This window comes from Lygodium microphyllum, chromosome 8 (assembly GCF_053477565.2).
Source record: "Lygodium microphyllum isolate KBCC chromosome 8, Lygodium_microphyllum_v1.1.10, whole genome shotgun sequence".
Taxonomy (NCBI): domain Eukaryota; kingdom Viridiplantae; phylum Streptophyta; class Polypodiopsida; order Schizaeales; family Lygodiaceae; genus Lygodium; species Lygodium microphyllum.
Window position 1 is genome coordinate 46,097,221 of NC_141142.1, and position 72,089 is coordinate 46,169,309.

Consider the following 72,089-nt stretch of genomic DNA (forward strand, 5'->3'; position numbering starts at 1 on the left):
TTATAAGTGATTCATCAACGAATTGAGTAGGTGGATGATCCAAGTATGAAGTATCCTATGGTTCCATGTCAATCTCTTGACACAACTCGGCATACACTGGAAGGTCAATAGACATGTCACCACAAAAGGATGAGTCCACCACGTTCTCAAAGAATTCTTGGACTCATGTATTTCCATCATTATTACCCGATGCTGGCTTCTCTACAGACTCCAAGCTTTCAGTGGTCTCCATCCCTTGCAATATCAACCCCTCTATTTGCATATTGTCATCATCTATGCTCAGAACGTCGCTTTGATCATATACTCTCACACTTTGGGGAGCTGAAGGTCTAACATACCACCATCGAGGTTGTCAAGAACTATTGTGACATGTACCATGTTCGTAATACAATGAAAAAATAAATGAGTTCATGTACCTGTTCACAATGGGCCGACAACAAAAAGGTGTCATCCAAATCCGTCCATTTTTTTTCGAAATCTATTTCGAGAAATCCAGATGGACCTCGTGGAACTGTTGCTCTAGCTCCTTCAAGCCCCACTTTGAACCACTACACATCAAATAGTATCATGGAGAAGCTACAGTAATCCACTGTAACAATTCTTTACAAGTTCCCAAAATACTTCATCTCATCTATAACCGTTTGTTTGGATCCGTTGCTTGTCATTGGCTTTCTTGCTCGAACCTTGCCATGATACCATAGTCTATTGTGGAGTGCATTTTGTCAATACGCTCCACACAAAAATGCCGTCCTTGCGACCACGTTGCACTATATATTTTGTATTATATATTAAAACTCTCAATTAGTTGTCGCATATTAAATATAGATATAAATAACCCTAAATACATCATCACATTTGGACTACATCCTCTCGAGAATTCCCACTCATCGGTTGAGATGTCTGCCCCTTCGCGAGATGATGCAGTCAAAGCTCCATGCAACCATCGCATTGACATAAACCGTGGCTTCTTCTCCATGCCCTCGGGATATAGAATTGGTAGATGGCGCATACTACATCAGAATTTAGATCGTGCTTTCTCTCGATCTTGCCTAGCTTGTTGGTATCTAGTGAGCCACATCTCCATAGAGGCATGGTGCAACATGCAAAAGCAATTCACTTTCTCCTCCATTGCAACAGCCATTCTCTTTTCTACCCCATTTTTAACCACCACATCTCCAGTCAGTCTATCATCGTCCTTTAGCGACCATAGAATACTGTTGTTTGAATCCACAGTTTGTAGCCATTGTGAAATATGCACTAGCGCCTCAGAAACCAACCAACCTTCAGCCATGCTACCTTCCGGCGAGCTCATTGTCGCACAAAGCCTTTCAGGGTTTTCATGAAGCACTCCAAGAAGAACATCCATCACGTATGGACAGGTCCTGCAATCTCCACTTAATCTACAAGATGCACAAGAGGGTGGATTTGTGTAACATGTCCACTAGTATCATCCAGGACACGTCTTAGCAGTCCATCAGAAAGGATGTCTAGAAAGCTCCGCCCGACACTCCCACAAAATGTTACGAGATTTTTGATCTAGGGCTTTCCACATCTGCCACGTAGCAGAAGTATTCTAGCTGTTCCCACTAAGGATCGACCTGGATTAGGGTTTTTCTGATTGGTCATTTCCTAACAGCAACTAGCGTCGGACCCAAGCAAACTACTTTACGCAGAAATGCCAGGTCTGAAACGGATTCACACTACACTTGGTTCAAGGAGAATTGGAAACGAGAGGGATGCAAAGCTCAACCTCTCTGCCATAAGGCATAGTCCCATTCCGTCCCCCTAAAACAACGTAAATCGGGATAAGACATATCTCTAGGTCAACGCTTTTGTTGTTCGTGTCCTTTGACGATCATCCTGCTGTTCCTCGTGATTTGAGAAAAGTTCCCGGCCAACGAGGACCACCCAACCATAGGATGGACCCATGGTCCATCCTCTTTACTTTCCTCGAGTTGTTTTAGTTATGTAATTATCTAACACATTAGTTGAACATGTAACAACCAGCTTCCTTAATTAATCCGTTAAGCATTGGTTCCTTCACGTAATCTTATCACCTGACATAGAAAAACAATATCAGACAAGTTCTTTATTAACATATCATTATATTTATCTTTGAAATACAAGGAGTTCCGCCTGTAAGCTTATCCACAGTCCGCGCGAAGGCTATCCAGCAATCCACGGGGATCACTATTTCAAGTTTTCGCCCGTAGACTAGTATGCGGGCCTCGAGATCCAATCCCGAGTCATGTTAGCCTCTTGTGCAGGACCCAAAAGGCAAGGGATTTACAGCCAGAGCCCCCCTTGGCACCCAAGAGTCCTCCTGCTCCAAGTAGCGCTCAACGGAGAGACCTCTCGTGGCGGGTTCGGTCCGCGTTCCCGGTGCTGTCAACAACTTCCTTGGTTAGGGTTGGCAGGCAGTCAAGGGTAATTGAAGCTGCCTCTCCCTTCAGGCCTTCAACCTGAAGTATAGATATTCATTTATTTTGTAATTCATTGGTCAAACAAGTCAAACAGTGCTCTAAAATCTCTAGCAAGCACAAACATCTCCATTGATCAATTTTGTTGTTGGCAAACTGCTAAGGAATGAATCCTTCCTTTCGAATGCATCCAGCACTCGATCCGGGGTGTCTTGCAACTTGGCAAGATCCCTTATATTCTGGGTTAGGGCGTACCCTATTAGCCCAACTTGGTCAAACCTTAAAGTTCATTGGGTACTTCAGTTTCTGGTTTAATCTCCTATTAATCTTCCTTACCCAAGAAGGATATCAAAGTACATATCCTCTTGCAAAATAACTTTGCATAAGGATCTGCCATCCTCATTGCGAGAGTTTGACCTTTCTTCTTGTGATCCAATCACAAGATTATATGACTTCGTACTTGCTATGCAAGTGCCGCATCGTACTATGCGATAATGGAATCACGAATCAATCTGTTTCAGGTTCTTTAAACTAACGTTGTTAGACCTAGGATTTCCTAGCTTCATTCTTGTAAGAATCTCAGGGACAAACCCTAGTTCCTTTTTCGATTACAATTTACTGACCCTACATTCAGGGAATGTGGACAAGTATTTAATGTATAGACGTTTCTTGGAATTTTAACTCATTCCCAGCGAATATTTTGCAGTATAGGTATTTTTAAGTTTAATTTGGTTAACTCTAGAATATAATTTCGAGATTACTTCCGTATGATTTGTTATCTATGTGTCAATTGACTTTTCAATCCTATACTTTATCAATTTGAGGCTAGGTTAAATCCAACTAATCTTCTCTTTTCTTTGAAAACAAACTCATGCTAAATAAGCAACCTTTTCCTTGCTAAGTTATGCAATTAGCAACGATAATTCCCTAGAGTTTATGCATCATAAGAATCCCTTCATGATTTGCATTTTCCATGCATAAAGCTATTTGAAAAAAATTACGTTTATGCTTGATTTATTTTGCATGTTCCATTAAACTAAATTCCTTCGTCGTGAACAACTAGGACAAAATATATCCTATCCCTAACAATTCATATTGCATCATTGAATTACAATGATATAAAATTAAAAAGAAAAAACCTGGGTTTGGGGTGATATATCCACATGGATACCGGGAGATGACCCTTGCGCGACTGTGCCTTGGACTTTCTTAGGAGGCATCGCAATTGTAGTCCTTCGGATGTGAAAACAGCTTTACACTTCTTTTTCGGAATTCCACCATTGCTCCCTTGCACCACAATACTTTTCTTCTCTTTTTTGAGTACGGGAAAAAAAATCAAAGTCCCAAGGGTATTTTGAAAAGGTAAGGAATGGCTAAGGGTTTTAATCTCATGCGAGAAATGGGGGGGTAATTCCTAAGTCCAAGAGAAAGGCTTAAGGAATTTTATAAAGCACATGGATTTTTAAAACCCACGGGAAACATGGGAGGGTTAAGGAAAAAAGAAACCTTAAGAGCTTTAAACATGAGGAGGTCTTCAATATGTCACAAGGGAAGGGGGATGCGGAATTTTACACACACGGGGGTGTTTTTGGCTTAAGGGATAAGAGGGATGATAGGACACGGGGAAAAGGGTTTCAAAGCTCAAAACAAAGAGCTTAAAGGTTAAGTCACGGAAGGTATGGAAGGGTTTTGAAAGGCACGAGAAGGGGGTGAAAAGGGACTTAGGAGATTAAAAATCCGGGGGGAGGGGAAAAAAAATGAGGCTTAAGGGTCTTAAAAACCTAGGGGGGATAAAATAGGCTTAAAAGGGAACACGAGGGGGGGTGAAAGGGGGCTTAACTAGCCCCTCCTTATAAGCTTCTCATTAGAAGCTTCCACAGCTTCTACGTGGCAAGGGGGTAAGGATTTGGCACCGTGTTGGCATCGGCGAGCTGGCGTACTCCTGGGAGGCAATGAGGGCCTGCAAACTGAAGGCAGCGGTGCTAGCTTTGGTGGAGGTGGCTCCTCCCTCTCACGTCCAACCTCTCCCTCTAGCTTGGCGCACTGGATGACGGCACCCCTTCACTGCAATCTCAGGATTCCCTCCCCCTCTCGTTCAACGGCGACCCTCTACACTATACCCTTAGCCTACCCTCCTTTTTTATGGCAGCAGCTCCCCCTTGATTTAAATAGGGGAGGGGAGGGGGATCCTCCCTCCCAACGTGGCGAGACGCAGGGCCTTGAGGATAAGCAAGCTCCAACGAGGAGCTTGCTGTCCTTTCTAAATCCCTCTCCCCCCTCGAGCACGAACCGTCACCGACAAAGTAAAAAAAAAAGAAAATTTCCATGAAATATTTGATATATTACATTGTCTCCCCCTTAGAGGAATCGAGATGTCCTCATCTCAAGATAAACCGGGGATATTGATGGGTGAGTGTGCCTTCATCTACCCAAGTGGCATCCTCTTCGGGATAGTCTTTCCACTGGACGAGGCATTCTCTCAAGTTTCTGGATCTTAATTGTCTCTCCCTAACATCTAAGATCTTGTCAGGCCTTAGTTCAAGGACTCCTTGACTAGGCATTACAACTTGTTGGTCGTCAAGTACATGGTTAAGATTAGGTACATACTTTTTCAATAGGCTAATGTGGAATACATTATGAGCTTTTAGGTTCTCAGGAAGTTGCAGTTTATAAGCATTAGGTCCTAGGCATTTGAGGATCTTGTATGGCCCACAATACCTTGGACTTAGCTTCTTGCAATCTCCTAAGGATAGAGAACTCCTTTTAGGGCGTACACGAATGAAGATGATGTCTCCTTCGTCGAAGACCCTTTCTTGACGCTTCAAATGTGTGTATGCCTTTTGACTATCCTTAGCCGCTTGTATGTCTTGTCTTATTGACTTAATTTGGTCATCCATCTCTTCCAACGTCTGTCTTGAAGCTTCAACCCTTAGGGTTGGATCAGAAAAGTTTAGGGGACTTTAACAGTCATGACCATACAATGCTTGGAAAGGGGTCATCTGAATGCTTTGCTGGTAAGAAGCATTGTATGCAAATTCTACCAAAGGCAAGTATTGAATCCACCTCTTTGGCTCCCGACAGCAGTATGCCCTAAGCATATCCTCGAGGACTTGATTTACTCGCTCTGTTTGGCCATCCGTTTGGGGATGGTAGGCAGTACTAAAACAAAGTTGAGTCCCAATAGCTTCAAAAATAGCCTTCCAGAAGTGTGATGTGAAAAGAGAATCACGATCACTAATGATTCTACTGGGTAAACCATGTAGCTTGAATATCTCCTTGATAGACAATCTTGCAATGTCTGAGGCTTTACAGGTTGTCTTTATTGGAATAAGGTATGCAACCTTAGTAAGCATGTTAACCACAACCATGATGGAGTTGTATCCTCCCTGGACTTGGGGTAGGCCTACAACAAAATCCATACTGATGAATTCCCATTTCATTTGGGGAATGTCAAGCGGTTGCAGTTTCCCTGGCATCATGACATGTTCCGCTTTGATACGTTGGCAAGACAAACACTCGATGGCATATTTGAGAATGTCACCTTTGAGCCTCTCCCAATGGTAGCTCTTCCTAACTACATTAAGAGTCTTAGCATAGCCAGGATGTCCTGCGAAAGGAGAATCATGAGCTTCCCACAATATCTTCTGCTTAAGTGACTTGCTTGCTGGTATACACAGCCTTGTTCTGTAGCAGACAAGTCCACTATTAATGGAAAATTTATGATACTTAGCCTGCAACTTTTGGTTCTGATCCTTGATAGAGATCTCCTTTAGCATTGTTTGGTAGGCCAAATCATGGCATGCTTCCTCTCTAGCTAACTCAAGTATAGGGTTGTTTGGTATAGATACTTTTGTAGCTAGAGATCTGGCCGTTGATGGATTCTGCAAGATTAGGAAATTTGGGAATGCCTTGCGACTAAGTGCATCGGCAACTACATTCTCTTTTCCTGGTCGGTACTTGATTTCAAAGTCATATTCCTCCAACACTTCAATCCACCGACGTTGCCTCATGTTGAGCTCATTCTAGATAAAGATCCATTTGAGACTCTTATGGTCAGTTACTAGAGTAAACTTGTTACCCAACAGGTAGTGTCTCCAAAGCTTTAGAGCATGGATGACAGCTAGTAATTCAAGATCATGCATAGCATAATTCTTTTCATGACTCTTCAATTTCCTTGAAGAGTATGCTACTGGATGACCCTCCTGCATAACTAGACATCCCAAGGCAAGAATGCTAGCATCAGCTACTACCTCGAACTCTTTATTGAGGTCTGGAAGTTTTAGAATAGGTGCTGATACCAAACTTTGCTTCAATCTGTGGAAGCTATTTTGCTCAGGAGTTGACCATGCAATGGAAGTTTGCTTCTTCAGTAAGTCCGTCAGAGGTGCTGCAATCAAAGCATAGTTTTTTATGAAGACCCTATACCATCCTATCAATCCAAGAAAGCTACGTATCTCTTTGATGGATACTGGTATTGGCCACTCAAGCACATCTCTGACCTTGGCTGGGTCCACTGAGATTCCTTCTGTTGATACTATGAATCCCAGATATTCAATCTGACGCTTGAAGAATGCACACTTCTTCATTTTAGCATACACCTTATGTGACCTCATTGTCTCAAGGACAATCCAAAGTTGATGTTCATGATCTTCTTCCTGTTTAGAATAGACTAAAGTGTCATCGAAGAAGACAAGCACAAAATCATCAAGATATGGCCGAAAGATATCCTGCATTAACCTATTGAAGGTGGCAGGTGCATTCGTAAGCCCGAATGACATGACTAGGAACTCAAAGTGCCCATATCTTGTATTAAAGGCCATCTTTGGGATATCTTCTTCCTTGATCCTTATCTGATAGTAACCTGACCTGAGATCAATCTTGGAGAAGATCTTTGCACCTTGAAGACAATCAAGAAGCTCATCTATTCTAGGAATAGGATACTTGTTCTTGACTGTTGATTGATTCAACCCATAGTAGTCAATACATAGCCGAAGTGTCCCATCTTTCTTTTTCTGGAATAGTACTAGAGCTCCCCACGGTGAATTGCTAGGCTGGATGTAGCCCTGATCTAGTAGTTGCTTGAGTTGTTCCTTCAGCTCAATTGCTTCTGGTATGGACATTCTATAAGGTCTCTTTGCAATTGGCTCAACTCCTGGTACTAACCTAATTTCATGATCCACTTCTCTTTAAGGCGGAAGTTCAGTCAACTCTTCAGGGAATACATCTGTGTATTGGTGTAGCCAAGAAGGTCCTTCATGAGACTCTTGCTTTTGATCTAATTTGTTGAGTTTGATCAAGTAAACAGGTAATCCTTTTCTGACTCCTTTTATGATCCAAGATACTTTGGCCAATTGGATTCTTGGCACTCCTGCCTCACCTTGAGTTGTGACTAATTCCCTTTCAGAGTTTCGAAAGGAAACTTGACCCTTTCCACAGTGAATGTGGGCGTCGTTAGGCTTAAGCCAATCCATTCCGAGTAGACACTCATGGATACCTAAATTCATGACTCTGAATTTGACCGCAGTCTTCTTTCCTCCCAGAAAGAATTCCACCTTAGCAGTTTGCCTGGTACAAGTAACCTCACGACGATTTGCCAATTGCACAAGCAGGGTAAGTGCTTCTACTGTGGCTATCCCTAATCTTTTTGCACATGCTGGTGAGATAAAGGAATGTGTACTGCCACAATCAATCAAGGTCTTGAAACCTTTACCTTGATAGTCCGACGGTGTCTGAATCACTAAGAACTGGCGATTCGGCCCTTTCTTGTGTAAAGCGGCATGGGCTATCGCCCTTTCGAATTCTGCTTCCATGGTCGGATCTTCCTCTTCTTCTTCTTTGCACATTTGCCTATTGGTAATGCAGGCGGTTCTTCCTCTTCCTCGGGTAGCAGCTCCTTGACCACGGCCTGTTCCTTGGAAAGGTGCTTGGCGATGTCCTCCACCAAGCTTGGGACATTGCCTCTTGAAGTGACCGAGTTCATTGCAGTGGAAACAACGGAGGTTTCGGCCATTAATTTGAGTAGGAACAAAGTTGTTGACATCATTCGTCCTTGCTTTCTTTCTTTGTCCCTGATTATGACCTTGAACTCTCTTCATTTGAGGTCTAAATGCTCCTCTGTTCGGGTCATTATAAGACCAAGTTTTATTACCCCTTGGTCTAGCTTGCACCTTCTGAATTATAGGCGCCGCTCGAATGAGTGCATCCTGAAGATCTGATGGATGCATAGATTCGAGATGGGTATTATTGGTGGATTTAAACCCGCACAAAATTTGGACACCTGCTGTGTCATGTCCATCTGTGGCGCATACTTTAAAAGTGAGACGAATTTAGAGTAGTATGCGTCAAGAGTGAGTCCCAGCTGTTTTAGCTCGTAGAACTCATTCATTTTCAGTGTGCGATATGCAGGTGGCAAATATCTTCCCTACACGGTGTCAAAGAGTTTACTGTTCATAATATAAATTATGGGATTCTTGTGAACACAGAAGAACTTCACTGGAAGTTATATGACGAATTTGTATACAATAGTCAGACATTGTTATCCAATAACCACCTTAGTTACACAAGTTCTTTTGTATTTAGCATATAATTTTCAATTATACCATGTATATTTATGAAAAATAAGTCTATGGAAATTGAAGTTGTTAATAACGAATCATTATTTGGATAGTGAGTTAGTGTAGAAGACACTAGATAGTATTGGTATCAGCCAGCTTTTACAATCAAATATGAAGTAAGGATAGGTACGTAATTCCATACTTCCAAGGATATATGTGATTAGAACTATCAGATAGAGAGTGAATAACAAAGTGATAGAGATTCTAGGTGAGCCTTTCCATATCAAGGCTAGCTTCAAGGGTAGGAAAAAGAAAGTTGTATTCAATGAATTTAACAATATTTTCCTTAACTAGCCCAACCTACAATATTTAATTAGCATATTCTATTACTTCTTCACTAGAGGAGGCATAATGAGTGGCAAGAATTATGGTTGAACTTGATGAAAGTGAGATTTTGAAATGCACAAAACTAGAGAGGGTCTCTATTACCTTGATGAATAGAGTACTTTCATCAGGTCATCGCAATCACTCAATATTATTTAGTGTTCAATCTAAACACAACATCTGGTGGTGGCTAGGAGCATTTGAAGTAGATATAGAGGATTTTGATACATTGTATTGGGTTTTTCATCAAACATCAATATTTGATGTTATTAAGAGACAACATGCACGAGAAGAGCTATTTTTAGAAAATTTTGGAAACTATAAGATTGGGTGGCATATAGCTAGTGACTCAAAGACACTCAAATGTATGTGCAATGTGTCAAAGGGAGCCAACTCCATATCTCCTTGCCTATATTGCATGTTCCTAGCCATAGAGTTGAACTCACAAGGATCCACACTTTAAGCCAATCCTAGATATTCCTTAAGTAAATGCCCGTATCTGTACACTTCATGCGCTTTGTAGGATAATTAAAAAGCTTGTTCATCTTTATATAGGGTTTGCATGTAAGCTAAAGCCATTATCAGCTAGAACAGATGTTATAATAAAGATTGCAAAAGTATTATCTACAATTGTCTGCACGGTGGTAATGTTTTTATGGATGGTAATTGTATAACCAAAAAGACATCTATTGGTGGAGCGAAGGCTAGAAAGTTCCTAGGCTTTCATGGGAGACTTAGTAAGATAAACTCTAGGAATGATGACTCAACTATTATTTATAATTAGTGGAAGTCCCTACATAATGCAATTAAGGATCACGCTGATAATGGACAAGCTGGGAATAGAAAAGCCAATGTTTTGGAAACGCTAGAAAAAGTTTTTTTTTTGTGATAAAACTGAATGGAATGATGATGATATTAAATACTCCAAAAACCAATTGAACCTTTTTAAAAAGGCAATGACATAAGCTTGGGGTAATCAACACTTCACTCACTATATGGTAAGAAGTTTGCATATGTATGTCTCTTTATTGTCTGACTCATATAATGTTTTTCTATTAAATTTTTTTATTTATTAACTATGCTCGAGGTGGTCAGTCATAAATATATGTATGTATCACATGGGTTCAACAAAAGGGATTTTTAAAATACAATTTTTACACATAAAGGGGTTACTTACAGATTGAATAGAAAAGGGCTATGTTTTATTAAGGGAAAATTCAGAGGTAATGATATTTATAAATAGGCCTTGAACACACATGATATAGAGGCTATACATATAGTGAATTCTCGGGTAACTTTGCATCATATTTTATACAACCACGCTTCATATTTTATAAAAAATATATGGATCTCTATCTATCTGGTCAATCCAAGTTATGGAAAAATCACATTTTCAAGAAAAAACAAAATACTTTAGACACACAAAACATGGAGGTGGAAGATACAACGAAAATAGTTTATTAGAAGTCTTCTAATAGCTACATACAAACTTGGCACAAATTTAAGCTCAAAGACACAACCACATCATGTAAAATATCATCTTTGGCAAGGACACCCAGAGAAGAAAAGGGGGATATTTGAACTCTTGTGCAAAGCAAAGACTTTCAAAAATGGTTACAAACTAGAGATGGAAAAGATGGGTTTCAAGAGTCCATTGGCATTTTTTAGTCTAACTGTATTGTCGTAGAAGAGTCTCTAGTTTCAAGCAATTCATTAGGGCCTCTAGAGGAATCTTTTGTTTTATCCCACTCAATGAGACCTCTAAATTTCATGAACTATTTTTTCTTATAGCCTGGAAGGAGCTTCAAATTCTTGGCATCTCCTCTATGGGAGAGAAAATAAGAGCCAAGAAATCCAAAGTATCCTACCCTAGATCCACTATATCCAAGCATGAAACCAAAAACTCTTACAACTTCTTCCTTCTTCACCAAAATTATCTTATATAATCCTCTATAAACTTGGGTTCCAATCACCTTGGAGATAGCTTTCAAAGCCATCATTGGCCAGCTCGAAGAGCTCAACAACTTGATGTGATAAATTGCAAAGATTTGATTATTTAAGATTCCAATATAATGACCAATGCCTTAACTTTTGCCAAGCTTCAATAGCCTCAAGCCCTTGGCTCTTCCAAGAAAGTTGTTTGCATGTTCAATTTCTATCTTCATAATAAACCACAATAGTGTAAGTTATCAATAGATAAATATCCAATAATATTTATCTATAATGCATAACATACTCCAATATAAACCACAATGGATATCTTATAATTATCTTCCATACCTTAGGGTTTTCATCTTCTTCAAGAAGACTATCATCATAAATATTTTTTGAACTTTTTGGTTTCTCCTCTGGTGGAGACTTCAATTTCTCTTCATACCCCATGTCATCAATATCAACTCTCCAATGAATTTGTAAGAACTCTTTCTCTGTAGGTAGCCTCTCCTTTTCATATTCCATGATCTGATTAATATATGAATGCAATGCTACATAGTTGTCTTGAAAATTGTCTCCCTCAACATCAAGACTTGCTAGCAATTCATGTTTATAACCTATAGATTCTTATCATTCTGGTCTCATATTGCAAGGATTGCTAAGCAGTAATATTTTCTGAGATCAAAAAGGTGTTGAATATCATTTAGCAATACATCTCTTTTTGTTGATGAGGTAACTTGGAAATGTTGGAACACATTCAAGAGGACCTTCTTCAATCTCTACACTCAACTCTATCTCTTTTTTTTCCACTTTTGTAATGTTCTCACTTTTAAACAAAGCAACATTAAATCCCTACACTAGTTGGTTCTCAACATCCTCCTAAAACGTTTTCTCCTTCTCTTCAACCTCTTTATATTAACTTGCAATATCCTTTGTCTTCTTCTCTTTTGTTGTATCTAAAGAATATACTAAAGATATACAAGAAATCCAACATCCTTGTGGACAAGAAGACATTGATGTTGATTCTAGTGAAAAGGGCAATCTACTTCCCACTTCTTGAATTCCTCATCAATAAGAATAAACCTTGTTTTCAAAGTTGTTCTAGCAGCATTAGTAGCTTCCATTACATCATTGTCATGGAAAAATCCCTTAATCTCTAGGTCTTGCACATGTCTATCATAAGACTCCCTATAATCCTTTAGTTTTTCTTCAAGATCCTTCAAGAGCTCTTGCAAATAAAAGGGAACATTGAGCATGTCTTTGATGTAAATAAATTTGGATGAATTTTCAATTGCATGGAGAAAATTAAAGAGCTTCTCATCACAGGTATCCTCCAAATCCTCTTTCTCCATTTCCTCTAGAGAAATCTTCCTTTTAGTCATGTTGATTACTCATAGAACCAAATTCTAAATTAACAAGACAAGTTTAGGAATACAAGTACCAAGCCACATTTGCTCACATCCAAAAAATAAATTTAAATTTATCCAAGCTAATGCACATAGAACATTAGAACCACATCATTTTACATATTTACAAGATCAAAGCAAGATTGCTAGAAAAATCCATCAATCCCTTGATGCCATTTTTGGCTTTTTGATATTTTGTGAGGCACTTACTCTTGGCTTTGAAGTTTATCCTTTTGATCTGAAGCGTGCTCATCAAGGGAATTTTGAGCAAGGCTTCAATGTCCTCTTCCTCCTCTTGGAGCACCAAACATACGAAATGGGCCATAATGGCACTTTATTCCACTTATCTTGTATGTCTAAATCCATATATCATACCCCACATTTGCAAATGCTTGCATAACATATCATAGATGTTTAAAATTATTTTCATTTCAACTTATAATTGGATGAAATCAAAATAGGAGTGCCTTATGAAATGTGAATTGAGTCTTTAGGAAGTAAAGCATGCATAACATGTTACATTTCATCGGGTAGACTTAATTCTAGTTGAAAGACTTATGAAATGTAATAACGGAGGCTAGAAGGGCTTTAGGAATTGAAATTATTACGTTTCATAAGGCACTAAATCGTTTCACAAGAAAAATAATTGATTCAATCATTTTTTAAGCCATTAAAAAAATAACAAATAGGAGTTTATTACCTGAGAAATGTATTGCTTTTTGAGAATGAATGGTTTTTGTTAGGAGTACATGTATTCTCAACTCACAATGCACAAAGGATGTGGTTGTGGAAGAGAAAAAAATATGTGTGGAAGAAAAATTTACACAAATACCAGCTGAGTCCGTGTATATATTTATCAACGGTCACCATGCATTTATCCAAAAAGGTACCGTGCATTGATTCAAAAGAGATGTATTTAGAATGAAAAAGAAAAGGCTAAAAATCCTCTTGTTCACTTGAAAAATGGTGCCACAAAGGTGCCATCACGTTTGAAAATGTTAGGGTTATCACGTACTGATTCAAAAGAGCTGTATTTAGAGTAAAAAAGAAAAGACTAAAAATCCTCCTATTCACCTGAAAAATGTTGCCATAAAGGTGCCATCATGTTCCAAAATGTCAATGACATGTGGCACAAGTTCTAAGGTAACAACAGTATGTGCGCCGTACATGTAAAGTAAATTGCACATTATAACCACCACATGTGTGAAGAAAGGTCATCTTAAAATCAACTTTTGAACCACATAAGTGATTTTTTGAAGACTAATCTGATATCCTGCTCTGAAATACTAGCACAAGGCAACTTCATCATAGCTCAAAATTCTCCAGCACCCAATACACAAGGTAAGATTTCATCACCTAGTATACATGGTGCTAAAGTCTTGGAAATGTAATTTCTTTTGAAAAATATTGGCTAGCTCAATAATGATATCATTTTTCAAATTGCTAACAATTTTTTCTTTGAAATTTTCTATGAATTTGTCCAAATTTTCTCCGAAAAAATGTGACATATGAAACATGAATAGGCATAGCTCTCCCTCAAATAGAGTAACCAATTCGTGTTTCATTCATTGAGAGAATGACTTAAACACCCAAGAAATGATGGATAAGTGCCAAATCAGGCAAGTTTAAAGTGGAATTTAACTATGCATAGAAGTGGAAGATGCGGATTCGACAATTTTAAGTAGCCATGGAAGACAAGATTTAAAATTTATTCAAATGATTGACCTTTGCATTGGTTGGGGATCTATCATAATTATTTCAAGTATCGAATAGAAGTAGGACAAGTTCCCAACAATTCAGGACTTCAAGATGGATGTGTAGAAAATTTTAGATCACGAATCGAGTACCGAAAGTGGGAGAATTGGAAGGCTAGACATTTGAAGGGATAAAATTTGGCCAAGATTGAAAGAGGCATGACCCTTCGATGGGGGGGCGCTTAGCCTAAATTATTCATGTGATGGGGAGGAGGGGGGGTGTTTTTGACAATGATGACAACATCACCATTCCATTCTTGGTGATTTTTTAATGGAGTGGAGGGTTGGGGCTCAAAGCACCCATGCAATCTGATTCCACCAACCTTCTTCTTCAACTTTTTGCTTCCTATTTCTGGTCTCTGCACGAGGAATGGCTACCCAGATGAAGAGATGAAAATTTAGTCTTTCTCTCTCCTCTCTCTCTTCTCTGAGAGGCAATTCATGTGTGTGGAAGAAAGAGAATATGGGATAAAGGATGCTTGTCACATGTATCAGATTGTTGTGAGGATGCTGAGAATCGATGTTAAGTGCTATGTAGAGATCGTGTAACGTGTCCACTAGAATCCTCTAGGACACGTCTTGGCAGTCCATCGGAAAGGCTGTCTAGAGAACTCCGCCCGGCACTCCCATGGAATGTTACGGGTTTTGCAATCTAGGTCCTCCCGCGTCTGCCACGTAGCGGAAGTGTCCTGGCCGCTTCCCACTTAGGATCGACCGGAATTTAGGTTTTTCCTGTTTGGTCATTTACTAACAGCAACTAGCGTCAGACCCGATCGAACTACTTTACGCAGAAACGCCCGGTCTGAAGCAGATTCAAGCTGCACTTGGTTCAAGGAGAATGGGAAACGAGAGGGATGCAAGGCTCGACCTCTCTGCCATAAGGCATAGTCCCATTCCGTTCCCCTAAAACAGCGTGAATCGGGTAATAGGTAATTCTAAGTCATCGTTCTCGTTATTTGTTTCGGTGATGATGATCATTCCTCTGTTCGTCGAAGATTTTGAGAAAAGTTCCCGGCTAACCGGGACCACCCATCCATAGGACAGACCCATGGTCCATCCTCCGCACTTTCCTCAGTTTGTTTTAGTTATGTAATTACCTACCACATTAATTTGACATATAACAAACAGCTTCTTTGATTAACCCTGTTAAGCACTGGTTCCTTCACGTAATCTTATCACAGGACATAAAGAAAAACAATGTCAAACAACTTCTTTATTATCATTTTATCCTTTTATCTTTGAAATACAAGGAGTTCCGCCCGTAGGCTTGTCTATAATCCGCCCGAAGGCTATCCAGTAATCCACCAGGGATCACTATTCCAAGCTTCTGCCCGTAGACTAGTATGCGGGCCTCGAGATCCAATCCCGAGTCACGTTAGCCTCTTGTGCAGGACCCGGAAGGCGAGGGATTTACGGCCAGAGCCCCCCCTGGCACCCAAGCGTCCTCGTGCTCCAAGTAGAGCTCAACGGAAAGACCTCACACGGCGGGTTCGGTCCACGTTCCCGGCGCGGTCAACAACCCCCTTGGTTAGGGTCAGGCAGGCAGTCGGGGGTAACTGAGCTACCACTCCCTTCAGGCCTTCAACCTGAAGCATTTATATATCTTTCATCTTTTAGTTCCTTGAACAAACAATGCAAACAGTGCTTTCTAAGTTGTTACAAGCACAATCAACTCCCGTGGACGTTTAGCTGGCAAACTGTTAAGGAGTGACTCCTTCTCTCCGAATGCATCCCGCATTCGATCCGGAATCAATTGCAACATGGCAAGATTCCTATCGTCTTTGGGTTAGGGTCATACCCTGTCAATACTTTTAGGTTTTGTTAATGGTAGATTCCGGCGACCATGTCGCTTTAGTTTATTGACTAATCATTTGCATCCAAGCAAATACCTAGCTTCCCCTTAACTTGGCAAATTTTCCCTAATGAGGATAGAGTAAGAGGATGACTACCCTTTCCCTTTGCAAGTTAAACTTGCGCAAGAACTTGCCAACCTTATTCCAAGGAATGGCAAAACTTCTTACGATCAACCCGCAAGGCTAAGTGACGTTGCAACTTATTGCACAAGTGTTGCCTCCATTCCAAGAGATCATTTCGCCTAATGAATGGCGTATTCAGGTCACGGAATTAACTTCAGACGAGAAGGAGGGTTTAGGGTGTATTTTTACCCACCCCATCCTTAATTTCACTAAATCAACAACGTTTAGTCCTAGGGTTCCAACTCAATTCGAGTTTCATCATTTTGAACGCTTGGTCCTTAAGGTAGGAATCCTAGATTATTGTTTACATGAGCATCCAATTAGCTTAACATTTTGGGAATATGGTTAGGACTATTGGGTTTGAAGGTTCCGATTTAGCGACAATGGGAAAACTTGGCCGAATCCTTAACGTGCTAACCCCTAGTTATTGTTTGGGGTATCTATCGTATTGACTGAACCGTGCCCATACGAATCCTTTGTGGCTAGGTGATTTGGGTAATTCACTATGCTTGTCTCGCGACAAGGATGAATCCTTCCTAGAGATAATAAACTAGATCTAAAGAAGAAAAATGGCTTCGACTACCACAATACATGTAAACATGCGACTCACTCTATCTTTTATTGGTAAGTAAAAAATACATGATAAGTTGGATACCAACTTTCTTAGGACCTACTAGGCCTTACTTCAAATAATCATGTCTGCTACCTTGTTATCTTCACTTTAGAATCTCATGCTTGTTTAAATCCTACAACCTTTCCTAAAGGCAACACTTGATGAATGAATTTTTATGCACGATGAAAGTGCAACATGCAACCCTTACATAACTACAACGTAGTTAACTGAGATTATTGTAGAGTTAGTGTTGGTATATTCTTTCTTGCAAGCACATGCCACATGCCAATCCCTAGATTCAATTTGTGATACGCCACCATTACTTTTCGGATAACCTCCTACGGGTGTTAACAATTTTTCGCCATGAACCATTACAATAAAGATTTTTCCTAAATTGCGACATAAGCTTATTCTTTCCATGTCTAGTCAAAATTCTCTTAATAACTTTAGCCTTATAATGATAGGCGGTAGGTGTTCTAGACTCTTTCTTTGAAATGCATGATAAGGCAACATAATAATAAGGTCGTAAGACGATAGACCACTCACGATCATCATATTGAAATTATTATTAACTCCATTTCATGTCATGAGATAATAGACAAATTTTCCTCAATTTCCTTTTAGTTCGGCTTAGTAAATTTGAACATGCATAGATGCTTTCTATCCCGTGAGAGTTATCATACCTAATGCATTACTTTCGCGTAGAATCAAAATCATAAAAAAAACCTGGGTCTGTGGGCTCGGGGAGATATCCACTTGAATGCTTGGAGATGAACCTCCCGCAGGCGCACCTTGTGACTTTTTAGGGGCCATCGTAGGCGTGGTTTTGGCTTCTGGTTAGCCTTTGCGGTCTATGAATTTACTTGCCTTGGTATGCAGCCTCCAGATCTTTGCCTTTTTCCCTTGTGCGCAGGAGATTCCTTTGCGGGACTATGGATAAATGGTGCTTGCGGAAGAGGGCTTTATGAGTTCTTTAGGAAAAACCCGGGTGGCTAGGAATGGGTTCACGAATGGCTTGTGGGCTTTGAAGCCTATTTGCGGAAAGCCTCTTACGATGGGTCTTGCGGGAGGGCTTTATAGCTTCTTCTTCTTCTCTTCAAAGTCCCGAGGGGGGGGGGGGGGGGGTTAGGAATGGAATTATGGGGGATCTAGTGGGAAGGGGGCTTAGGAAAGCCCCCTTAGAAGCTTCTTAAAGAAGCTTCTAAGAAGCTTCTGGGCAGCAGCGACGACGAGAAGGGGGGGGGGAGTACCAATGATTGGGAAGGGGTCGTGAACAAGGCGAGGATGGCGGCAGACTGTGGCGGCCCGGGGAATTGTGGCGGCGGACTGTGGCGGCCTGGCGGCTTCCTGCACGGTGGCGATGGCAGCCCTGGTCTCCCTCCTTTCCCCACGGCGTGGCAGCAGCGTCCCTTCTTCCCTTCTCACAGCACCGTCGCTTCCCCTCATTCCAAGCTCATAATGGATGTTTTTATAGGCATGGGGGGGGGGGGGGGGGGGGGGGGGGGGGGGAAGAGAAGGCCTCCACACACGTGGCCCCTTGCATGGGTTCCCCCCCTCCCATGCAGGCCACGACTCCTCCATGGCCCATCCCCCCACACTCCCTCTTCTCCAGCCATGCATCGGCTGGGGAAAAGGGATTAAAGTAAAAAAAAATTACTTTAATAATAACTATTTTGCCCCTCCCAAGAGGGTGTTTACGCAGGAATTTCGATTTTTAACCTCGGCTTGCTTTTGCCAATGCGAATGGTCTCGATTTCTCACGTGAAGGTTACACATTATACTGCCGGTAAATCCAATATGTGGGATAACCTTTGTACAAGGTTTACGCAGTGTGCGGGAAGTCAATATTCACGGTTGGGAATATTACAGATCGATGGTGGGTGCAATGGTTGTCTACACATTCATTTCCATGACCTGAAACATACAATGAGAGCTAGATTTTAGGACATGATTTCAACCTGTTCTTGGAGTGCTGGAGCCCATTTCAGAGTCGAAAAGTGCCCAAGAGGTGTTAAAGAGCCAATTTTTATGAAAAATCAAACGATTGTGGATGGATGAGCTAGAGTTTTCCTAGATGCATTTCGACGTGAGGAATTCAACACAAGTCTCAGTTTGTCGATTGGAGGTCGTTTGAACCCCCATTTAATCCCCACAAGGTTTGGCATTACAAAGTATTTATTGGATCCAGGAGTTGTAAAGTGCATGATGAGGCTCAAGTTTATATATTTTGATGTCAAGTGAGCCCTCTAGTCGGATCGCGAATCGGAGTCCCTTTGCACCCCCAAGCAGGTCAAAAATCCTTTCGCGATAGTGCGAAAGTGATTTTTGTGAAGTGGACATTTTATAAATGAAATGAAATGAAACTCTAAATGAAGAAAACATGCAAAAACATGTCGAGATCTAGGGAGGGGGTGTTTTTTTTTATTGACGCCCCATTTTTGGGGGATTTTTGTGCCTCTTGGATGCTCAATCATGTAGAGAGAGAGGGGGAGATCCCTGATCTATGCAGAGAGGGCAAGATTTTATTGGTAACCATGTGTAATATGATGAAGGGAATGAGATTCTGATTTTTAGTCTTTCTCTCTCCTTTCTCTATCCTCTTGTGGGATGTTCATATACATCAATAAAAGAGAGAAGGGGGAAGGGGGGTGATCATGATTTTGAAGCAAATGATGCTAATGGAGCAGTAGAAAATATAGATTAGGGCTAAAGAGTGTGTCAGTGGCAAGAGGGAAGCATGCGCGGCCTCTCAATCTCGGGGTACGTGGCTTGAGCATGCGGGTTTCTATGAGTAAGTGTTCTTTTTCTTTATTTGATGAAAGATAATTGAAAAATGATTGTTGATGATGATTAATCTTGGTTGCATATGCCGAATTATCTCTGAAACGAAAGAAAAAACCAAAATTTTTGAAGATTTTTCTCAAAATACGTAAAACCCACAAAGTGCGAATTTTGAAGAAATCATGGAAATTGGAGGTTTTAGTGAGTGTTTTGAGTTTCCATGGAATGAAAATGAATATAGAAATGGGGCCGAGTATTTTTTATTAGTGAGAGCTCACAAGTTTGATTTTTGATAATTTTTAAAGAAATAAATAGAAACAAATAGAAAAAATGGAAAAATTGAAGTTTTACGCAATAAATAATTAGGAAAACATATTATTAATGTTTGTGGATTTTTAGCAAGGTTGAGGTATGAGGATTAAGCCTTAGCTCATCCTTGTTTTTATGTTTTAGTACATTCTTTTTGCTTTTCATATGAGAAAAAAGACATACAAATGAACCTTGAACCTATGCAATGTGGCAAAACCTAACCGGTTAGGGGGAAAAGAGATTGTAAAAGTGAGAGATTGCTATAAATACATGAAATTTTGATTTATGTGGTTTATGCATAGTATATAGGCTAATAAAAATTTAAATTTAAGGAGACTAGTAGCACGAGTAAACTCAATGCTAGTCTCTAGCAACACATCAACAAACGAGTAGACCAAAAATCATTAAAGAATTGTCTTTGCACACCACATGACTGATTTTTAATCATATAATGGTTTCACACAATGATCATACATTTTTACATTTTGCATGCCACATGGTATAAAAACCCTAGATGCATAACACTTGATTGCTAAATAAATGATCAACATGGAGTGTATGAGGATAAACAAGGAGTTCCTTGGGGTAAGTTCAGTGAGGAAATATCAACTCTTAGATCATTCAATATACAAAAGAGTGGAGCTTTTATGTTTGTTCTCTATGTTGGAGCAATGTATCAAGGGGCCAATCCCCAAGATGTAGGAGAGCTGCAGTGGGGCCATAGTGTTTCAACTCAGAGGTTGCCTCCTATGTACGTGACACGTGGTATATTATACCAATGTATATGGGATCTCCCCCTGAGGAGTAAGGGAAGGAAAACGTTGGAGTGTGTCCTATTACAAAAGTAAGATCGATATTAAAGCTTAGTATAGCGTGTCCCTTAGACGCTCCTCGCCGCAAGGCTATGTGGGGTGTCTTGTGCATCTTAAAGGTCTGGCTAGTGCTAGAGAGCATGTGTTGGACCCATTTTAGGTCCCAATAGGTGGTGCATTTTCCGGGAGCCGCCTATAAGTGACGGTTTCCGAATCTTGGTCTTATAAGGGACATGTTAGCTTTATTCTATAGTTGACAGGCGCGTTGAAGTAGTGGATGCTAAAATAAGCTAATTAAAGTTTCAACCATGAGCATGATGATGAAACCAAGGAGCCCGCGTAACCCTAAAGATACTTTGTCCATTTTAAATAGTTCAGTGGGATCTTTGGCTAGAAATGTGGCCGATTACTTTACTCTTTTCTGTAAAAGTGACACCATGATGGAGTTTGGGTCACTATGGGGAAATACCCATGGAGTAATCATGAGAAATAGTCCATGGGAGTTAGAGGAAGGATTAGAAAGTAAAAGTGAGGCTAGGAAGGCACAGGCGTCTACGATCCTTAGTAGTGATAAGGTTTTAGAAGGAAAGAACGTGATGCCACTAGTCAAAGTAATATATGCCTATGAGTAGGAGATACCTCCAATGCTAGGGCATGATGCAATTGGGTTCCAAAGCAAAATTTTGCAGATCCACAAAGCATTGGACAATATCTACATAGGTGGAAAGCCCTTATCAAAGAGGAAGGTTCTATGAGGACCTACCTCCGATTCTAGGAAAAGAATTAGTAAAACAACATCGGCGGGCAATGGAGTAGACTCCTTATTCTTTTGTAGCATAGGACTCCCTAGACCACTCTGTGAGTTGGTAGAAAGGGATGGCAAGGATAATATTAGCCTCCCTACACTAGTAAAGGTGGTAACCGAAGAGGTTGGAGACCCTAAGACACTAGAGTTAGGTCATGATTATGAAGATTTTAATGACCCCATTCTAATCCTAAGAAAGAGGACTAAATGGCCTCCTTCTTATAGGGATCTCCCAGTATTTCATGGGTTGGTAAATGAAGACCCGATGTTGCACTTAAAAGAATATGACCTAACTTGTCTTGTAAGTGGGTTCAATAATATTCATTAGATGCTTGTATTTTCTAGTACCCTGAAAGGAGAAGCTAGAAAGTGGTATTGGAGCCTCCCGAGAGGGTCGATTAAATCATTCGAGGAGCTGCACGATAAAATTTTAGACGAATATGAAAAGAAGGTGCCTAGGAGCTAGGTCTTAGGGCACATTATGCAGATTAGACAAGAGTCCTATCCCTCTGCTAAAGAATATGCTAGAGTCTTTGACGATATTCTTGGGCTTTGGCCAAGAAGAGCTACTACATTGCCAGGTGATGTGCTATGTGAGCTCTTTATGAGCGGCTTAGAGATTAATACGCAAATCCAAGTGAGGATGCAAGCTCCTAAGTCATTAAGTGAGGCCAAGAGGCATGCAATTGATTATGAGTAGTATATTCGAAGATGTTGGGAAAAATTTTGGAGTTTCCCTTGCTCTTTGTAAGTGCATCCAAATATCAAGCCAATTTTGCAAAGAGAAAATCCTTTCAGTAATAGCAAGACAACCTTAGCGGGAGATCTTGATGGTCAAAATTTCCAAGTATGAAGTGGCAATCCTATGAGTAGTGATAAGATGCCTCTTGGGGATAAAAATATTATAAGCCAAGCAAGTCCTATCACGGCTTGCAATACTTCCATGAGAGGTAGTTACGATGGTGGAATTAATAGAACCATTAGGTCTACAAGCTTAGATGAGCATTCTATGAGTGGTTCTAGTTCTGCTTCTAATAAGGCTCTTGAGAAGCCTTTTCAATTTATGGATGAATAATGCTTTCGAGTAGATGCTATTCCTTTTAGTAAAAGCATGGTTCCTATGGCTAAGCAGCAGAGTGGACAAAGGAAAGGGAAGACATCTCATATCAAGAAGATATACCATGCCCAAGGTCCACCTATGTTGAGTAGAAGCCCTAAGGATGTGAGGCCATTTGCTTATAACAATAAGCCCACATTGAGTTCATTAGACCAATGTGGCGAATTGCGAATGTATAAGCATATAACGAGATATGTAAGATGGGTTAGGAGGCCCAAAATCCCTAAAAATACTATTGATGTGTCAGATGAAGGGCTAGGAATTCCATGTGGACATGCTTTGACGGATTCCCAAGAGGATGTGACTAAAGGCCATAATGCTTCATCTGACAATAGGGACCACCCTGAGATGCATCTATGTGATGGGTCTTTGCTTGAAGCTGTGTCTAGTTTGGATCGTATCATTGACATATGTAAGGGTTCAATTAGAGAAGAGTTAAATGATCATAAATCCATGATTCTCCTTGTAGGCAAAGTTACTGGAAAATTGGGACAAGTGATCCATTTGAATGACGACCAAGAAGATGAGATATATCAAACTAATGATGTCATTCATTCAGCTCATAATATCCAAGAAGAGATGGCCATTATTACTGAGATATCAATAGAGAGGCTTGGGCTAGTGGATCTACAAAGGGAGTAGATCAAGCTTTTAGCTGACTCCCATGAGTAGCATGAGGCTAGTCCTCATATTTTATGCTATCTTTGGTATCTTGGTTACTTTGATAGGATGTGGTGTATATGCCAAGAAGACCATGTATTGCATGGATTAGAATGACCTATCCATTTTAGGCCAAGAGGGCCATTTGTTTGTTTAGTACGGGTGCAGTTAACATTTTTTGTTTTAGAGTTGTACTAGATAGATTACATGGAACCTGGGGGGGATCCTTTGTTGTGCCGGCGCTTCTTGTGGCCCAATCCAGGTGATATATTTCATTTATGAGTACCTTGTTTGTACATGGAACTTGGGGGAGATCCTTTGTTGTGCCGGCGCTTCTTATGGCCCAATTCAGGTGATATATTTCCTTCGTCTTTCCAGTGACGTATGGAAGCAAGATGCTTGTTCCTCTGCACCTCCAACATGAAAAACTAATGACGCTCCATCAGGCTTATCAGCCCTGACAGACCCGTCTTTATTATCATGTTCGAGGGTGAGCCTACCTTCCTTAGAACCTCCCTCACAAACTCTAGATCTCCGTTAGCATCATCTTGTCCTCGTCTGTCGTAGAGCTCTGCAGCCAAGTTGGAGCTCCACCCAGTTTGCAAGGGTTCCACAGCACAATAATCCTCTTCGTCACCTTCTGCGTTGTTCTGCGTCGCGTCACCTTCCTACAATAGTGTTTGCTGATGCCGCACATTTCGTCGGCAGTTTCATCCTCATCTTCAAGTCCTCCCCTGCAGCTTCTACTCTCCTCCTCCATCATTTTCTGCAAGCTTTGTTGCCTTGTTCTTCTTCCGCCACGGCCTTCCCCTTCTAGCCTGGATTCACTCTCTCTAGACCAGAAAACTTACTGCTGTTATCAACCTCGTTGCAGCCAATTCCGTTTCTCCCGAGTTGATGCGATCATCCAAGTGCTTTTTCCACCATTGGCTGGCTATCCGCCACAATCCAATTTGCAGGTACTCATGCAGCTCCACGACACGGTCTCACAAGGTGATGGCAGCTTATCTCCTCGGCATCAGACTACCAGTGAACACCCTGACATCTTGCCCTCAATGTTGCAAGCCAACAGTAGTATTGTACCACTCGATGAGGCCTCTATCATTGCAACATAGCCTTTAGAAAGATAGTAGCATCTATGGAGATCGGACTTGAGTTGTGCCTTACAGCTGTAGTGGAAGATGATAGCTCGACTGTTTCGACTTTAATCTTCTCCTTGTGTGCTTGGCCCAGGGCTTCTTCTCCTTGCTTTCTGCTAGTCAGATGAACATCGTCAGCTTTTCTTTCATCACTTTGTAGAGTTCGATGTTGCTTCCAGCTTCGTCATCCTAATGCAGTCTTGTCTTTTCCAAGCACAGTTTGTGTCTCAGAGGCAACTGATACATGACATGGTAGCACCACTACAGATGCAGGGAACTTTAGACACAAGACTAGATAGTAAAAGGACCCGCATATAGTAAATGAATAAATTTTTCTAGTTAGCAAGTAGGAATTTTAATACTCAAACTAGGTTTTTAATTTTACTATATAGAAATGAAGCTATAACTAGTAAAATTATTCTCACCTAGTAAATGTACGAATTTTTTCTAGTTACCATGTAGGAAGTTTTGGATATAAACTAATATTTTAATTTTACAAGATAAATATATACAAAGCCAGAAAAACAAAATAAGTGTCTCTATAGCAAAGCAAACAAATACTTTTTTAGTCATAGAAAACAATAATGTTTATATAACCAAGCTAAGAAATTAACACTTGTTGCAAGCATGTCAAGCTAGTGTGTTGTGCCTCAACTTATGTTGCCAAGTATAGGAGAGTTATTAGTGTAGCTTATGTCTCAATCTCCTCTTGCATGTTTTTCATCCAAAACACACTAATTCATGTATAGATAATGATGGAATAAGCTTTCATTGTAGCCATTGTTTGCAGCAAACATAGTTTTGCAGTGCAAAGATGAGGGTCTATAGAACTATAGTGTGATGTAGTAGGTAATATGGAGATTTTATTATGGAAACATTATAAATATGCAAAACATTAAAAATAAATGAGCCTATTCAATGCTATGAAATGTAATAGATTTACTAAATGAACTCACTTTGTCACACACACAGAGATTTTTTAAGGATATACCATTATGTAAGATTTGTGTTTGTGTGTGGCAGTGTGAAGGCAAACAGAAAAGGAAAACTTACTAATTTATGTAATGGTATATCCTTAAAAAATGTTTGTGTGTGTGTGTGGTGCTCTGTTGTGTTAACCAAAAACTTCTAAAGTAACGAGTGTGCATGTGCATGTGCTAGAGCATTGCCCCTTTTTTTGTTTGTTTCGGGTATTTAGAAAAGGTTCATGTCTTACATATTTCTTCAACTACTATATCATTTAGAGAAGTGGCCCAAAACTATCACAATGGCTGTTAGATTGACCAATAATATTAGCTTTACAAGATAGGAGGTTTGAATTACATCCTTGCAAGATCTATCACAAGAGGTTGAAAACATTTTGGATTACTCACTGTTGTAGCAACATAGATGAACCTTCTATTTTAGGAAACTATCATAAGATGAGACAACACCTCATTATAAGTTGGCCAATTAAATCGTGCGTATTGTTTTCACTACCCATACATACATGGAAATATACTTGCCATAGAATCCCATCAATTCATCTAATGTTCTTCCATAAATGTTGAGTTGGCACTTTTAGTTGCTTTATTGATTTTGTGTTGGTACTTAAACCTAGATAATCCTCATGCACTTATCTCTATTCTATCCTAATACGAAATGGTTATTTTTTGTTAATAATTGAAGATGTGACTTGATTATTAAAAAGATTAACTTGATTACATTGCTATCACTACAATGACTTTTAGATATAACTAAAAAGCTACATTACTCAAAAACATTATAGAAATTCCCTTTGGATATAAGAGAAAACTTTGTTGAATCAATAAATGTTTGTCATATTTTAGACATTCCAAGCTCCGTTTGCATGGAGCTTATAAATATTTGTTGATTGTGAAGCCTAAAGCATAAGAGCCAGTGTGCTAGCATGCCAATCACTTGTGAGCCTATGCTCCAAGATGACACCTAGGCCATTTGAAACCTAATTGCCCTTCCACTTGCACAAAGGGGTCACATGATAATCAGAATCACTATGCAATTGGCCATACCATCAAGAACCCATATGAATATCACTCCCCCTCAAAAGTATAGGAGGTAATTGCACTCTTCCACTTTAACCAAGAGTAGGTGCTTGTCAATTACATCTGGTCCTCCTCCAATCAGTTCACTAACCTATATGCTAATTCACATGAAGGAACACCTACTCACTACAACCTTCCAAACTAAATTGGCAACAATCAAGTGAGTTAGCAACAAGGTAATATTATAACATGAGACCCAAACTCCTTACCTTGGACTTTGGACCTACACTTCTAATGATCATTAAAGATACCAAGTGCAAGCATGTCAATGTAAAGGTATAACACTAAACATAGTCTTAACACAAGAAAGGAGGGCAAGATGAATATAAGGAAGAAGAAAAAAGATGTGAAAAATAAAGAATGTTGATTAAAAGAGAAATCAAAGAAAAGAACACACTCTCAATGTACATTATACAAAAGGTCATCCATGATGAGCTCATCAAGTACCTCAGTACCAAGCTTTCTGTGATAAAGAAGAAGCTTGAAGAGAGGCGTACAAAGGGAGAAAGCATGCTCAATGAAGTTGTTGCCTTGCACTATGGTTAAATACATTTTTTAGATTTTCATGGTGCAAAGAGATGAGAAGGAGATCCAACTAAGGATCAATATCAATGATTGCTATTGAGACATTGTTTATGTACATGTCATATGAGAAACACGCCATTGAATAAGATAGTACTAGTCCCATTTCCTAGTCATCAAGCCTCTTCCCAGATGTAGCAACATCATTGTCTACAAAAGTCATACCTTTGTGGCTACACATATCTTTGTAATCATTTTTTTGTGGTTGCACATATCAAACCTACAAAATGTGATTAGGAGGATAAACTCAAAGGGAGTTGAACCCCAAACACAATGTGTGTGTCTACCGAGGAGGCCCAAACTCCTTACCTTGGACTTTGGACCTACACTTCTAATGATAATTGAAGATACAAAGTTCAAGCATGTCAAAGTAGAGGTACAACACTAAACATTGTCTTAGCACAAGAAAGGTGGGCAAGATGAGCATAGAAGAAAGAAGAAAGAAGAAAGAAGATGTGAAAAATAAAGGATGTTGATTAAAAGAGAAATCCTAGAAAAGAGCACACTCTCAGTGTACATGGTGCAAAAAGTCATCCAAGATGAGCTCATCAAATACCTGCACAACAAAGCCTTTACACATGCACACCATTGCTATGATTCGAGATAATCCTTGCATTTAGATGAAAGACAGAAAGGCTGAAATTATAAGAAGTTTCTTCTAGTATTGAACATAGTCTCTTGGACTGGCTTGATTTGCTACTGTTTAGGTTGATAGATAGAAATCTTTGTGGTTACACATATCAAACCTACAAAAGGTGATTAGGAGGATAAACTCAAAGGGAGTTGAACCCCAAACACACACTGTGTGTCTACCGAGGAGTTTACCTGCACAACTCAAAAAAAAAATTGTAAAGAGAGATACATGATTGCTTGTAAAAGGCAATCATGCATCTCTCTCTCTCTCTCTCTCTCTCTCTCTCTCTCTCTCTCTCTCTCTCTCTCTCTCTCTCTCTCTCTCTCTCTCTCTCTCTCTCTCTCTCTCTCTCTCTCTCATGTACACTTTGAGTAAGAGCATGTGCCTTTAAATATACATACACATGTGGATAGCTCTCTAAGCAATTATAAAATCATAGAATGAAGACTTTGTGAAAAAAAGAAAAATCTAATTCTACCATAAAATGAAGATAAAAATCTAATCCTACCATAAATCTAAATTATAGAAACTCCCTTTGAATATACGAGAAAACTTTGCTAAATCAATAAATGTTTCTCATATTTTAAACATTCCAAGCTTCATTTACATGATGGAGCTTATAAATTTTTGTTGACTGTGGAGCCTGAAGCATAAGAGCCAGTCTGCTAGCATGCCAACCACTTGCGAGCTTATGCTCCAAGATGCCAACCACTTGCGAGCCTATGCAAAAAAACATTATAGTCTCCCTCCTTACTTTTAATCGGTCACATGATTAGGCACAGTGTGATTAGGCACGGGAGTCGACATTAAAACTTTAATCGGTCACCATCACCACTCCTTGATAGCTCGGGTACTATTTTGCAATAAATTTCAAGATTCTTCTTTAACTATATTTAAAATATAGTATGCCATAACAATAAAAATTTATAAAATCATAGAATGAAGATTTTGTGAAAAAGAGAGAAATCTAATCCTACCATAAAAGGAAGATTTAGAAAAAGAAATAAGAAATATCTCATCCTCCCGTTAGCGAAAAAACGATTTAGTTTCCCTCCCGTTAGCAAAAAAACGAATTAGTTTCCCTCCTTTACATTTTGGGGTTCCCGCCCGTTTCTCCAATGTACAACTTCATCTTCTTTTTGTTCTTTTCACAAAACGAATTTGTACTTTGCGCTTTCAGCTAGCGCAGGGTGCAGGGCAAGCAAAAGAAGCAATACTCTAGTTTTGTACTATCCATCATCTCCACATCTCCATCATCGATCATCACTTGGTAATCTGCAGCCTCCAAGACTTGGTAATCTGCAGCCTCCAAGCTTAAGTCTGATCCAAGGTATGAAAGACTAATATCTCTCACTGTAATAACGGTACAGCTCATGATAATCTTCTCTATCATGATAGTCATAATAACTAGTTGATCCTAAGAGCTTATACTAATGTTTCTGTTGTGCTGTAATCTCATTGGTACTGCAGCTATAATTTCGCACAGTGTGATTGGGCACGGGAGTCAAGACATTATAAATTCAATCCGTCACCATTAGTACGGCCACTCCTTAATAGCTCAGGTACTATTTTACAAGAAACTTCAAGATTCCTATTTAACTGTTTTTAAAATATAGTATGGTTGTAAGAATGTCATGTCCTCATAAGCATAGCCGGGTATTGAGAAACTTACAATCTCAGAAATTGAAGGCTATGGTGCATCTACTAACACATAATTAATGTACATTACAGAAAATGTATCAAAAGAAGTATTTATTGTTATCCTTCACATCACAAGCATCTAATCATGAGTCTCAACTTGCCCATATAAGTCATCTAGGATTAAGAGCAAGTTACCTGGACAATGTACCTGAGTCCACCATTTGCACTACAACATTTGATGCAGATTTCTCCAGGTTTTTTCTGAGGGAGAGAGATAGTACTAGTCTTGGGATTGGCTAGCACAGGCATTGCCTCAGTCATCCCATAGCCCTGCACAATGTCTTCACAGATAGCAGGGAAAGAGATCAAAATTGTTAATGTTAAGTACAGACCTGCCCAATGATTGCATGGGAGACTCTGGCCTTGAATGCATCTTCAAGATCTTTGCCAAGGGGAGTAGATCCTGACATGAGCATTCTGATGCTTCAGACTCTAATCAACACATCCATTGCAGTGATGTGGATGCTACATTGCCAGCACAGCAACCAGAGCCTCAACAGAGTATCTCTGTAGAAGACTAATGCCACCTGTAGTAATCTGAAGACGGTGAGTATCTCTGCAGAAGACTAATGGCACCTGCAGTAATCTGAAAACTGTGAGAGCTGGTTTATCCATTTCTATTGCTAGTCAAGGGTTGTGTGATTCATCCATTGCAGTGATGTGGATGCTACATTGCCAGCACAGCAACCAGAGCCTCAATAGAGTATCTCTGCAGAAGACTAATGCCACCTGTAGTAATCTGAAGACGGTGAGTATCTCTGCAAAAGACTAATAGCATGCAGTAGAGGAATATTCTGTCGGAACTGCATGCAGTAGAGTACTCTGCATGCAGTAGGGAGAGAGATGGTTTTGAGCTACATGATCTCCTGTCTATTGTGATAGGACATGATGTAATCCTTGAAATTGAGAGAGAGAAATGATTGCTTACCGATGTTGTTGTAATTCATCATGTGAGAATTACCATGGTTGGAGCCAACGAAGCCATACATCGATCGTTGCATGTCTCGCAGAGAGGAGGAGGTAGGAGCGTGCTCATCAACAGGTTGCCCCCATCACAAAACTCCTGCATGCACTGCTTTTCAAGTCAGCTGCTGCTGGTAGATGGAGATCGATCGCTGCATGTCTCGCAGAGAGGAGCTTCAATGGATGTTGTTCTTGTTGCTGCTGCTGCTGTTGTTGCAACATCATTCCCATCATGCTGTGTATCCCTCCATTGAGTTTCTGCTTCTTCCTTGGATTCACTATCACCCCGTGGTTAGATTCCTCATACTCTTCTTCACCCCTACATTTGCACACCCTCAATAATAATCAGAACATGATAACTTTGCCCTTCTATAAGCCCTGCAGCTGATTGCTCCAGCCATATTAAGACGCTAACCTACATATAATCACCTTATGGCGCAATCCATATAATTATAAGCTTAACTATCATGCTTATAGGCAGATAATGGGCAGATTCAGCTCAATATCATGCCTATAGGCAGATGATGTCTAAAAGGCTACAAAAGAGGGCACCTCGAGAAACTGCCTGTCTATGAGGTCAATCTCGGACCCTAGGATACTTCTATCTGTGTGTGTGTGTGTGTGTGTGTAGCTTCTAATTGGGGACATACATGCATCTCCTAGTGATCTTAGCAGGCTCGAGAAGCTCCTCCTTGAAACCTGTTGATTGCATCTAATTGGGGACATACATGTATAGCTTCTAAATGGGGACATACATGCATCTCCTGGTGATCTTAGCAGGCTCGAGAAGCTCCTCCTTGAAACCTATTGGGGCCTTGAAACCTGTTGATTGCAGACATAGGGCAAGGGTGGCGGGAGAGATGCCAGTGGGCTTGCAAGGGGCCAGGAGTTTGAATGAAGCATTGGGCTTCAGGACAGGGCTTCTTGCTTGGGGGCTGGGGGCAATTCTTGGGGTGGAAGGCTGTGAATTGGGTGGGGAGATCTTGGGCAGTAGAGGAGGTACAAGAGGGGGAGAAATTAATGGCTTGTTGACAGGGGAAGGAGGGGGTTTTGTGGCCTTCCTAGCGCCTGCTCTGTCATCTCCACCTTGCTGATCGAGGAGCCACATTGCCTGCTGGTCTCAACACAGGCCGCACAGTAAACATCATGAGTATAATACACACAATTGCACAGACCTCTGTCTCTCGCTCTTTTATCAAATCTCTACTCTTCTCCTAACAAAGAGAGTTGTAATTTTCTGTGCTGCTTGCGCAGACAAGACGACCACCAAATGCAAGTGACAAGTCCCTCTCTTCCTAATTATGACAATGCTCTAAAAGGCTACAAAAGAGGGCGCCTCGAGAAACTGCCTGTCTATGAGGTAAATCTGCGTGTGTGTGTGTGTGTATAGCTTCAGTTAACCCCTAAATTTTTAGTCGATGGCACTTCTCAACAGATCAACACAAAAATGGTCAGAATTCCAATGCAAATAACTGTTGAAATTGCATGACAAAACAAGGTTGAAGTCAATAATTAGCTGATCAGGCGTGTGTCTGATCTGTGTATTCAAGACTATTGGGTCCAGCTCTCCTTGTCAAACCATCGTCTGATCTGAATGGACTGAATCAAACGACTGTGTCAGAACTAATTAGATGAGCATGGAAGGCACAGAGCTGAATGGACTGAATCAAACGATTGTATCAGAACTAATTAGAAGGTAAGGTAAGGCAACTTACTGGTGGATGGATGGATTAGTGCAGTGTCAACTTATAAGGCTGCAGAGGCCAGCCAGTGGCGAGAGAGAGAGAGAGAGAGAGAGAGAGAGAGAGAGAGAGAGAGAGAGAGAGAGAGAGAGAGAGAGAGAGAGAGAGAGAGAGAGAGAGAGAGAGAGGTTTCAGAGCTTGCAGGAGCATGTATAGCTTTGATGAATGAATGAAGGAAGAATGTTTTTGATTAAGCTACAAATGGTCAGAATTCCAATGCAAATAACTGTTAAAATTGCATTACAAAACAAGGTTGAAGTCAATAATTAGCTGATCAGGCGTGTGTCTGATCTGTGTATTCAAGACTATTGGGTCCAGCTCTCCTTGTCAAACCATCGTCTGATCTGAATGGACTGAATCAAATGACTGTGTCAGAACTAATTAGATGAGCATGGAAGGCACAGAGCTGAATGGACTGAATCAAACGACTGTATTAGAACTAATTAGAAGGTAAGGTAAGGCAACTTACTGGTGGATGGATGGATTAGTGCAGTGTCAACTGATAAGGCTGCAGAGGCCAGCCAGTGGCGAGAGATCAATGTGGTCTGTTGGTACAGGCACAGGAAGTACTTGGAAAGCTTCTAATTCTGAATGCAATCTCATGGGATGCGCTAGTTGCAGGATATATCCAGCATGGGCATGGTGAACAAGTAATCGATTGTTTCGAAAGGATGTGAGGAGAGGGCTTCTGTCCCGATGAAGTACATGTGTTTCAAACATCTGATCCATGGGTTGTTTCAGGCCAAAGAGAGAGAGAGAGAGAGAGAGAGAGAGAGATCAGAGAGAGAGAGGTTTCAGAGCTTATGAAAGCATGTATAGCTTTGATGAATGAATGAAGGAAGAATGTTTTTGATAAAGCTAGCGTGCTGGTAATGGTGAGGGTGTGGGGGATTCGTGCGGTATTAGATAGACAGATACGCAGACACAGAGAGAGAGAGAGAGAGAGAGAGAGAGAGAGATAGATCCGTGGCCAGCATGCGGCCTCTGTGAGAGAGAGAGAGAGAGAGAGAGAGAGAGAGAGAGAGAGAGAGATCCGTGGCCAGCATGCAGTAGAGGCCGAATATTCTGTCGGAACTGCATGCAGTAGAGTACTCTGCATGCAGTAGAGTACTCTGCATGCAGTACTAGGGAGAGAGATGGTTTTAAGTGCTTATTAAGTGCTCAAGAGAACGTGGCATGGTTGGAAGTGCCTTGCAAGAAGGGGTGGAGATAAAATAAGATATTGATGCTTAGTCTATTGAAGGCTTCAATAGTATCTTTGACCTTATCAAATGCTTGCCTATAAATAGCGACTTGCACGCTACATTTCAAAGCATTACAACTTTCAAACGAGTAAAGCAGCTTCCAAACCAATATGATGGTTACATTGCCTTCTTTGAGCTAGCCTCTCCTAGCAATAGACGACTAATGTATGGAATGGAACAAAGAAATGACTGCCACCCATGGACAGAGTATGTGACTTCTAATTGTGACCTTTTTTTTGTGTGGTTTGATTTAGTAGATGCTTGGGTTATTTAAGTTGTGTAAATGTGGACTATTCTTTCTATGTAAATGTGGACTCCTTCTTTAAAATCGTAAAGACTATGAAAAGTCCTTGGGAGTGCAAAGCACTCAAAAGGTAAAGATCTATAGGGCTAACATGACTTGCAAGGTTTCCTATCAGCTAAGCTTCCAATAATTGAGATAGCCTCCACACAATACCACTCCACTTCCCCCATCTACTCTAAACCAATTTCCATTTAGCTCACAGTTTGGAACATAACATTGGTTGCACTAGGATGCAGGGGTCCTTGGACCTTTGGATCTTCATAGTTAATATTGGGATTCTCCCTAGCATGCCTCTCATTTGCACCTCTAGCATTGTTAACATTCCACAAATACTGCCAATCCTTATGAATTTCAAGGGTGCAAGGAAAACTCTAAGAGTTCTCCCAACACCTTTCTTTCGCGACTTAGGATTTCTCATCCTACTTGTGAAATCGTGTGTTTATTTCCAAGACACTAATAGACACTACAAAGTATGGTTTTAAATGTAGCTCTAATGCTAAACTAGTATAGACTATGATATTAATTGCACAACTAAAATATGTTATTAACGTAAACTATGTTATGGGTCGGTTTTTTTTGCAGTCTTGGAGTTTTAATTGTGGAGCTCATAATTTCATCAACCTTGGATTGAAGATTGAAGATACTCAAGTAAGGGATGTCTTCTTCTACAAGAACATTAAGAAAATGTACATGTAACTATAAGTGTGCACATAGTACTGAAGGTTGGCAATTAGTGAACCGTAGTACTTATTTTAGACACGCTAAAAATGACATGCTTGGGATTACACATTCTTCTCTAGAAAGATCACATCCTAGTGAACCAAGGGACTCAAATGTGCAAGGAGATCATCTTGAGAACCAAAGGCACGAAGAATCATCTCCAATGCATTGTGAAACTAACATAGATGATTTAAATAGAAGACGTAGGTGGTGTGATTGCCTTGCATATTGTAATGGTGGGAGGAGTGTTGGTCCACAAACTTTTCTTAGGCACCAAGAGTTGAAGGCCAAATATGATGCACTAACTATGCAAATTGGTCTTACTCCTTCTAATGAAAGGCAACATGAACAAGGCAATGATCAAACTATCAATACTTCTATAAGTCCTCCCTTCAGTCTCATGACAACAACTCAATTAACCATGCTGAGTCTCCTCAAATAGATCCTTCTATAGACAATCACATATCTATTGTTGGGCCAACATTATATCAACAAACTATACAAAAAATAATTGAGCTTCAAGCTCTTTGGGATGAGAACCGAATATCAATTAGTGCACAAGAGAAGATGCTCCAATTATTATTTGGAGACATGGGCAATCCAAGGGCTAGGGCTCAAAGAGTTGAAGAGTGCAAGCCAAGTTTAAGCAAGCTATTAGTGCAACTACCTGATACATGGGATGGAAATCTTGATGGAGTAAGAGTCCCGACATCTTGGGAGCAAATTGACTCTATGTATCATGGTCTTGGCATGGTCCAACCTGAGCGCTATAGGTTTTGCATGGGAAGTAAAAACAATGATCATGAAATTGAACTTCTTACACCTAGTAAAGAAGATTCTTATACCAAGATGTAGTATTGTGTTCTTGCAAACAAAATATGCGAAAAAGAATACTAAAGCGTGATTGTATTGAATGTTGTGAAAAGTGTAAAAAATGCAATAAACCAAGGAGAGAAATGTTAGATATTGATTATTTGCCTCTAAAGAAACAATTAGAGCTTTTAGTGCGATCCAGGACACTTTGTCATGATTTCCTAAGCATGTGGTGTCATAAAACAAGATGGTTAGGGAAAGATATCCATATGCAACCAGAATTCATAAACGAGTTTTGGGATGGAACAAAGTGTCATGAGTATCAAGATTTTTGGAATCCTGATGCTGAGTATGAGATGGCTGTTGTGTGTAACAACCCTACATGTGGGAAAGTATATACAACTTTTCCAAGGTCTTGTTTTTCAATAGTTCTAGAACAAGGTTTTGACCAAGAGATGCAAGAGTATAATTTTGTTTGTAAAAAATGCCGACATCTCAACAAATGTAAAAAGAAAAAGTGTAGAGGTGATCCTCGAAACTTGGCACTTCTTTTACATTGGGATGGCTTCCAAGCCTCTCGTACCACTCTAAAAGACTGTGGTGTGGTTGAAATTAAGGTCCTTAATGGTGGGAAGGGTTCCATATTAGGCATTATTCATGTTTTATTCATACCTTTTAGTTGCTCTAAATTTATTCGTAATACTCCTGATGCATTTCAAACTTTTTTAAGACCACTTATTAGTGAGCTACAAGACCTTTACATAAATGGTATGCAAGTGTCATACAACTATCCTGTAGAAAAGATTTTTGAAAATCCAATGGGGCAATCAAACTTTTGTGTTGTTAGATCAATGCTAATGATGGTTACAGGGGATCATCCTGCACAATGCAAAATAGGATCCTTCAAAGATGGTGGGCAATTCTTTTGTCGTAGAGACAAAGCCCAAGCTACTCTTGATACTAGTAATCCCTCATTCCAAGGATGTTACCTTTACGATGGTAGTCGATATCAAGCAAGATATCCTCCAACCCAACGGTCCATAGGTGAAATGATTGATGCCTTATCAAGTTCAAAGAGGGCATCCACACAAGCTTAAAAGGATGGAAAACTAAAGCTTGCAGGATTAGCTGGAGAGTCTATTCTATGGAAACTGTATGATTTGTATGGTTTTAACTTGTCAATAGACTTGGTATATGATGCTATGCATGTGTTATCTCTAAATATATTTCAAAAATACATACGATTACTCATGAGAGCCATGTCCAATGAAAAGAAAAAGATGATAGATTTTTGTTGTGAAAAGGCTTATAAGCTCTCTCCACCCTCTATTTGTCATGGACGGTGGCCTCGTAATCCAAGTACTATGAAAGCTTTAAGGCCGAAGAGAACCAAAAGTTCATCCAATGGTGCTTACCATATATTTTAGGTATAGTTGATGAGATACCAAAGTCAATTTTTGACCTAGGTTTGTTGCTCATAGATATTGCACATGCCTTCTATAGTTATAGTCGATGTATTGGTTGGTCAAAAGAATGTTTAGGTATTGTACGTACTTTGTTTTCTGCTTGGAGAGTTCGAAAGGAAGAAGCCTTTGGTGCAAATTCTTCTCCCTTAGAATACATTGCGGGAAATGGAGAACTACTAGATGACATATTGAGACATGGATCTCATGATGTGTAGTGGTGGTGTGACTTTGAGCGAATGGTAGCATTGTATATAGCGGTAAAGACTAATAATCGCTTTAACGAAATATCTTATGTAAATTATTATAAGAGGACATTCTTCACTTCATTATTTAAGTTATTAGAAATGGAAGTAGATGGGCTTTTTCCACATGAAAGAATGCTTATCCAAGTACATGCCTGTCTTGTTTTACCTGATGGTTATGCTTTCACTGATTACCAGACACCGTGTTGTTATTCATTTCATGAGAATGGCATTGTGGAGGTTTCTTCAATTGAGAAGGCAAAGGAGATGTGGAAACTTTTTGAAAGAGATGATTCCCAATATCCATGTAACATAATGATGCGTGAAAAAGGCATTTTAATCACAAAAAAGAGAAGAGAACGTAGGCCCCTTTCATCCGAAGAACAAAAATATATTGCACAATTTCTTGGTCTTCAAGAGAATACACTAGTAGGACATCTAGTTACCACATATAGAAGAATTCTTTATAATGGAGAAATATACAAGATCGCAGATGACGTCGTGGTAAAAACTGACACTTTTTGTAGTACGTTAGAAAGTATAGGTCATTGGAAAGCAAGAATCACTAAATTTTTTTCCATTCAATGGGATGGGGAGTATTACACCTTTTTTAGTGGAGAATATTACAAGCAATGCATAACTGTAAAAGAAAATGAAGAATGCTTACTTGTAGATCCAATCATGGGAATGAGTGTACTACAAATTCAACGACTTCCATTTACATGGGATTGCATAAGACCATTGAGTTCTTTATTGCATAAGTTTGTTCCTTTACCTTTACATAATAGACTTATTGCATATGAGGTAAAAGATCTAATTCAAAGAACAAGATTATTACAAATAGGGGCAGTTGGTTGTATACCTCCTTGGTTGGAAAAATATGATATTGTGTTGGCAAGAAAACATGATGATATGGATGGGGAGTACATTCATGCAATGATAAGAGAGGTAAATTATGAAGAAAAAATGTGCAAATTGTCATGGTTGAAGTGTGATCATAATAGAAGTACATGGAGAATTGATATTGATGAAGATATTTGGAGGGATTGGAATTTGTGTTGCATGGTAATGTCAAACTTTGAAGTTACAAAGAGAAGGAGAGTAACATTATCAAGTGGAGAGTCTATAAATGTTCCAATAGTGTGGAGATCACGTGATGTAACTTGACTGCTTTAGAGAGAGTGTGTGTGTGTGTTGCATTCTTGGAGATTGAAATGGGTGCTAGTAGCATTGGTCATAATGGATATCATTATCTGATCGCCATCCCATTATGTATATCATAATGCTTTATCTATGGGTATTTGTATATTAGGACGGTATCTCATGGATATAGCTCATGTTGTGTATCATGTATAGGTAGTTGGACCTTTGTGTGTATGTGTGTACGTGTGCATGTGTGATTATTAAAAAATGAGAAAATTTCTTGCTTGAAGAAGATTAATGTATGGATATAATCTCTTGTTTAAGGAATACTAGCATATAAAGTTGTAAATTTGATTTTAGCTTGTCTCATGGTTTGTATAGTTGTATATTGTATCCTTTTTATATGATTGATTGATTCTTTATTGGTTGAATACTAACATAGTTTCTTGATTTAATTTTAGCTTGTCTCATGGCCTCCCCAAGTCAACAAACTCTAGATTCAATGATGCAAACTATCATCACTTTGCAAAAAACAATTGAGGAACTAAAATCAAAGAATGATAGTTCCGAACAAACAATGAGCATGAGCAAACCGGTTTCAATACAAAGTAAAAGAGTCCAGTTGCCACCTCAAAAGCAAATCAAGAGTATACAAATAGGGGATGTATCTCTGATGAAGACTCCTACATATGACCAGATTTTCAAACCACCTAAAAGGATTAGTCGAGATGACCAAGATGAGTTTGGAAAACCATTTTTACTAAAATACTATCGAGATACACAAAATGTTAGGTATTGTGCTAATCACAGAAAAGTGTATAATTGGGTCAAGAGCTATGAGATTGGCAATGATTTGCGGTTTCATAATAATAAAGATGACAAACATAGAATTTTAGAGATCATAGATCAAAACTATGATCAAATTTTACCCCTTGAGTTTCCTGGTGCTACTTACCTTTGGAAAAAGGAGGATGTATATCTGTACTATCTTTCTGTTGCTCAAAATCTCAGAAAGAAACTCAAGAGGAAAAGATCATCTTTGGTGGATATATCTTTGGTAAGCATATTTATTTATCAAAATTTTCTCACCCCATAGATTATATACACAAGAAATTTGTACTGATTGGCACAACTATGTTTTTTTAATAGAAGAATCGTAGCTTCGAGCAACTAGATATGCAACAAAAACCGGTAAGATTTGCAATTTTCATCTCAAGTTTTATTTTTTCTATTGTATAATTTTTATTATATTTATCATTATTATAATCATTTCACTTTAGGTTTCTTAGATATATTTATCTTTCATTATATTTTCTCTAAAATTCTAGGATACAAGTGAGGAGGTGTATTATCCACAACTTATGGTGGAAGAACAATGCATCTTTTCTGAGAATAGTGCAACACATGTATGTACATCGTTCACTCATTTAAATATTTTAATATTTAGAGTTTTTAGTTTTTGATATTGACTTCAATTTTCTTGCTTGTACTAGTTGGAATCTCACAATGATGGTCCACCTCTTGTTTCAATTTCTGCTTCCGAAAAATGTCAAAAAAATAATGAAATGGTTAGTATATCTTGGTTTGTAGTCTTTTTTCATTTGATTGTCTCTAACACTTAACTTATGTTTCAGGACTATTTAAACTCAGATCATAGTTTTATGGAGCTACTACAAGGAAATCCATCTGTATGAAGAATATATACATATATTCTTAATTTTTGTATACTTTTAAATTTAAAGATATTCCATTCTAAGTTTTACTTTTCTTGTATTATAGGGTTCATGCGGTAGTGAACACTCTCTTCCAAAAGATATGATCCAAGATCCTGAGGAGGTTGAAGTAGCACGGAAAAGTCTTCGTGTACGAAAGGTATGCTTAGCTATCTCTTGATATTTTATTTTAATATATGCATTTAATAAATTATATCTAATTACAAACTTATTGTGATAAGTTGAGCGAGAAAATGCAGCAAAGCAAGCAACAACAAAAGGAGAGTAAGGGCAAAAATAAGAAATTATCTAAGGTACTTCTTTGCATTTTTTTAAAACTAAATGTGGCATAATTTAATTTTGTTAACTTTTATTTTCTTGTCTATACTATAGACTCTCGACCATGTTGAGCCATCAAAAAGTGTGGATCCTTCTAATATAGAATTGCCATCAAGAACTTCATCGGTAACTCAATGTTATTAAATATTAAGACAATAGAGTAGCTAATTAAATTATGATGTGGTAGCACTCTAATCTATGTTGTATTTCTAAAATGCAGGTTGTTAATGCATTTGAAGAGGAAGACCAAGAAACCATTCTCCTCAAATATTTAGACATCCAATCCATTGATGAGCTATATGCATCGTTAAAATCTACATATGGTGTTATTAAGAGAGATCTTACTTTTTTAGGAGGACGCAATGAGCAAACATTGCCACCCATGAGAAAAGCTCTCGTAGATTGGTTACTCTATAGAGAGAAAATTCATGTTACAAAAAATCACAATAAACCTTTGAGTATTGATGATATATGTATCTTGAATTGACCTCTTTATTAATGAAGATAATATCTTTTAATTCTTTTTATTATTTTGATTTATATTTTTTACCATATTAGTAATTCTTAAAACTATCTACATGATTGCAACTAGTTTTTTATATATAAAAAATACTATATGGTTAGTTCTAACTAGTCTGTTTATATAGTAAAATTTCACTACATAGATAACTAGAGAATCTTGAAATTCCTATATAGGAATTTTTTACTATATTACTAACTTGTAAAGTGTTCCACTTTTACTACATGAGACTTTTTCTAGATACTTTGATAAGTATCTAGAAAATTTCTCTTTTTTTTCTATATGGATATGTGTCTAAAGTTCCTTGTGAGTAACTTCGAGAGCTGAAGGACATGTGGCATTAACAAAAGCAATTAATTCCATCCTACTTACTAGCTCCGCGATCCTTTGTTGAAGCCTTGAATAGTCCAGACTCTCTTGATCAACTGTAAAATGATTCTTTGGACTATTACCAGTATCCACATCGTAGGTTGTTCTCACAGCATCACTGACAAAGCCTGATGTAGAACTACAACCCCCCTTCTGAGCTTTGACTTCAACATCCTGAGATGTCTGATCTTACAGGGTTCTCACCAGATTATTCATTACCTCACAATTTGGATCTGGCACATTTTCCACTTTAATAGGCACAGAAACTTGAAATTTCTCCTCAGGCATCTCTATAAATGTAGCCATTTCCACAGCTTGCTGAGAAAATGGTTCATAGACAATACCATTTGAATCCCTAGTAGCATTGATGGCATCTTTATATAGACTCTTTCAGGCTCACAGAATGGAAAGTTCTTGCCCAATTGAACCCTCTGGTGTATGCCATTAGGGGTAGAAAAATGCAATCGATGATGTAGAATTAGAGCAGCTTCCTGTTTTTCTAACACATGTTCATCCTGTGTAATAACTTGTTGATTAAAAACAACCTGCTCTTGTTTCCACGAATCCCTCAAAACCCGATACTTAATAGCCAAAACTCTCTCCTTGAAATTCTAAAATTGCTTCTCTTCGACAACCCTCATTGCTAAACATCTCCTCTTTGCTTCATTGTCTTCAACTTTGTACGTTGTTGTTGCCATTAAATCTGTATGTTGTTTTATGGCTGCAATGCTTTTGTGCCATGATCCTTGTATAAACTCCAATGCGGTTTTGACATTCTTGGAATTTTCAAAATGAATCTGTATTTTCATGCAATGTGCCCTAGCAGAAATACAATTTGAAAGAGAACTCCATGCACAACCATACATAATTTGAGAAAACATGCAATTAATCGAATCCATAACATGCAATCAATCAATCCATGCTACACACAAAATAATGTATGCATTGAAGAATCATGCCTAGCCTATCTAGATGTGATCGTGCATCATGAAAATTGCAAATATAGTCCCTTGTTTATTTAAAATTCATTATCCTCACCTCTCAACTTTTAGCAAGAAAATATCAATCTGCGCTCTACCCACCCATAATCTCACAATCACTCTAGAAAAATATGGTCCTCAGGATGGTGACCAAATATGAACAAGCCTTCTCACAATTGATGGCGTCCTTCATGATCCTTGAACTCTCCCAACCACCTTACACTCTCAACCAAAAGTTCCTATCTTTGTAATGAACATCCCAAATAGTGCGTGCAAAAATTGTGTGTGCTCAATGATAGGTGCTCTCTTATGTGCGCGTGCATCTAAAAGTTACTGTATATAGCTGCAGCGGACCTCATGCCGTGCAAGTGCTCAACGATGGAGAAAAGTGTGCATAATCCCAATTCATGGCATGGAAGTATTTGATAGGAATAGGAGACGACCCCCGAGTGCAGTGCATCAACAAGTGCAATGTGAAGTGCTTGTGAACCCATAATCCCTGTGATGTGCAAGAGTCTCGACGAGAAAAAATAGCTTACTCCTCAATGTTCAACAGCTATTGACAAACACAAGCTTCATCGTGTTCAAAAAAATACCAAGCTCGACCAAGGCTATCAAGTTTCACACTCAACAAATTAAACAAAATGATAGAAACAAATCCTAAGCTAGAAAAACTCAAGAAATTCAACTACAAAATATCAAGACAAACTGTCAGGCAAACAACTACGCTAGCAAAAATCAAACCTAACTACAGTTTGACTAGGGCTTTTCAGTTTTCAGAAAAACACTTGACACCGTGTTGGAGCAGTTGGTTAATGACTAGCTTTGGGCTTTCTATTCGATTATTCTAAGCCTACTCCTCATAGATTTCATGCCTTGGTTTTGTCAGGGGTAGGGTTAGAGCTGGTATGGGTTTTATTGTGTATCTATTTCTTATTAAATTGATGCTCTTTTTGGTTGCGTTTATGTGTAGGCTTGTTTGTGGGACTCCAGGGCTGAGTCACCCTATCCTGTGGTTGCGAATGAGAGCTAGATTTTAGAATATGATTTGGACCCATTCTTGGAGTGCTGGAGCCCATTTCAAAAGCCAGAAAGTATCCAAGAAGTGTTAAAGATCCAATTTTAAAAAAAAAACAAATGGTGCTGGATGGCTAAGCTAGAGTTTTCCTAGATGCATTTCAATGTCGAGAATCCAACACAAGTCTCGGTTTCGTCGAGTGGAAGTTGTTTGACCCCACATTTAATCCCCAGAAGGTTTGGCATTATAAAACAGCTATCGGATCCAGGAGCCATAAAATACACGACATTGCCCAAGTTTATAGATTTTGAATCACGAAGTCAATTGTCTAGTTGGATCGCGAATCAGAGTCCATTTGCATCCCCAAACATGCCAAAAACCCTTCCGCCGTAGTGTGAAAGTGATTTTTTTGAAGTTAAAATTTTATAAATGAAATGAAATGAAACTCTAAATGAAGAAAACATGCAAAAACATGTCAAGATGTAGGGAAGGGGCGTTTTTTGTTTGAGCCCCATTTTTTGGGGATTTTTGTGCCTCTCTCTGGGATGCTGAATCATGTAGAGAGAGGGGGAGATCCCTGATCTATGTAGAGAGGGCAAGATTTTGATGGTAACCATATGTAATATGATGAAGGGAATAAAATTCTAATTTTTAGTCTTTCTCTCTCCTCCTTCCTCTCTTATCTTGTGTGCTATTCATATGCATCAATGAAAGAGAGAAGGGGAAGGGGGTGAAGCAAACGATGGTGATGGAGTAGTAGAGAACATAGATCAGGGCTAGAGAGTGTGTCAGCGGCAATAGAAAAGCGCCAACGGCCTCTCAATCTTGGGATACGCACCTTGAACATGCAAATTTTTATGAGTAAGTGTTCTTTTTTCGACTTTGCGGCATTTAAGTGAAAAAATAGGGGTTTTTATCATTTTGGGTGAAAAAATCATGCTCTTATGGAATGAAATGAAAGATAATGATGAATCTTAGTAGTTCTAATCAAGTTGGATAAAAAAATGTAAAAAATATTAATTTATCAATAAATATTTAAAAAAGGAAAAAAAGAAAATAATTTTTATGCACCAAGAAATTACAAAAAAGTACTAATGTGTTTGTGGATGTATGATGGTCTGAGGCATGAGGTTTATCCTCAAATTAGCCCCATTTCCACATTCTAATGCATGATTTAATGCTTCATACAAGAAAATGCCATGAAGATATTATCTAAACCTACCACCCCATGCACAACACTTAATGGTAGGGAGCGAGGGATTTATGAGTGTTGAATATAGACTAAAATTTGATTTTTATGATGCACTTTACATATAGGACACATTTGTTTTGAAGGTTAAAGGGTTCAATGGCACCAATATGCTCGGTGCTATCCCTATTCAATGCCACAAATATGCTATTAGTATGAAATCATACAAAGAATTAGTTGTGTACATCCACCTTGCTGATTTGATGAAATAAATTGTTTGTGCACTTGTGGGTGTCCACATGTGCATTGCATTCATTACATGGATTTGAAAATATATATCGGGGATTATGTATAGCACTTGCTCTTATGAACATTGATCCATGTTGAGAAGGTGAGAAGTCCCGAGCTGTAGGGTTAGTGATCCATTTCCTTTGGGGGACTTATTCAATGAGGATTATACTTTATCTCCTAGAACGATCGATTAAAAGATAGGACTATGTGTCGTATGTGCATTATGGTTGAACGGTGCGACACCAGAGGTGTAGGGGAGCTAAACTGAGCCACAACAGTCAACGAAGGGGTGCTCCTTGTTTGTAGACTATGAGGTGCTAAGCACCACCTGTGACGAGTTAGGAAGGGATTCGTTGGATTATGAATAATACAAATTCGTGTTTAAGCTAGATTATTGTGTGTAGCCTCTGGATGCTCTTGGTCGTGAAGCCATAGGGTGTTTTGTTTGAGCATAGAGGCCAACTAGAACCTTAGAGCTAGTGTTGGGTCCATTTTTGGTCCCAACAAGTGGTGCATTTATCGAGAATTGCCAATAAGTGGTGATTTTTGAATCTTGGCTATAAGGGACCCATTATTATCTTTAGTTTCTAATTGGAAGCCACCTTGAAGCAGTGGATATCAAATTCGGGATGATTAAAGCCTTGGTCATCAGCATGATACTAGTCTAACAAATCCCTATAACCTAAAAGATACTCTATCAATTCTAGATGGCTTATTGGGATCTTTGGCTAGTCATGTCATTGGCTATTTTAGCCTCTCCACCCCGAAAGCGACACCATGCCCGAGTTTGGGCCACTATGGAAAAGTACCCATGTCACAACTCTATAGAAATAGAATTTGTATCCTTTTTCATTAATTTGTCTATACAATGATTTATTAAATTTATTTCCTTTGCACTAATTAGATATAAAGAAAAGTGCATTGGAGCTGGCCCTGATGAGTGGACACAAGTTATGGTGGACCCACGCGGTGGGTTAGAGAAAAGATAGTTCACACTTGCACCTATATGGCGTGATTGGGCGCCTGTGACTAGAACTCACACATATCAGGGTTAGACTCGCACACAGAAAGGATTGATGCCTTGAAGTGTGGGCTAGATCCACCTGAACAAACAGTTACAATCAACAAGATGGCATGATCATGAAATGCTTGTATAATGTGCATGTGTGGGCTGAAAGCTTGAAATGCACATTTCTTTGCATAGGAAAGTCACATGAAGATTCAGATACCATTTTTGCAATGTACACGGAAAAAGCTTTCATATGACACCCATATTGGGGGGTCCCTAAATTTTAGGAGATTCCTAAATTTTAGGAGCCTCGAATTAGCCTAAAAATACGTCCTAAAAAATAGGGATGTCATTCTAAAAATAGTAAGCTCTGTACTCTGACTATGCTTGCTAAATTTGGTTGTTTTTATTCTTGACAGTATTCAACCCAAAAAGGAAGGCCATAGAGAAGAGACAAGTGTCAAGACACTTGTCACACAAGTTTTCAAGTGTCCCACCACTTGTCACATCTCATGACATGTGGCTGGACACTTGTCTTGTGCTACTCCACTTTCCCCTTTTGTAGTAGCTCTCCCCTCTCCTATAAATAAGAGCTCGTTTTTCTTCATTCAACATCATTTTTCTTTGCTGTAAACTCATGTACAGCACCCACAGATAGCCAGAAACTAGCCCCATCCATCCCCATCATCATCCCCCACTTCTCCATTATCAAATTCCTCCATATTCCCTCTTCTATCACTGTTGTTTTACAGGACACCAAGCCTATAAATTCATTAGAGCACCTCCTTCTCGAGCTCTTTCTTCCATTTTAGCAACAAGAAGCAAGTCCTATCCATGTACTGCTGATCAACGATGGTGAAAGATTGATTTCCCCTTTTTCTTCTCTCATACTGTAAAGAAATCAGTTCTTATCATTGCATAATAGATAATGCATGTGTGTTTGTACATCTTTGCATGATCTTGTGAGAGTGAGAATTACTTCTTCTCACTCTCAGGTTGATTGTAACTGAGCTCTTCCCTAAGGGACTTGGGTTGAGCAGAAATACAATCCTTCGAGGGGAGGGGGGGGGGGTTGCCCATCTTCAACCCTCAATCTTGTCTCCATTACTTTTACATTTTCATGGCTATAATTTTGTGAGTAATTTTCATTTTCAGCTTTAAGTGTTCATTCTCTTTTATATTAAATCTTGAAAGCAAGCGAATATCATAATTGTTAAGCATACTACGTTGTTCGGGGCATTTATAGTGGTATCAGAGCTTTGGCTCGGTCCTCACCCCCAACACTGGTAGTGCTTACAATTATAAGTTTGTTTGTTTTCAGCCCTTGCATTGAGTACTTGAGCATTTTTTTTTTCTTAAGAGTCTCAATGGATCAGTGAGTGCTATCCTTCAAGCCATTCAAAGTCGTAGAGAGGAGAATCAGCAAATTTGTGAGCAACTTCTCAAACTAGAAAATTTTGAGAATCCCAAATAATTCAAGGAAAGAAGCCCATCTACTTCAAGGAGACAAAGCCATACCAATGAAAGAAGCCAATCAAGAAGTCCAACTACTTCTAAGAGGCAGTCCCATTCTACTTCAAGACAAAGAAAGAGATCGCGTCGAAGCTCATCCTCTTCTTCAAAGTCATCTGGCGCCTATTCTGATGGATCCTCTTCTAGTAACGAAGAGTCACACCCTTCTCATGGAAGACCTCATCATCGTCAAAGGCGTCGACATTCTTCACCCTCGTCTCCATCTTCATCCCCATCAAGCACTTCATCATCTTCAACCTCAAGATCCGAGCATGGACGAAGGCATAAGAAGAAGAAGAAGACTAAGTCACTATCTCAACTTGAAAAGAAGATCAAGTTCAGTATGTATGATGGTTCCCAAAATCCTGATCTTCTTCTGAAGTTTATTCGTCAATTTCAAATTTTGTATGGTCGTGACAAGTATAAAGAAAAAGAAAAGATTAAGTTTGCAACTTTACATTTAACCGACTTAGCCCATACTTGGTGGACGGGGTTGGAATATGATCATGCTGTCCCAAAATCATGGCGGTCCTTTGTTCGCATGATACAAAGCCAATTTCTTCCTGTTCATTTCAAAAGAGATGTAAAAATGGAATGGGATCGGCTTTGGCAAAGGAAAAATGAGTCAATTGGTGACTATACCAAGAGATTTTGGGAGCTACTTTTGAAGGTCCAACATTTCAAGAAGATCAGTAATTCGGAAAAGCTTAGGAATTTTCAAGGAGGTTTGCATTTTAAACTTCGTACTGCTCTTAATCATTATCATTTTTCTAGTCTCAGGGAACTCATTGACCATGCTGAGACATGGGAAATGGAGCACAATGGCAACAAATCATTCCAAAAGAATGATAACAAGAGAGTAGCTGACGATGAGGAGTATTCAACCCCAAATGAAGGACAAAAATAGCAGCAAAAGCAGCCATCAAATCAAAAGAAGATGAAGCCCTATGCACCTCCTAATGCTCCTCAATTTCGCTCCAATCTATACCCACAAGCAAAGAAACTTTCCGAAGAAGAAAAGCAACGGTTCATGAAAGAAGGGAAGTGCTTTAAATATGGACAAACAAGCCACATAGCGAAGCAATGTCCAAACAAGGGACAAAGCAAGGTTTCTGACAACAAGCCTAAGTCGCCAGTGAAAATCAATGCCATCAGTGATGTAGTTGCAAACACAACTCACACTCCAGAGACGCGCAAATTATTAAAAGCTTGGGGACAGTTGCAAGGTAAGCAAGCACTATTCTTGATAGATCTTGGGGCGAATGAAAATATCATTTCCTTGCAATTAGCTAAAGAGCTTGGATTAAAGAATGAAGAGATGGACACTCCGGCAGAAGTTCGCCAAGCTTTAAATGCTGATGAAGGTGACACAATGAAGACTGTGATACCCTACATTGGCAAGCTCAAGTTTCATATTCAAGGCTACAGTGACGAAGATACCTTATGTATCGGAGACCTTGATGGTTGTGATGTGATTCTTGGCATGCCCTGGAATCATATAGTAGATTCAACCATCTTCTCTCAGAAAAAGAAGGTAGAACTCACCAACAAAGGCAAGAAGTACAAGATCCAAGCTGGAGTTTTTGGAGACACCATACCTATGGTAAGCCATATGCAAGTCTCTAGAGCAATTAAGGATTGTGTTCAATGTTGTCTGCTTTATGTCACTGATGTAAAAGATAATATGAATGCTGAAAACCAAGAGCAACTTCAGCTCTTGGAAAAGTATAAAGATTGTTTTTCGGAAGATCTTCCTTATCAACTTCCCCCAGAAAGGCCACAGACCATCATATTGATATTATTCCAGGCAGTTCTCCTCCTAATATAGCACCATACCGTGTCAGCCGTCCTCAACAAGAAGAAATCAGAAAGCAAGTCAAAGACCTACTCAACCGTGGGCTAATTAGGCCAAGTAGCTCACCATTTTGTTCACCGGTTCTTCTTGTTCAAAAGAAAGATGGCACATTCAGGATGTGCATTGATTATCGAGCCCTCAACAAAATCACTGTGAAGAATTGGTTTCCTATTCACAGAATTGACGACATTTTAGATCATCTAGGAGGCTCAAAGGTTTTCAGCCGCATTGATCTAAAGAGTGATTATCATCAAATTAGGGTAATACCACAAGATGTACACAAAACTGCTTTCCGCACTTCATACGGTCTTTATGAATTCTTGGTGGTTCCTTTCGGATTAACCAATGCACTAGCCACCTTTAATCGAATGATGGAGCGCATCTTTAGAGAGCATCGACAATATGTCGGTACTTTCTTTGATGATATTCTTGTCTTTAGCAAGAATGAAGAGGAGCATCATCAACACTTGGAAATTGTTCTACAATTACTACAACAAAATCAACTCTTGGTAAATGGTAAAAAGAGTGAATTTTTCATACATAAAATAAATTACCTTGGGCATGTCATCTCTTCTGAAGGGATTCAGATGGATCCTGAAAAGATCAGGATAATCCAAGAATGGCCTCATCTTCATGATGTACATGAGGTGCGATCGTTTCTTGGTTTATGTTCTTATTACCGCCGCTTCATCAAGCATTTTGCACATATGGCTTCTCCACTTCATGACCTTACAAAGAAGAAGATCTCTTTCCAATAGAAGGAAAAAGAGAAGGCAGCCTTCACAAGGCTGAAAACAGCTCTTACTTCTGGACCTGTTCTTATCATTCCAGATCTGGTAAAACCATTTGTGGTGGAAGCAGATGCTTGCGGTGATTGTATTGGTGCAGTGCTAAATCAAGAAAGCCATGCCGTAGCCTTTGAAAGCCGCCGTCTAAATGATGTGGAGAAAAGGTATGACATTTATGAAAAGGAGCTCTTAGCAGTGGTTCATGCTTTAAAGATATGGAAACATTGTCTTTTAGGCAATGAATTCCTTATTAAAACTGATCATCAAAGCTTGAAGTATTTTAAGACTCAAAAGCATTTGCAGGAGAAACATGCAAGATGGGAAAATTTCTTGTCTATGGTTTCATTTTCAAATTATGTACACTCCAGGGAAACAAAATGTAGTTGCTGATGCACTTTCTAGAGTGCCTCGCATTGCAACTATTACAGTGGCTCATCATGAAGGTTTTCAAACGATGAAGAATACTTATGATGAAGATACTGATTTTGCAGCCATTTGGTCAAATTTACAGCAAGGAGGTTCTCATCCAGATTATTCCATCAAAGACGGTTACCTTCTCATGAACAATCACCTTTGTATCACTCTTCCTGTTCGACAAAAGGTGCTTAAAGAAAGTCATGAACCCCCTTATGCAGGGCATAAAGGGAGGGCAGCCACTCTAAGTGCAATTGAGCACTACTTTTATTGGCCAACATTACGAAGAGATACACATAACTTCATTGAGGCTTGTCTGGTATGCCAAAAATCCAAATATGATAGACAGAAGATTCCAGGATTGTTGCAACCTCTTCCAGTGCCCAAAGATCCATGGGAATCTATCACAATGGATTTCATCTCAAGTATTGCAAGAACACCTCAAGGTCATGATATGATTTGGGTCATAATTGATAGATTTAGCAAACAATCACATTTTATTCCATGTCATAAAACATTGAAATCTGCACAAGCTCCAAGACTTTTCATTCAACATATCTTCAGATTACATGGTATGCCTTCTGAGATCATTTCAGATAGAGACTCCAAATTCACAAGTAACTTTTGGCGTGCTTTATTTGAGAATTTGGGAACCACTTTAAAGTTCTCCTCAGCTTTTCATCCTCAAACTGACGGCCAAACAGAGGTGATGAATCTCACTCTTTTGGATAAGTTGAAAGCTTATGTTAGTGAACATAAGTCACAATGGGAGAAATATCTTCCATTATTGGAGTTTGCTTACAACAATACAGTGCACTCATCCACAGGGAAAGCTCCAAATGAAATAGTATAGGGTAAAGTGATTCCTCCTCCAATTATTCGCACTAAAGATAAGATTTTTGCTGCTGATGAGTTTGCTTCAAATTTAAAAACCACAATGGATCAAGTTCCGAGCCACTATCAAAGTTGCCCAAGAGCGACAAAATAAGCAAGCAGATAAACGAAGAAGACCTTTGGCTTTTGAAAAAGGTCAATATGTCTTGCTAAAGTTTGATAAAAGCAGGCTCAAACAAGGTTTTGGTCAAAATTCATCTTTTCCAAAGCTCTCTAGTAGATACTTTGGACCCTTCAAAGTGATTGAGAAAATAAATGAAGTTTCTTATCAACTTGAGCTTCCTGCTCATTGGAAAATACACAACGCTTTTCATGTAAGTTTGCTAAAACCTTACATAGGACCAGAACCAAAGGAACCCATTACTAAAGATCCCCCAGAAGTTGAAGAAATAGAGCAACTCTTGGAACCTGAAAAGATTTTGTTTCTCAAGGATCGAGCCACGAGAAGTTGCCTCGTGACATGCAAATTCTTACTAAGATTCAAGAATCTACCCACAACAGATGCACAGTGGGTAGATAAAAAATTCATGAAGGATTACCCAAATATTCTACAACAATATCAAGAAGCTTTTCAGCTGAGGACAGCTGAATAAAAGCCAGAGGGCTGTCACAACTCTATAGAAACAGAATTTGTATCCTTTTTCATTAATTTGTCTATATAATGATTTATTAAATTTATTTCCTTTGCACTAATTAGATATAAAGAAAAGTGCATTGGAGCTGGCCAACACTGATGAGTGGTCACAGGTTATGGTGGACCCACGCGGTGGGCTAGAGAAAAGATAGTTCACACTTCCACCTATATGGCCCGATTGGGCGCTTGTGACTAGAACTCACGCATATCAAGGTTAGACTCGCACACAGAAAGGATTGATGCCTTGAAGTGTGGGCTAGATCCACCTAAACAAATAGTTACAATCAACAAGATGGCATGATCATGAAATGCTTGTATAATGTGCATGTGTGGGCTGAAAGCTTGAAATGCACATTTCTTTGCATAGGAAAGTCACATGAAGATTTGGATACCATTTTTGCAATGTACATGGAAAAAGCTTTCATATGACACCCATATTGGGGGGTCCCTAAATTTTAGGAGATCCCTAAATTTTAGGAGCCTCGAATTAGCCAAAAAATGCTAGTCCTAAAAAATAGGAATGTCATTCTAAAAATAGTAAGTTCTGTACTCTGGCTGTGCTTACTAAATTTGGTTGTTTCTATTCTTGATAGTATTCAACCCAAAAAGGAAGGCCATAGAGAAGAGACAAGTGTCAAGACACTTGTCACACAAGTTTCCAAGTGTCCCACCACTTGTCACATCTCATGACATGTGGCTGGACACTTGTCTTGTGCTACTCCACTTTCCCCTTTTGTACTAGCTCTCCCCTCTCCTATAAATAAGAGCTCATTTTTCTTCATTCAACATCATTTTTCTTTGCTGTAAACTCATGTACAGCATCCACAGATAGCCAGAAACTGGCCCCATCCATCCCCACCATCATCCCCCACTTCTCCATTATCAAATTCCTCCATATTCCCTCTTCTATCACTGTTGTTTTACAGGACAGCAAGCCTGTAAATTCATTATAGCACCTCCTTCTCGAGCTCTTTCTTCCATTTTAGCAACAAGAAGCAAGCCCTATCCATGTACTGCTGATCAACGATGGAGAAAGATTGATTTCCCCTTTTTCTTCTCTCATACTGTAAAGAAATCAGTTCTTATCATTGCATAATAGATAATGCATGTGTGTTTGTACATCTTTGCATGATCTTGTGAGAGTGAGAATTACTTCTTCTCACTCTCAGGTTGATTGTAACTGAGCTCTTCCCTAAGGGACTTGGGTTGAGCAGAAATACATTCCTTCTCGGGGGGGGGGGATTGCCCATCTTCAACCCTCAATCTTGTATCCATTACTTTTACATTTTCATGGCTGTAATTTTGTGAGTAATTTTCATTTTCAGCTTTAAGTGTTCATTCTCTTTTATATTAAATCTCGAAAACAAGCGAATATCATAATTGTTAAGCATACTACGTTGTTCGGGGCGTTTATAACCCATGGTGTGACTTTTGAGATTAATAGGCCATGGGAGTTGGAGAAAACATGAGAAAGAAAAAGTGAGGCTAAGAGGAAGAGTCATCCACTAATGATGATGACTTTCTAGATTAAAAGACTGTGATGACAATGGTTAATATGCACACAGTAATACATGACTACAAACTGAGAATACATCCGATGCTAATACTTGATACAGTTGGGTGCCATAACACAATTGCTAAGATCCATAAAGCACTGGATGATGTCTATGTGTGTGGAAAACCATTGTTAGTGAGGACCTAGGTTTTAGCAAGGTGGTGTTAGATGAGAAAAGACTTCTAAAGTACCACTAGTAGTGATGGGGTAGACTCCCTATTACATAGTGTTGGATTCCGTTAACCACTTTGTGAGTTGGTAGAAATGGAAGTCTAGGGAACTAGTGACTCTTCCACACCATTGGTGATGGCAATGGAAGAGATTAGAGACCTCACACATTGGTATTAGGTCAAGAGGAATACGAAGATCTTCATGACCCAATGTTGATCCCAAAGAAGAGGACTAAATGCCCTCCTCCTTGTAAGGATCTACCAATGTTTTATGGGTTGTTGGATGAGGATTCAATGCTACACTTAAAAGAATATGGCCTAACTTGCCTTGCAAGTGGGTTCGATGATCTACATCGGATGCTCGTATTCTCAAGGACCATAAGGGGAGAGGTTGGAAATGGTATTTGAGCCCCCAAAGAGGATCAATCAAATCATTTGAGAAATTATGTAAAAGATTTTTAGATGAATATGAGAATAAGATTCCCATGACTTAGGTCTGGGGATAGCTTATGTAGATTCGAGAATAGTTATATACCTCCATCAAAGAGTACATGAGAGACTTTGATGACAATCTGAAGCTTTGGCCAAGGAAAGTCAATCAATTATCAGAAGATGTGCTTGGTGAACTCTTTGTCAATGGCTTGGAAATAAACACACAGTTCCAAGCTAGAATGAGAAACCCTAAGGCATTGAAGGAGACAAAGATATTCAAGCAGAAGATAATGAGAGATATGTTTAGAGGTGTTGGGAGAGATACTGGAGTTTTCCCCACATCCTTGAAATTCATAAGGATTGTCAACATTTGTTGAATGTTAGTCATGATAGAGGTGCAAATGAGAGGCATAATAGGGAGAATTTTGGCATTAACTATGACGATCCTAAGGCGTAGGAACCCTGGCATCCTAGTGTAGCTATGTTCCAAAGCCATGAGCTAGATGGAAATTGGTGTAGACCTAATGGGGGAAGCAAAGTGGTTGAGCAACCCCTCAATGGTCCATAATTGAAACAAAATCATGTCAATGAGATCACACCCCAAAACATAGCTGATATATGGTATCGTATGGAGGCTATCTTAACTATTGGGAGTCCAAAGAAGTGATAGGGAACCTAGGGTTTATAACGGTAAAGACCCATTTAGGGTTGGATCTAGTAAAAGGATCCGATTTAGAAAAAGTGATATGTAGCAAGTGAGCCAATAAAGATCGATCATCATGAAAAAATATAAAGATAGAAGAAGTGGTGGCATCCAATCAAGCCATGCAATGATAAAAAGGAGATGGGTTTGGAGGCCCAAAACCTCTAAAAGTGAGGCTAGTAGCTTAGATGAAAAGAAAAGAGTTCCAAATGGACATACCAAGGTTAATTCCCCAGTAGTTGACACTCGAGATCATAATGATACATCTAACAATGCAATAATCTAAATAGGGAAGGGTCAAATGAGCTAAAATCCATAGACCTCTCTATAGGAGAGATCTCTGGTAAGCTGGAACAACTAGTCTACTTGAATGATAAGATACTTGAGCCCAATGAGATCATTACTTTAGCTAATAGCACCCAAGAAGGAACATCCCACATTGATGTTATATCACTGGGAAGGATTGAATTTGTGGATATACAAAATGTCCAAGATTAAAACTCAATGATTGAATTATAGTGAGTTGGCATGCATATGTGGCATGAGGCTAGTCCCCCACACCTTATGTCACTTTAGTTTAGCTTGGTTAGTCCGATAAGATGCAATTTATATGCCAACTAGACCATATATGGCTAGAGCAAAATGACCTATGCTCTTTAGGCAAAGAGGGCCATTTATTTTGTCGTGATATCATTTATTTAGTTAGGCCAAGAGGGCCATGTATTTGTTTGGTGTGGGGGTACATTTAATGGTTTTTTATTTTAGACCAAGGCATCTCCTTGTACAACCAATTAGCAACCCTCTAATTGAAAAGTAGCCCCTCCCTTTTGAAAATCTCCATCGGCCTCTGGTAATTTTAATTGCAACCTTTCCTCCAAATAAGCATGTACACTCTACTACTTAGGACTTTCTGGTTATACCCTATGATATGTGAGGTAGTCTTTACTAAGCCACTAAATTTAGAGTTTTTACTTAATCTTTATTATCATCCATTAACTCTAATTTGCACTTTTTATTATCATTGAATGGATTATCTTTGCTAGTAGGTCAAATGCACCTCAAGTCCTCTGTTATTAGGACTCTACGGAGTGAATCCCATAAATCCCTCCATTCCAACTAGTTACCTTCAATATTCTCATTGCCTATTGCTACCCACACCATTCCCCATAGTACATCTCAGTTTGTGGAGCTTCTTCCAAGTGTTGCCTATGTTGTTTGTCTAGCCTCCCAACCCAACAACTTGATTTAGAGAGCTTCTACACCTTTGCCTTCATAGAATATACCTCACCCAATTGTCCAATAGCTTGTCCACACCCTAGCAAGAGGCTCTTTGCAAGTTCTCTTCCTCATATGTCACTACTACAAGTCAAATTACATATTTCAACTCTCCCAAAACGCTTGCAAACCACCACTCATTTAGCTCCTATAAAATCGCTAGTTTTCAATCTCTAATATGGCCATGACATCTTGTTCTTCTTATGGCTTCCTCCAAAATACTTTTATCTATAAAGAAATGCAGTGAACATGGATAGATAACTCAAAAGTGTCTGACAAACACAGTGAAACATTAGAACTCAAGATAAAGAAAACTCAAAGCAATAAACAAATGAATCAATCAAATAGTATGCTTGCATGATACAATGGTCTCAAACCTTCATGTCTTTAGTGATTAGGGGATGAGGTGAGATGGAAGAGCAGTTGGAGACATTGATGACAACTTTGAGAGTGAAGCACAATTTAGCTCAATCTCTTGAAAATATTGGATGATGTATGAGTGAAGAGGGTAGCTTTGTGTCAACCTAGATTGTTGAAAATGCAAGTTTGGTTGAGACGAAGGTGACATCAATAGACTGGAGTAGTAGATGATGGATGTAGCAAGGCAGCTTGTCAAACTTGAAAACATAGAAGAAAGTATGTCACATGAGTGGGAGTTGTCTGCTGACTATAGGCAACTATACAAAGGATGTCTGATAATGAAGATGTGAACCAAGCTCCCAAAGTTAGAGCTTCTAGCTTTTGGATAAGTGTATGCATAGTTGAGGTGGCACTCCACCAAGCACCATGAACTCAAGTATCTACATGTAGAAGGCAATAAGCATGAAGAGGGATGATGATATGATAGCTGGCTAAAATAATGGAATGAGGGATAAGATGCACTCACATAGGCTTCTATTTATAAAGGAATTGGGGTGCACTTGCCTACATAAAAAAATAATCCATTTAATTGTAGTAATTATGCACTAATGTGTCTTTGGGGCTAGTTCAAAGAGAGTCAATGTTGAGTTAGTGAAAACCTAATTAGTCCTCCTTGGATGAATTTCAATCAAAAGATCTTCTTCATTGCATGGCCTTTCATCTAAATAGACATCATTGGAACTCTTTGGGGTTTTTAATGTCTCAACTTTCCCTAGCATAGGGTAGCAGGCATTTGTAGTGCAATACACTAATACGCAATAGCAGAGGCTAAAAAAGTCATATGCATAGAACTAAGTAGGATATGTCATGAAAATGGGAAGTGTTGCAATCTTTCTTGAAGATTCTAGTGTGGAGGATAAAATTGGTCATTATCTAAAGCACCTAACATAGTCACATCTACCATTACACCTTGGCTTGGTGTTGTGCATTCCCAGCATTGTTTGATCATTTTTGCATGTAAACACTAACCCAAACTGGAAATTCCAAGGAGTGGAAACACAATGGTGATGTGTAGATAAATAATGCATCTTGTCTTCTCAAGTAGCACATTGCACACAATATCATCGCATTGAGTGCACATCGACTCCCCAAATTTTGAACACCTTTGATTAAAAGAAGGACATTCCCACCCACCACACAAACATGTTGCACTTAACTTGCATTGTGGTTAGGTATTTAGACTTAGGCCAGTTAACAAAGTAGTGAGGTGCTATACGGTAGAGTGGACCAATATGTATGATAAAATTTGTATGAATCTTTATTATTTTGATATCCTTTGACTCACAAAAATTAAGAAACCTAAGAATTGATTTGCATTAACCTCTTATTAAGAACTAAACTAGCCCATTTACTCAATTGAAATATTTTCTTTGATACAAAAAATGAATCAATTTTTGGTAATTAGTAATAGATAATTTGCAACTAACCATATTCAAAATTTGACTATCCCCTCCTATTAATAGTCAAACTATCATTTTTGCTAGTTTCTATATAGTCAAATTTGATTGTACCCTTCTATTAATAGTCAAACTATCATTTTTTCTAGTTTCTATATATATTGAGCTAGGTCAAACGGTGGTTAACATTTAGGCTTTAATCCGTTGTATGTTATGTTCATAGGGATTGGGGCACCATTGAAATAAGAGAAGAAATTTGCAAAAGATCAGAGGAAGAAGATTAAATATTGCATCAAATAGGCATGAAATGAATAAAGCACGCCCATGTAATTAGTATGGGATCAAGTGACTACTTAGTTTTAGGCCTCCCATTTGTACAATATCGTAGAGCCATTCTCAAAATCTAGTGTTAGCAAAGGCAAGTCCATAACTATCTCAAGATATGGCCCTTTCAATAAGAATGGAGGGGGCATATGCATGCATGTGCATATGTATGTGTTGGGGGTGGCTAGGTTCTTAGAAAATTTGACTTTACCTCCATATGGTTTATTCCAAATTTACCAAATATGAGATTATATCCACAACTTAGATCTTAAATACATAGTTCAAAGCTTGAATTTCTTAGTCTCTTATATGGAGAATTTTGAGAAAATGTAGACAATAATCTCTATGTACTTACAAATCTGTACGAATTCTACATAATGACCTTTAATTTCCTACTATTAGAAGTAGAAAATTGCATTCTTCTATTCTCTTGTATTGGGAATTTCAAAAGAATGTAGGAAATTCTCTAGAGTGCCTTATTGTTAGCTATATATAGTCTGTCTATATATAGTGCCCCAGGTCCCCTCTATATATTCCTATCATGTGTGCTCAGTTGACACACTTCTCTGGGGTTCCACTTTCAGTGTCTCGTGTCTCTCTTCTCCTCTTCTTTCCTCTCTTCCTCGTCTCCCTCGTGCACTGTTCAACATGTTCAACATGGTATCCAAGCATCCTACGCTAGGAATCTCTTTCTCCCTCAGCATTTCGGCTTGCAACCGCGTAGATAATCATTCCTCTGCGAAGACCCGTGACCCGCAGGGTCTGCTGCTACACACAGGCTTTGATTCCGTGCATGGTGCACTGTCAAGGTTTCGTTTTAAGATTTTGGTGTAGGTCTCGTCGCTATGTTTTAGTCCCGTCATTTTAAGATTTTCGTGTAGGTCTTGTCGCTATGTTTTAGTCCCGTCCTGATGACAAGTGATGTAGCTGTGGTCTCTCTCTAGCCATTTTTGACAGGTGATGCAGTTGTGATCTCTCTCTGGCCATTTTAACTGCATGCCTCCATCTGCTGCCTTTCTCTTTGCAGGTCGGTTTATTCCATCAACTCATTTGGTGTGGAACGACTCTGGATTGAATGTACGATTTCTGTGACAGCATTTTCCTCTACGGGTTTAAATCAATTTAAGTTTCACAGATGTGTGCAGTTTTTGAGGTTCTTCACCTGCAGATATTGAGATATCTGGCTTGATAGAGCAGGACCCTGTCAGAAATTGATATATCTGGTTTAACAGAGCAGGACCTTGTTTTGACGTTTCTTTCTCGTTCCTCCACAACAGCAACATTAGTTACAGAGACGTACATGCAGAGTAGACGACTTTCAGAACGTGACAAGTCTGATGGGCATTTTGACAGACAGGATGATGAATTCACCGATGGTAATCACCTTAATTGCAGACCATGGGAAGAAAGGGGCAGTCCATCAAGGTTCTCAAGGAGATTTTCTCCTCCTCACGAGCTAGATAGGCGACGTAGTGGATTTAGTGATTGGGATGGTCCCATCCATTTTCCTAGTAAATCATATAGAGCTCAAAAGGAGGGTATCATTGTTACAGAAAGAAGTGGGCCGCTGCGAGAGAGTGATATGCACTCTGAAGCATTGCAAGAAGGTGGACAACATATCGTACCTGATTTTCCAAAGGGTTCTTCTAAATTCAAGCAACATGTACATAGGGCTTTTATGAAATATACAAAGGCTCTGAATGAGAATCCAGGACAACGAAAAGCTTATGAAGAGCAAGGGAAAGCAGGGATACTCCTGTGTCTAGCATGCAGTAGGTATCCCAGGCTTAGTCCAAGGATGTGCCCAGAGTGGTTAACAAAGCGGCTACAGGAAGTGGATGCAAGGAAGGCAGCCTCCATATCTGGTGATACCGATACAAGAAGGGCCATAGGGCTATGGGCTATGGCTGAGTCCAAGGGATGTTGTTAGATTCAAGGCCAACATATCGTATGAGCACAAGCTCTGTTATTACCTTGCCTAATCCACTGCACAGGGATGCAGGTCCATGCTTATTTTGAAAGCATCCTTTGTCCTGCTGCTGGACAGGGATGAAGCAAGGATGCAGGTCCATGCTGCATCCCTGCTTATTTTGACAGCTCCATGGGAGTGGTCGGATCACACACAGAGCAAGAGACATTGCAACTATCTAGATTACAAGCACAAGATAACTGGAGAAGGGTCTTTGGATTCATTCTTTCTTGCACCCACCATGGGTAGGAGGTCAGCTTGCAAACATGAGGGTTAAGCCTACACAAGCTGGAAAGTCTTTGAATAAAGTTGTTTTCACCATCTTGTAGGATGTGCTTGGAGGATTGCATCTCGTGGCACCTCTACAGGACGAAGACCCCAAAGAGAGCCAAATGGATCCGCATGAAGCTATGGGAGTGATCGCCTCAACCAGCCTTTTGATTAGCTGGATATGTATATGGCTGGCTTGCTCGTCTCCCTCGTGCACTGTTCAACATGTTCAACATGGTATCCAAGCATCCTACGCTAGGAATCTCTTTCTCCCTCAGCATTTCGGCTTGCAACCGCGTAGATAATCATTCCTCTGCGGAGACCCGTGACCCGCAGGGTCTGCTGCTACACACAGGCTTTGATTCAGTGCATGGTGCACTGTCAAGGTTTCGTTTTAAGATTTTGGTGTAGGTCTCGTCGCTATGTTTTAGTCCCGTCATTTTAAGATTTTCGTGTAGGTCTTGTCGCTATGTTTTAGTCCCGTCCTGATGACAAGTGATGTAGCTGTGGTCTCTCTCTAGCCATTTTTGACAGGTGATGCAGTTGTGATCTCTCTCTGGCCATTTTAACTGCATGCCTCCATCTGCTGCCTTTCTCTTTGCAGGTCGGTTTATTCCATCAACTCATTTGGTGTGGAATGACTCTGGATTGAATGTACGATTTTTGTGACAGCATTTTCCTCTACGGGTTTAAATCAATTTAAGTTTCACAGATGTGTGCAGTTTTTGAGGTTCTTCACCTGCAGATATTGAGATATCTGGCTTGATAGAGCAGGACCCTGTCAGAAATTGATATATCTGGTTTAACAGGGCAGGACCTTGTCTTGACGTTTCTTTTTCGTTCCTCCACAACAGCAACATTAGTTACAGAGACGTACATGCAGAGTAGACGACTTTCAGAACGTGACAAGTCTAATGGGCATTTTGACAGACAGGATAATGAATTCACCGATGGTAATCACCTTAATTGCAGACCATGGGAAGAAAGGGGCAGTCCATCAAGGTTCTCGAGGAGATTTTCTCCTCCTCACGAGCTAGATAGGCGACGTAGTGGATTTAGTGATTGGGATGGTCCCATCCATTTTCCTAGTAAATCATATAGAGCTCAAAAGGAAGGTATCATTGTTAAAGAAAGAAGTGGGCCGCTGCGAGAGAGTGATATGCACTCTGAAGCATTGCAAGAAGGTGGACAACATATCGTACCTGATTTTCCAAAGGGTTCTTCTAAATTCAAGCAACATGTACATAGGGCTTTTATGAAATATACAAAGGCTCTGAATGAGAATCCAGGACAACGAAAAGCTTATGAAGAGCAAGGGAAAGCAGGGATACTCCTATGTCTAGCATGCAGTAGGTATCCCAGGCTTAGTCCAAGGATGTGCCCAGAGTGGTTAACAAAGCGGCTCTAGGAAGTGGATGCAAGGAAGGCAGCCTCCATATCTGGTGATACCGATACAAGAAGGGCCATAGGGCTATGGGCTATGGCTGAGTCCAAGGATGTTGTTAGATTCAAGGCCAACATATCGTATGAGCACAAGCTCTGTTATTACCTTGCCTAATCCACTGCACAGGGATGCAGGTCCATGCTTATTTTGAAAGCATCCTTTGTCTTGCTGCTGGACAGGGATGCAGCAAGGATGCAGGTCCATGCTGCATCCCTGCTTATTTTGACAGCTCCATGGGAGTGGTTGGATCACACACAGAGCAAGAGACATTGCAACTATCTAGATTACAAGCACAAGATAACTGGAGAAGGGTCTTTGGATTCATTCTTTCTTGCACCCACCATGGGTAGGAGGTCAGCTTGCAAACATGAGGGTTAAGCCTACACAAGCTGGAAAGTCTTTGAATAAAGTTGTTTTCACCATCTTGTATGATGTGCTTGGAGGATTGCATCTTGTGGCACCTCTACAGGACGAAGACCCCAAAGAGAGCCAAATGGATCCGCATGAAGCTATGGGAGTGATCGCCTCAACCAGCCTTTTGATTAGCTGGATATGTATATGGCTGGCTTGCTCGTCTCCCTCGTGCACTGTTCAACATGTTCAACATGGTATCCAAGCATCCTACGCTAGGAATCTCTTTCTCCCTCAGCATTTCGGCTTGCAACCGCGTAGATAATCAGTCCTCTGCGGAGACCCGTGACCTGCACGGTCTGCTGCTACACACAGGCTTTGATTCAGTGCATGGTGCACTGTCAAGGTTTCGTTTTAAGGTTTTGGTCTAGGTCTCGTCGCTATGTTTTAGTCCCGTCATTTTAAGACTTTCATGTAGGTCTTGTCGCTATGTTTTAGTCCCGTCCTGATGACAAGTGATGTAGCTGTGGTCTCTCTCTAGCCATTTTTGACAGGTGATGCAGTTGTGATCTCTCTCTGGCCATTTTAACTGCATGCCTCCATCCGCTGCCTTTCTCTTTGCAGGTTGGTTTATTCCATCAATTCATTTGGTGTGGAACGACTCTGGATTGAATTTACGATTTCTGTGACAGCATTTTCCTCTACGGGTTTAAATCAATTTAAGTTTTACAGATGTGTGCAGTTTTTGAGGTTCTTCATCTGCAGATATTGAGATATCTGGCTTGATAGAGCAGGACCCTGTCAGAAATTGATATATCTGGTTTAACAGAGCAGGACCTTGTTTTGACGTTTCTTTTTCGTTCCTCCACAACAGCAACATTAGTTACAGAGACGTACATGCAGAGTAGACGACTTTCAGAACGTGACAAGTCTGATGGGCATTTTGACAGACAGGATGATGAATTCACCGATGGTAATCACCTTAATTGCAGACCATGGGAAGAAAGGGGCAGTCCATCAAGGTTCTCAAGGAGATTTTCTCCTCCTCACGAGCTAGATAGGCGACGTAGTGGATTTAGTGATTGGGATGGTCCCATCCATTTTCCTAGTAAATCATATAGAGCTCAAAAGGAAGGCATCATTGTTACAGAAAGAAGTGGGCCACTGCGAGAGAGTGATATGCACTCTGAAGCATTGCAAGAAGGTGGACAGGCTTTGATTCAGTGCATGGTGCACTGTCAAGGTTTCGTTTTAAGATTTTGGTGTAGGTCTCGTCGCTATGTTTTAGTCCCGTCATTTTAAGATTTTCATGTAGGTCTTGTCGCTATGTTTTAGTCCCGTCCTGATGACAAGTGATGTAGCTGTGGTCTCTCTCTAGCCATTTTTGACAGGTGATGCAGTTGTGATCTCTCTCTGGCCATTTTAACTGCATGCCTCCATCTGCTGCCTTTCTCTTTGCAGGTCGGTTTATTCCATCAACTCATTTGGTGTGGAACGACTCTGGATTGAATGTACGATTTCTGTGACAGCATTTTCCTCTACGGGTTTAAATCAATTTAAGTTTCACAGATGTGTGCAGTTTTTGAGGTTCTTCACCTGCAGATATTGAGATATCTGGCTTGATAGAGCAGGACCCTGTCAGAAATTGATATATCTGGTTTAACAGAGCAGGACCTTGTCTTGACGTTTCTTTTTCGTTCCTCCACAACAGCAACATTAGTTACAGAGACGTACATGCAGAGTAGACGACTTTCAGAACGTGACAAGTCTGATGGGCTTTTTGACAGACAGGATGATGAATTCACCGATGGTAATCACCTTAATTGCAGACCATGGGAAGAAAGGGGCAGTCCATCAAGGTTCTCAAGGAGATTTTCTCCTCCTCACGAGCTAGATAGGCAACGTAGTGGATTTAGTGATTGGGATGGTCCCATCCATTTTCCTAGTAAATCATATAGAGCTCAAAAGGAAGGTATCATTGTTACAGAAAGAAGTGGGCCGCTGCGAGAGAGTGATATGCACTCTGAAGCATTGCAACAAGGTGGACAACATATCGTACCTGATTTTCCAAAGGGTTCTTCTAAATTCAAGCAACATGTACATAGGGCTTTTATGAAATATACAAAGGCTCTGAATGAGAATCCAGGACAACAAAAAGCTTATGAAGAGCAAGGGAAAGCAGGGATACTCCTATGTCTAGCATGCAGTAGGTATCCCCAGGCTTAGTCCAAGGATGTGCCCAGAGCGGTTAACAAAGCGGCTCCAGGAAGTGGATGCAAGGAAGGCAGCCTCCATATCTGGTGATACCGATACAAGAAGGGCCATAGGGCTATGGGCTATGGCTGAGTCCAAGGATGTTGTTAGATTCAAGGCCAACATATCGTATGAGCACAAGGTCTGTTATTACCTTGCCTAATCCACTGCACAGGGATGCAGGTCCATGCTTATTTTGAAAGCATCCTTTGTCTTGCTGCTGGACAGGGATGCAGCAAGGATGCAGGTCCATGCTGCATCCCTGCTTATTTTGACAGCTCCATGGGAGTGGTCGGATCACACACAGAGCAAGAGACATTGCAACTATCTAGATTACAAGCACAAGATAACTGGAGAAGGTCTTTGGATTCATTCTTTCTTGCACCCACCATGGTTAGGAGGTCAGCTTGCAAACATGAGGGTTAAGCCTACACAAGTTGGAAAGTCTTTGAATAAAGTTGTTTTCACCATCTTGTATGATGTGCTTGGAGGATTGCATCTTGTGGCACCTCTACAGGACGAAGACCCCAAAGAGAGCCAAATGGATCCGCATGAAGCTATGGGAGTGATCGCCTCAACCAGCCTTTTGATTAGCTGGATATGTATATGGCTGGCTTGCCTTTCTCTCTACATTTCAACATCAACATTACTTTTGGATGTTGATATTGCCATGCTTCATGATGATCGTCCTCGTTCGTTATTCCATTGATGAGCGTCTATATTCTAGCTGATGATACATTGTTTCGTTTATATTCTTTCCAGCTGATGACACATTATTTCATTTATATTCTTTCCAGCTGATGAGCGTCTATATTCCAGCTGATGACAAATTGTTTTATTTATATTCTGTTCATGGGGCCCCACATGTGTTATGTTGTCTATAGAGCGGCATCGCGAACCATCTCTATGGACCTTGTGTTGTTCTAATGTCACTGTAACGTTTTTCTGTAAGTTTTGATGTGACAGATATACTGCTTACATCCCAAGTTTAGTTGAAGGAATTTCTTGGAGATTTTATCTTTTGCAGTGATGTCGCTTATCCTTATTTTACATGTATATTTAGGAGTGATAAAGCTCTTTTGATGCCTTTGAATAGGCTGTTGTAATTCAGGAGTAATGTAGCTCCTTGCTCCTTTGATGCCTATGAATAGGCTCTTGTAAGTTCAACTTTGTAATTTTATATTTTGAATATTAATATAACGGTAGACCTATATAAAGTTGTGGGTTTTTTCCTTGAGTTCCCAAGGGTTTTTTATTCATAGTAAGGGACCTTTATTTGAGCGAGGGTGTTAGCTATATATAGTCTGCCTATATATAGCGCCCAGGTCCCCTCTATATATTCCTATCATGTGTGCTTAGTTGACACACTTCTGGGGTTCCACTTTCGGTGTCTCGTGTCTCTCTTCTCCTCTATTTTCCTCCGTTCCTCATCTTCCTCGCACACTGTTCAACATGTTCAATACTTATAAACACTTACTATTAGATGTGGGGAATGTGATTCCCTAGTTATATACAAAACATATTCTATACATATGTACATAGGACATATTAGAGAATTTTCTACATTTCAAAAATTTTCCTATGAAGGGTTTGATTAAAAGTTTGTTCTATATGTAATAAAAAGATAGGATCCATTTTCTTCCATCAAGTAAAGAACGGTTGCATGCATCGATAACAAAGAGGAGAAGATTGTGCTTCATATCCAAAATCATGTATGTATTTTTCCCTTGTGTTATTGTTGTTCTTTTTCTTCTCCTTCTTCATCTTATTATTTCTCTACTTATTTCAAAACTTCCTTCAACAAGTGGATGTTTGCTCTTCTTTCTCCTCTTTCTCTTCATAGATATATTTTTCCATAGAAAATAGTACAAGAAAATGTAAAAATAATAGCTCACTTGAACATGTTGATTATGGTATAAGTAATGGCACAAATAAATATGTAAGTAATGTTATAGGTAAACATCTGGCTAATGGTGTAGTGAAACGTGTGGGTAAACATGTAAAAAATGTGCATGTGAATATGCAGGTCAATATGCAAGTAATGGTATATGTAAATGTGCAAATAATGATGTAGGTGAATGGACAGGTCATAACATAGATAAACACCCAAGTAATTACAAAATTAAATGTCAAATAATAGTGCAAGTAATTGCATGGATAATATTACACATAATACTATAGATAAGTACTAAAATAAGGTACTCTTTTTCTATTTTACTTTGTTGCAACTTACATGGGCATGAAAATTGTCATTTATAATAATGTGTAAGCACAAAAAAAATAAGAGGAGGCATTTTCTTCTATCTAAAGTAAATGAAGGCTGCATGCATCACAAGAGAGTGAAGGAGCTTCTTCAATTGAGCATGCAAAAAGAGGCAAAAAAAATGAGAGAGCTATTGCAAAATTGTGGCACAATTCTGCATATATATGTTTATGTATGCAAAAAAGTATAGTCATAGTGTGTATAAATTCACTTTTAAAGTATCATAAGAATTGTAGATAAAATGTATAAAATTACATTCGTCCTTTGTGAAATACATGCAACATTGGATTTGAGTCTCATGATAGGTTCTTAAGCATAACATCACATGTGCTTGAAATGTTTTCTTTATTTCAAAAAATGTGTCAATATGGCTACCTACGGGCCTAATCTTCGACTACTTGGATTGTGAGGCTCTCTCCTTCAACATTTGATCTTCTTTCTACACTAAAACCTCTCTCTCTCTCTATATATATCTGTCTCTTTCTCTCTCTCTCTCTCTCTCTCTCATAATCAAATGCAATATCTAGTGGTGCTCAAGATAGTGAGGGCCTCTCCTTCAACTCTACTCTTTCAATACTTTAAGGGCCTCTCTTTCAATGCTTCTAACTCCTCCTTGACTCATCTACTTCTCTATCTCTCTCTCCCTCTCTCTCTTTTGGATCTATTATGTGATCATATGCTCAAAAAGGTAGGATTGTCATTGCTTCTTATTGCCCCTTCCTTTCTTCTAGATTTTACACATCTCTCTCTCTCTCTCTCTCTCTCTCTCTCTCTCTCTCTCTCTCTCTATGTATGTCTCCCCCCCCAAAATAGTATTGCCTCAGCATATCTTATGTGTACAAGATTAGCATATAGGACATTGTCGTCATGTTGGGGGTCGAAGGTCTACCACCAGGGTTTAGAGTGAGAGATTCAAGGTTAGGAGAGGGAGAAAAGAATGGGGTTTGATAAGTCTTGGGTTTTAGAGATGATTCAGTTGGAGAAGAAGACCTCAAGCTTTTACAAATACATAGCATACATGAATGGAATTAAAGACTTTGACTTGATTACATCAAATGTATATGAGGTTAAAAGACCAATACATATAGAGATTTTATCTTAGCTTTAATCCAAATACATATTTCAAATGCAAGGCTAAACGATTTCAATTTCATGAATGCCAATGAACAACAACTCCAAGATATAAGTATTTGAGTGGTAGACTCCACTACTTCCAAGACACAGTCCAAAAACTCTTGAAATGCACTGACAAAGCTTTTAATTCACTTCAGCCCTATTTTATAACAGTAATTTCCAGCCCATAAACAAGCTCCAAAAATGCACATAGTCTTAAGAATAAGCCTCTCTAATCACTCTCCAATGAAGCCTTGATGTTTAGAGGTCAATACTATCACTTGCAACCACATGGATCACTTGATTTCCCTTCAAGAAGACAAGAACAGTGGGCTGCCTTGTTTATGACAGGTTTTAGCAGTCCAAAACAGCCCCATACACCTCCAAAATCTCCCCTTTACTTGCCCCAAAGTCACTCAAGTACTTGGGCACAAGAAGGGCTTCAATGGACCATGAATACCATAAGAGAATGGAAGAAGACATGCATAAGAGCAGGCTGAACACTTTATCTCTCGTTTTTCCCTTTTATGGATTGTCATACCACTCATTTTTGTCATACCAAATGGATGGACAAAAAGGACTCTCACCTTCTTTGTTTGTATTCCCTCTTTAGCTTTAGTTTGCTCAGTGTTTGCATGCTTTGGAGCATGCACCATAGCCTTCAGCTCTCCCTCCATCTGCCACAGGTATGTAGGCTCGAAAATTGCGCCAAAAAATGCGGGCTGCTCTTCTCCTCAGCTTCCACATAAAATTTGACCATATACGTTACAAGTCACATAAGTCCACTATTTCAGGTCCCATACAAACCAAGTGGACTTTTGGGCACTCTTCTTGATTTTCAAGCAAATACTCCTCATGAACCAATGTGACATAACCTGTAGACTGTCAATTACCTCCTGTTGATCAAGTTGAGGGTCCCCATAGACTTAATTTTTGTCAATTTACATAATACAAACTGAAAATTGCATGTCAAGTTACAAAGGAGCTTATGATATCTAAGTCAAATGTTTGGAAATAATGATTGAATTATGTATGAAAGTTTCTCATGTTAATCCTAATGAAGTTCTTCTGTAAACATAGGAACTCCATGATTTATACCATGAACAGAAATCTCTTTGACAACATGTGTACAATGTGAGAGGTTTTCACATATTTTATAGCCAATCTACTCCTATCCATTGCAATCACTTCTCTCCTATTGGCATTGCTATGATGGTGATGCCTTCTAAATTGAAGAGTCTCATTGAATAACTATAGCATGATGAGTGGGAACATGATCATTCATATATTGGTCCACTTCATCAATACCGTTGGCACTATCATCACATTATCTATTCATATGTTGTTGATGAATGACCATACACCTTAAAAAACTTACAATAATGTATGACTAATTGGTGTGGTGCAATCAAGTATTTTTGACACTTGACATGATGCACGAAGTACTTTGGTCATATTTCTATCTAGCACCCTTTTAGAACTTATTCCTTTAGAGATTTAAAGCACCAAAAGAAGGTCACCCATATGATTGTATGATAATGTGAGTTTTGCCCATTTCTTTGTCACCAATAGTAAAGATCCCGTATTTCCCACACCAAAAGAAGGTCACCCATATGATTGCATGCTAATGTGAGTTTTGCCCATTTCTTTGTCACCAATAGTAAAGATCCCATATTTCCCACATAGTTGGTTAACCATACAAAGACCTTGCCCATAGAATACATGACTAGTCACAAAAGTGTCTTCCTCCTTTCATAGATTTACTTACACATGCAAATTTAATGTTCAACTTGGAGTTTTCTAATCACATAAAACATTAAGTTATGATTGGAAGATAGAGTTATCACATCACCGAGAGAGAGATGAGCTCAACTTGTGAGGAAGGAAGGAAAAGGGTAGGAAGACAGAGCAATTTAAGGTTTCTGGACGTTTGGTCAATAAGAAAGGGAATAATAGAAGGAAATTCAAGGAATTTTTGTTCTTTCATAACACGTGCACCGGACGGTTAACACCACTCCGACACACTGACGGCTCGATTTTATGTATCGAGGCTTGATAATTCTCAATGCAAGATTCATCATTCTCGCATCTGGCCACTTTAGTAAGATAATCCTAGAATGAGCGTTCGAGGTTTGGTCAACAAGAAACCTCAAGGAAGAATACAAGGAATGACTATTTGACGCCATTGCGACACTGATAGCCCGTTTTATTATCTATTGAGTCTTGATAATACAATCCGGAACAAGCCTGGTCTGGATTCTACATGACCTTGTTGACTCCACAAGCCACAATGAGTCGTACAATTGACAACAGATGGTGATGCTCAGATTAGTGATGATTGGCGTGGGGTGGGTGGTCAGGAGTGATCGAGAAAAAAAAAAATTGTGAACCTAACACAGATCCTTCTTGTCTTAGCCTAAGGCAATTCCATAAAATTTGAACCATTCAAAATCTTTACATTCTCAATTGAATCAGGCTAATTCCCTTGTCCTAAAAATTGAATTGGTCAAATTATTTTTTAAATTTTTAATGAAAGAATAATCATCTTTGTTTCAATTATTTGAAAGGGTCTATATTTCAAAGTTTTCCTTGGAATTTGTTCAATTACTTCTCTTATACCTTAGAAATGAAAACCTTTATTATCGTTAGTAACTTGATCTACATTAGAACGTATAAAATAGAAACCCAAAAGAAAAGAAGTTAAAAGCATAGAATAAACAAAAGGAAAGAAAAAAAAACTAGCATAAAAGATAACATAATGAAATGTAAGCAAAACAAAAAACAAAAAAGTTTAGAAAAAGTCAAACACATTTTATTGAAAGCAACCATGATACAAAAAGAAAAAACAAAACTAACACAAAAGAGACCATAATGAAATACAACCAAAATTATTTTAATTTTTTAAAAAAAATTTCAAGTACTTTTTATTAAAAGCAAGAATGATCTAAAAACAAATGTGAAAGATTTTTATTCAAAAGATAGAAGCAACCAAGAGAAAGATAAGTTTAATACAAGAAAATGGTTAAGAATCAAAGAATCAACACAACAAAAGTGCAAATAATGCATAGTGACTTCAAGATCATCATAGGCCATAAAAAATCAATTGCTCTTATGATTATGCAAATTTACTAAAAAATCAATAAGCAAATTCCTTGTATTGTGTATAAATGTTGATGTGTCTTTTCAGCCCATAAGTCCATATTCTCAATGAACTCCATATCAACAACTTACTCTTTTCAATAAATATTTTCATTAATGCATTTAACTCTTAATCTCCAAACGATTATGAAGCTTACTCTTTACCATAGTTCGAGCACTAAAATCTCTCTACAAATAGCAATACTCGAACATTGGACAAGAGCTACTTGACAAAGAGTAAGAATATTCGAATAAGCATCCCTCCACATACTATGACAATGAAGCTATCTCTAGCAATGTGAATCGTATCCAATCTCTAGAATTTTGATGCTTATAACTTCCAAATTCTTTATTAAACTCATCAACTTCTATCATTGCAGGGAATTCTTCTATATTTAGCTTTTTAGGGGAACCATAATATGAAGTTAATTAATCTATCTCTTGGGTTTCATAGTTCTTTAAGGCATTCTCATGTATTGGATGTTGTGTAGGCACAAGTATTTTTAAATAGTTATGGAATTATCTTGAAATCGAGAATTCAAGCTACTTACCATTGAATTAGCAAAAGCAACTTGAAATTCAAAGGCCCTGTTAAAGTTTTCTCCATTAATTTTATGTTTTAAATCATGCTCATAAAATTTCGTCCCATGCAAAGCACCTCTTAATGTATATAGATATCCTTTTTCAGGCCCATAGTCTAGAAGGATATCATATCCATATACTCTAGCAGTTAATGTATTCACATCAAGAGGAGGATGTAATATGGTGTTATGGACCCAAGTAATTCACTATATGTATACCCTCTATATCATGTGAGTTCAAGGCCTATTTATAAATATCCTTACTTATGAAATTTTCCCTAATAAAACATAATCCTTTTCTATTCAATCTGTACCTAAAACCTTTATATGGAACCCACATATAAAAATGGTATTTTAAAAGTCTCTTATGTTGAACCCATGTGATACATACATATATTTATGACTGACCTCCCCGGGGTTATGGATACAATTTCATTATTCACAAGACTATCTATAGTTGTGACATCTACAAAGTCCTTTTGAAATTTGTCTTAGCATTGTTAAACCTCTAAAAATGTCAGCTAAGAATGATAAGCAATAAACACACTCAAACTCAATAAATTCTTCATAAATATACAGTGCCTCTCTTTTTCTGATCTCAAGTATTGTATCTAAAGACTTGCACACT